Genomic DNA, 61840 nt, shown 5'->3' on the forward strand with positions numbered 1-61840 from the left:
AAATACTGCAACCAGGGAATGTGGTGTGGTGATAACTATTAGGCCTGTAAGTCTGGTAACTGGGGCTTTTAGCTCAAACATCTCGGTATGGCTACTTTGAGCCTTGTAAAAGCTGCGTTAAGTCCAATTTCTTGGGTAGTTCTACTAGCTCTAGCCTTGCTTTTCATCCCCTCAGTAACAAAGCAACTCCCTCTCGAGAATGTTATTTACTTTCCATATTATGTGCCTACCGATTTCTGGAATTGCAAATGTCTTTGGATACATGCGTAAATTTAAGTTTCAAGAAAGCTGTCAAGCTAAAACAAAGGCTTGCCATAATGCAGAAGAAAATGTTTTATGGAAGAACTGAGAGGTCCCTACCTGGGCATAGAATTTGCTATACTAAGGTGTGTTCCAAACGGATCTGCCATCTAAACAAGCAGAAAAATAGTTGGAATGTAGTGAGTTCAATTTAACTATTGCTAGAAATAGGAATTATTAGCAGAGCTTGGAGCATGATATCACTAGCAGCAGTAAGACGCTTTTAGCTTGCTTCTCATAAATTACTTGTAAAAAGCATTTGTACCTAGTGTGTAGCAATTAATATTTCCCCATTTTCTTCCCCCCCGCCCCCCAGTCTCAGGTACTCCTTTTATTTTACCCTTTTCTGTCTTGTAACATCACCTTCCTTTATTTTATTCTATCTTCTGTTCTCAGAACATCGCAGCATCCTCTGTCAATGTGAAAGCATTTGTTCATCCTGTCTTGGAATGGCTGTCAATGTTGCCCTCTTCTGGATCACTTTTTTTTTTTTTTTTTTTTTTTTTTAACAATATGTTGCTAAATGTCAGGAAAATTAATCCACAAACACCAGCGGTTTATGTCCAAAAAGGAAACGGAGGAGTCCTTTTTGCTTTATTCGAATAAAGGGAGAGGCCATGGGACATTCCCCTGGGATCTCTCAAATTTTTGGAGGACGCAGCCTCCTTTTTATCCTATTTTCCCGGCCGCATTTCCCTCTCTCTTTTCCCATTGGCTGAGGTACTTGAGAGGCACAGACTTCCCGGAACGCCTGATACCTGAAATTCCCCTCTAATGTATAACCCTCCCTTTTAATTTTTAATTCTTATAGAATTCATAGTTTCCCCCCGTTGCTTCTTTCATCTTTCGATATCCAATTTCATTTATCAGCAGCCCTGCAGTTTGTTTGTAAAGGCAAATATCTCTTTCCATTCATCAATCAGTGGAATCCATCCCATTGTTTCTTTTATCTCTCAGTGCTAGCCTTATCTACAGGCTGATCCACAGCTCATTTGTAAAGACAAATTCAACATTCCTCTCAGCTAATAAATGAGAAGTTAGCTGAAAAAAGTAAAAACTGGATTTTTTTTCCGGTGTGTGTCGGACAATACAGTGGAGAGAATTTGCGGGAGGATGATCGAGGATATCCTATTATAATATCGTTCTCGGACATTTTACTATTTTAGATCATCAGTTGTATTCTGAAAGAAATCTATTTTAATGATATGTGTACGTTTGCACGAAGTTATAGTTAAATATAGCTTGCGGCTGGGCTCTTTAATGAATAGGGGTATTTTTGGTTTTAATTCAATATTTTATGCTTGTGGTGTGTAGTGTGCTGATTTATTTTTTAATGTTATTTACTACGTGCGCTTTTGTTTTTGAGTGAAGGTAACTTTCTGGATGGCTTTGTATTTGAGGCAGAATGAATTGAAGTAGGTTTTTAAAACTGATTTTTCATATGTACGATGGGGAGTTTAGTAGGGGCAGCTCTGATGGTGGGGGCTTGGTTGTTAATTTTATCAGACGGCTTTTGTTAGATACAGCTTTTAATTCTGGGAAGTTTTGTTTTTCTAATGTCGTGCTTTGAAGGTGGTTTTCGAGGATGTATGGTCTAGCTTTATTTTGTTTGTAGATGGTGTATGATAAGGGCTATGGTCTATTTATCTAATGCCATGTTTTTTCATTCAGGTGTTGATAAGGGAGTTCTTGAATGGCGTTTTGTGTTGTTTTTGTTTTTGGTGGGGCGTTGTTTTTAAAGGATACCTTGATAAGGTTTGCCGATGGCGTTCTAGCCTGTAGCATAAGGCATAGGGTAGTTTTTGAATTATTTTGTGGTGGTTTTGATTCTTGCCAGTATGTAGTGTTTGTTTGAGGTAATGCTGTGTAGCTAATTTCTGTGTTCTTATTAATATTAGAATTGGAGTGTTGTAGTATATGGGCTGTTATTATATCCTAGGGGTTCTATTTATTTGGTTTGATTGTTTTCTAGTTATGGATAATTTTTCTCAAAAAACCATTTTCAGAATTTCAGGCGTGACACAAAAGAACACTCAGATTGCTGGAAGGGAAACGTGTGCCCAGATTGTCTCGAAGCAGTGCTGCTGTCGGTTCTCGTTCAGTTGTGTCTTCTGAAAATGAGACTGTTGTATTCATTGCGCTGTGCTAAACACTTGTCATTCTCCCAATGCCAGGAAACAGATGAAGCTTGAAGAAAGAGGAAGGAATTTGGAAGCGTACAAACAAGCTGAGAAGAGGTTCAGAGATCAGGGTGCTCACTGGCAGCAGGGGCTGGGGTTAGGGCTGAGCAGGAGCAAAGCCGGAGCACATCAACCTCACCTCGTGTTTTCTCGGGGGCTTTATGGCCCTGGCAAGAGAGAGATGTTCACTGATGAGTCCCAGGCCGAGCCGTGAGCACAGCATGTTGTGTTGGAGCTGGGGGTTTTTTTTGAGACGTTCAGCAGCCACACTCTCTAGTCAAGAGTCCTGAGGTTTGTTGCTGCTCCACTTTCATCCTCATATCCAGCTTCCAGCCCTTTTCTTCTCTCTGTCCAGTGTGTCTTTTGTGTTCCTTTCTTGTCCTGTGTGCTCCCCATCCCATTCCCGTTCCCTACGGAGGGGGAGGGTGTGGAGACTGGGGGCTCCGACGTGGTTTGGGGCACCCCAAGGTCCCTGGGAAAGGGAGCCGGGCTGCGCTGGAGGAGCAGGTGAGTCGGGCATGGGGGGGGGGGGGGGGGGTCATGCTGGGTGCCAGAACATTGACAGGGAGGGGTGGGTGTAGAATGCATGAAAAACAGAACCATAAAAAATACCTAAATATAGTCTAAAAGGAATGTTTAAATGCTTTTTATTTGGGTAGAGGCACGGTTTTTATAGCTAATATAAAAATAAAATATAAAGAATAGAAATAGATTGGTATACATGTAAAATATAATGAAATCTAAGTAGCAAATATCTATGAAAAATCTAGTGTATAACAGAAATAATGCAAATATAAGAATATGTATAAATATAAAATAGAGCTATGAGAATGGTAATAAGAATGGGGTAAAACATCAGTGAGAAATGGAAAAAAACCACATGAAAAATGGTGGGAAAATCAGTGAGAAATGGAGAAAAATCAGTGAAAAACGGGGGGGGAATCTTTGAAAAACGGGGAAAAAAATCAGTGAGAAATGGGGGAAAAAAAATCCATGAAAAATGGGGGAATAAATCAGTGAGAAACGGGGAAAAGTGGGGGAAAAAATAATTGAGAAATGGGGAAAAAATCAGTGAGAAATGGGGGAAAAGTCGATGAAAAATGGGGGAATATTCAGTGAGAAATGGGGGGGGGATCAGTGAGAAATGGGGAAAAAATCCATGGAAAACAGGGAAACAATCCATGGGCAATGGCGGGAACAGAGCGAGCTGTTGTCGCTCGTGCTGTGGTGGCCGATGCTGTGGGGAAAAAATAAGTGAAAAATGGGGGCAATAATCAGTGATAAATGGGGAGAAAATCAGTGATTAATGGGCGGAAAAATGCATGAAAAATGGAAGGAAAAATTCAGAGAGAAATGGGGGCAAATATCAGTGATAAATGGGGGAAAAAATCAGTGATTAATGGGGGGAAAAATGCATGGAAAATGGGGGGAAAATTCAGAGAGAAATGGGGGCAAAAATCAGTGAGCAATGGGGGGGAAAATCGGGAAATATCCATGGAAAAATGGGGGGAAAAAATCAGTGAGAAATGGGGGAAAAAATCAGTGAGAAATGGGGGAAACATCATGGTGAAATGGGGAAAAAAAATCTTTGATAAATTGGGGAAACAAATCATTGAGAAATGGGGGAAAAAAATCAGTGAGAAATGGGGAAAATATGGGAAAAAATCCACGAAAATTGCGGGAAAAAATGCATGAAAAATTGGGGAAAAATCAGTAAGAAATGGGGGAAAAAATCCATGAAAAATGGCGGGAAAAATCAGATCGGCGATCGATAGCTAATGCGTGCCTATGGATTAGATCGGCGATCGATTGATCGCGCCTGCCGATCGATTATATCGGCGATCGATTGATCGCGCCTGCCGATCGATTAGATCGGCGATCGATTGCTAATGCCTGCCGATCGATTAGATCGGCGATCGATTGATCGCGCCTGCCGATCGATTAGATCGGCGATCGATTGCTAATGCCTGCCGATCGATTAGATCGGCGATCGATTGATCGCGCCTGCCGATCGATTATATCGGCGATCGATTTCCAATGCCTGCCGATCGATTGCTAATGCACACTATTTGCACACTCCTTGCACACCCTTTGCACTCATACAGAGGCAGGAGGTTTGTCAGTTCTGGTCGGGGTTTTTTGGGGCGTTCATTCAGGGGGATTTCCTCAAGGATTGGGACACTCCTTGATTCCATCCCTTGCCTGTCTCCCAAGCGCCACCCTGTGGGCAGAGCGCGGTACTGCGCGCCTGCCTCTCCCAAGATGGCGGCTCGGGTGTCGCTCCCCGACCTTCTAACTCTGGCTGCAAAAGGTGGGTGGCACAGCAAGGAGCCCGCTCGCTCTAGTGGGATGCCTGCGCACGACGCCGACACCGATCCCACGGGTGCGATTTTCGGCGGCGTTTCCAATCGTGCGGACATCTCCTTCAGCCCGCTTCGGCCCGGGGGAGAGGGGCGGGGCCGCCAGCGATGGTCCCGGCGCAGCCCGGGCAGGCTCGGGGCGGAGCCGGGGCTTGGCGAGGCGGGGCACGGAGGTCCCGGGGACGGGACCGGGCGGGGCCGGGGCGGTGCTTTAGGGGCGGTCCCCAGTGGTCCCGGGCGGCACCGGGGGCGGGGCCGGGTGATCCCGGAGCGGTACCGAGCTGTGCTGGGGACGGTGCTGCAGGGGCGGTGCCGGGCCCGCCTCAGGGTGATTGAATGCCCAGAAATCGCCTCCTCTGCCCCGTGCTCACACTGAGCTGCGGGCTGCAGCGTGCTGTCGGAGCTCCGCACACAGCACGGATTTGGGCTTCCCCCCCTCTCAAACCCTCTCCCCCTTCTTCCTCCTCCTCATCTTCCTCTTTGTCCTCTGTCACTGCTGAGGCTCTGGAAAGAACTGAAATTCTGCAGGGAGAGATGTCCTCTCGTGGCCCCAGGGACTGCCTCGGCACGGGCCACGAGCGCCTCCGGCCCCTGCCTTCTCCTGCTTGAAAAGATCACCTGGAGCCCGAGCTCGGGGGGGTGAAATCAGCTGAAATCCAGGTAACTCTGTCAAGTGCCCCCCAGGGACATCGGCGGGGCTGGGGGATGAGGGTTTGAAACAGCAAATTCTTTGGAATATACACCTGTCCCTGTGCCGATGCTGCTGAGCTTCCTGCCACAGTATATCCCCACTCCATGAGGCGCTGTGAGGTTATGGCAGTGGGAATTGAGCAGGGAATTCGGGGCTATGGGCATAATTCACGGGAGCTAGCAAAGCTGACAGCCAACCCCAAATCGGGGCACAGCACAGAGAACAATCTGTGTGCTGCCCTGTCAGCTCAAGCTCCTGGGCTGGGAAGTATTGGGAGTTAAATGTATGGAATTACACAAATCACAGCAACTGGCATCACCCAGAGGGACAATCCAAGGCCCAAACAATTCCTCCACAGTCCACTCTGGGAAAAACACCCTGTGCCTGCCAGGAGCTCTGACCCTGCTTTTCCTACCAGCTCCTGAGCAGTGTCAGGGCCACCACGACGCCTTTAAAATCCAGATAAACCCCAAATCCTACACAGTGAATAATCCAAAGAAAGTACTGAATTGTTGTCATTAAAAGCTCAAAACTCATTAAGAATTCTATGACAACAGTGTAATGGACTCCCAGGAACCTCATGAATGCTCTCGGTTTCATTTTTGTGTATTTTTACTCCCTCATTTGGCAGCTTGTAAAACTTATCCTGGAATTCAGAGGTCAAGCAGGATCGACTTTGGATTGACCTTCACCTCTGTTCCCACTTTGTGCAAACACAACTCGTGCCCAGGTGGGTGAACTCATCACCTCAGCTTTTCACTCCAGAGTATCCCCTCCTTATTTCCCTGTAGATGAACTCAGATCCACTCCTCACCTCCACTGGTCATCCAAGCGTCCATTCTGTTCCCCACAGGCCCTGGTGGCCCCAGGGAGCTCCCTTGGCCTTTCTCCTGCCCCTCTGCAGCCCGAGGTCGCTACACAAACAGTTCTTGTGTCCCCTCTAAATGACCCCGGGTTTTCTGCTCAATGAATGGCATGACCCGTGCCCACTGCTCATGATTCACCCAACCAAAATCAAGAGCAAATGTTGCTTGGGCTTTAAGAACTTGAAATAACTCTGAAGCAGAAGAAATCACCTTTTTCTTCTGGTTTTTATTTTTATTTTTTCATTTAAGATGCTGGACTTGCCTCTGTGGATGTGTGCTGAGCTCTCACTGCAGGGGACTGTCAGGCCTGAATGGCTGTGAGTTCGTGTTCTTCTCAGTAGGGAATCAGAAATTATTCTTAGACCATAGAATTGTTTTCTGAAACCTTTCCCCTTTCCTCTTTGTGCCTTTGAATTTTTCAGCTGTTCCCTGTTGTCACTTCCCCTGCCTGACTTCTGTGCAGCTCCTAGCTGGGAAAAACTGGGAAAACTTAGAGGGTACAGAGGTGGAATTTTTGGCTGGATTTTTCTAACATTTCTAATTTTGCTGAACTTATTTCCCCAGTGAGAAGAGCACGAACTCACAGCCATGCAGGCCTGACAGTCACTGCGGGAAATCTGACACAGTATTAATAAGTAACCTTTCCTGAGAGCAGTCACCACCCCCAGTCCTCCAGCCTTGTCAAATGTTTGCAATGAATGGACCCAAGTTCTAATCCTTAATCTAAATTTATGTCAGCTTTTGTTAGAAAGATACCGGACAGTAAATCATACAAGAGAATTTAAAAATTGCACAAAGAATAACAGGCCCAGACCAAACCCAACCACCCCCATCACCGCTCCACCCCAATTTTGGGAGAAACAGTGATACAGTTTATAAATACTCTCCTTCCACACTATTCAGTCCTTCACCGCACATCCCCAGAGAGGAGTCCCTCAGACCTTGCTCCCCTGAACACCAGGAGAGCTGGAGTTTCACCCAGATCCCACATTCCCATGGCAGTTAATCCCAGCAGGGAGGCAAAGAGGAACCCTGCATCCTCTGACATAGCCCACAGCACGGGCAGCACCAGGAGCCCTCCAGGCTCAGACCTCTGGTGCTGAAGCCTCTGGGCTTTGGCTGATCAAACACCACAGCTCTTGGCAAAGATGCCAGGAGAGTCGTGATTCTTCCTGTCCTGAAAGAGAGGAGGAAAAGAAAATTAAGTCGACTGCAGAAGGATTCCAGCTCTCAACTTCTGCTCTGATTCCTCACTCTGGGGTTTTATCCATGACAAGTGACACCAATTCAGAGTGCCCTTTTCCAGCATTTTTATTCCTAACTATTTCAGACATTAAAAGGATGCTCATTTCTCTTATTGTATTCTTTGCTTAATTTTATTAGCGGCATTTTCATCCCAGACCCCACTTGTCAGTTCTTCAATCCTTTAGCACTGGACTTGGCACAAAGGGATACCCGTGGTGCTGCATCACAAGAAATCCCAAAGAGAAACCCCTTCCAAACCTGACGGAGAAAGCTTTCAAGGCACTTCAGAACACAGACAGCTTTTCCTGCCTTGTCAGGCCACACCAATTCTGTCCCATCCACCTGAACTGTGCAGGTGAGGAAAAGGCTTTCCTTGCTCCTCGGGAATCACTGTCTGAGACCACAGATGTCCATCCTGGGCAGCACCTGGAAACAACGTGGGAAAGGCAAAATGAGAGTGTTTTCTATCAGAAAATTACTACTACTAATAAAAATAACAACCAGAACTTCTGGACAAATTTAGTAACATCACTTTGATATGAGAAATACAGGCCATGCCCATCCTTGTAGCCCAGGTGAAAACAGGAAGGAGAACTAGAGGAAAAGCAGAGTCCCTTATTTGATCTCTGGACACAAACGGAGGCCTTTTCCCTGTGAAACCAAACTCACCCTTCCAGGGTTCCTGAGATCAGCTACGAGGAGGCTTTTGGCACTCCAAGAGCAGCTGGGTCACAGCTGGATGCGGCTTGGGTCTGGGAGACACCGTGCTCCTTCTGGAATTATAGCACGCAAATGCCTGCTCCTGGCCCCAGGCCCGGAGATAAAATCTGTGGGGTTTTTCCCTGTGCAACATTGTTCACCCCTCCCAGGTTCCTGAGATCTGCACAGAGGAGGCTTTGGGCACCCCAAAGGCAGCCAGGGTTACAGGTGGGGGCAGCTTGGGGCTGGGAGAAATCCTCATCCATTTGGAATTTTATCAGGCAGAAACCTGGCTGGGTGCACAGGTCTCTGGACACGACCAGTGGCCCTTTCCCCTGTGAAACAAAACTCACCCTGCCAGGCTCCTGAGACCACTTAGGAGGAGGGGTTTGACTCTCCAAGAGCAGTCGCAACGAGAGATGCTCACACAGAAGGCCATGCAGAAGAGGAAACGAGCGCACCCGCAGCCCCCCAAGGCGCGCCCCAACGCCCCAGACCCGGCACCGCCAGCTCGGGCAGTCCCATAAAGCATCCCCCGCCTCCGCAGCGGCGGGACAGGCGGGGCCCGGGGTCCCGAGGAAACCGAGCGTGCCCGGAGGCGCGGCAGGACGGCAGCGCAGCGCCGCCTGGCGGCGGAGCAGGAGAGCAGCGCCGGGCCCCATGGCAGTATCGGTACCCGTGCGCCCCCTGCTGTCCGCGGCGATGCAGCGCCCGATGCCGAGTTCCACGCCCGTGTCGCCGAGGGAGAGGGGCACCGCTGGCTGGGGCCTCCCCGCCGACACGGACAGAAGCCGAAGCAGAAGCCCCGGTGCCATTGGCGGCCCCTACCCAGCGGGCCGGGCTCCGCACGGGCCCGCGGCCCCGCGCGGTATCGGGTCGTCCCGCTCCCGTCTTCGTCGCACCCGGCCCTGCTCCTGGCATGAAGCGCGTCACCGCCCCGCGCCGTCCCGCCCCCCGCGCGTCATCGCGTGCGTTCGGCGGCCCGCCCCGGGGGCGGTGCCGGGGGCGCTACCCGGGGCGGTGCCGGGGCAGTGCCGGGGGCGGCACCGGGGGCGGTGCCGGGGCGGTGCCGGGGGCGTTCCCGGTCGCCGTGCCGGGGTAGCCCGGGGAGCGGTTCCGGGAGCGGTTCGGGGGGCGGTGCCGATTGCAGTCCCGGTCACTGTCCCCAGTCCCCGTCCCCAGTCCTGGTCCCGGTCCCAGTGCCCGGTTCCGGTCCCCGATCCTGGTCCCAGTCCCAGTTCCCCGTCCCGGAACCCGATCACGGTCCTGGTCCCAGTCCCCAGTCCCGGTCCCGGTCCCTGTCTCCAGTCCCCGTCCCCGATCCCGGTTCCGGTCCCTGTCCCAGGTCCCCGTCCGCGATCCCGGTCCCTGTCCCATTTCCCCGTCCCGGTCCCCGATCCCAGTCCCGGTCCACGTCCCCGATCCCGATTTTTCCCCCCCTTTCACACTGATTTTTCCCCCGATTTATCAATGATTTTTTTCCCCATTTTTTCCCCATTTCTCACTGATATTTTCCCCCATTTTTCAGGGATTTTTTTCCCCATTTCTCACTGATTTTTTTCCCCATTCTTCATGGAGTTTTCCCCCCGTTTTTCACTGATTTTTCCCCATTTCTCACTGACGTTTTCCCCATTTTCCCCCATTTCTCACTGATATTTTCCCCCATTTTTCATGGATTTTTTCCAGATTTATCCCCATTTCCCACTGATTTTTCCCCATTTTTCATGGACTTTTCCCCCCCGTTTCTTACTTATGTTTTTCCCCGATTTCTCATTGATTCCCCCCCCCCCCCCCCCCCCATTTCGCACTGATTTTTTACCCATTTTTCCCCATTTCTCACTGATTTCTTTCGCCATTTTTCATGGAATTTCCCCACCCATTTCTAACGGATTTTTTCCCCACTTTTCCCCATTTCTCACTGATTTTTCCCCCCATTCTTCAGGGATTTTTTTCCCCATTTCTCACTGATTTTTCCCCCCATTCTTCATGATTTACAGGATACTCTATCGTGAATGGAAAGCAATTAAAGGAAGGGGGGAGGTTACCAGCCACCTGGTCAGCTCAGACAGCAGAGCTGCACACGCTTGTGAGAGCCTGTGAATTATAGCAGGACAAGACATTAAATATATTTACTGATTCTAAATATGCATATGCGGTAATACATGCATTTGGAAAACTATGGGGAAAAAAAGAGGTTTATTAAGCTGCAGAAGAAAGAAGAAAAAAATTGGTTTACAAGGGATGGCAAGCAGTGGATACCAAAAGCTCTAGCCTTACAATTGTTAAAACAACTTCATTAAAGGAGTCGTTCTGTGCCTTCTTTGGGGTGAGGAAAAAAGGCTGAGGGGGGCTCCGACGTGGTTTGGGGCACCCCAAGGTCCCTGGGAGAGGGAGCCGGGCTGCGCTGGAGGAGCAGGTGAGTCGGGCATGGGGGGGGGGTCATGGTGGGTGCCAGAACATTGAGAGGGAGGGGTGGGTGTAGAATGCATGAAAAACAGAACCTTAAAAAATAGCTAAATATAGTCTAAAAGGAATGTTTTATTGGCTTGTGTTTGGATAGAGGTAGGGTTTTTTTATAGATACTGTAAATAGAAAAGATAAAGAATAAAAATATAGAAGCAAATATAAGAAACCAATATATAAATATATTACATTACATTATATTATGTTATGAAAATAGAAATATATAAATATTCAGACTTTAAAAGGAATGTTTTATTGGTTTTTATTTGGTTAGAGGAGGGTTTTTTGAAAATAATATAGGCAAAAATATACAAATATGCAAAAATAGATACTGACATAAAATTATTATAACTATATATGCATATATATATGTAAGTATAAATATATAGAAATAAATATAAATATAAAATACATGTATGTAGTATGTAATATAAATAATTTATCGATTTTAATATGTTCTATTAAATAGTATGTTATAATAGAATGTAAATAGCATCTAGTATATTAATATACTAGTAAAAACTACATTAAATAGTATATAAATATAGAATACACAATATAGACATATAAATCTACAGATATAAATATGAAAACTAAATAGAAAAATATATTCAAATATAATTTAAAATAATCGAGTTTTTTGTTTCTATTTGGTTAGAGGCAGAGCTTTTAAAGAAATAATATTAAAAACTATGAACCTCCAAATATAGATGGATATAGATAAAATAGAAATAACATTAGTAATATAAATCTATGTATATAATGAATAATAAAATAATATTGTATATATGATAAATAGAATAGCAATTAAATTGAATATATGAAATATGTATAGATTATGACTAGAAATTAAATATTAAAAAATAGATGATTTATATATATAAAAGGTTTTTTTTTTTCATTTGGTCAGAGGCAGGGCATTTTTAGTTTGGGTCGGGGTTTTTTTGGGGCGTTCATTGAGAGGATTTTATGACGGGTGGGGACTCTGGTGCTTGGAACTCTCTCCCTTCTCTGGCTGTCCCTGACAGGGCGGCAGTGCCGGGCTGAGTTGGGCGGCAGTGCTGCCGCCGTGTGGACACAGGCGGGTACTGCACCGTGCCCCTCTCAGGATGGCGGAAGGGCCCGCGGGCCGGGACCCAGCCCTGCGGCAGCGCTCAAGATGGCGGCCTCTCTAGGACCCCGGCGGATAGGCGTTTACATAAAACGCCTGTCCGCGCTCGCCGGCGCCCTCACGCCCGCGGCACCGCGGACCGCGCGGCCGTTGTCGGCACGCTCTGACACGTCCGGGAAAATTGTCGGCGAGCGGATCGGCGTCGGCGATGTAATCAGGCATCTTATGCCTACACACCGGGGTCCTGATTTTTTCCCGCCCTTTCTGCCGCCATTTTTGGCAGGTCAGCCGGAGTGCCTCCCGAGCCGCCATTTTGAGAGTGCGGACACACTCAAGATGGCGGCCTCTCTAGGACCCCGGCGGATAGGCGTTTACATAAAACGCCTGTCCGCGCCCGCCGGCGCCCTCACGCCCGCGGCACCGGGGACCGCGCGGCCGTTGTCGGCACGCTCTGAAACATCCGGGAAAATTGTCGGCGAGCGGATCGGCGTCGGCGATGTAATCAGGCATCTTATGCCTACACACCGGGGTCCTGATTTTTTCCCGCCCTTTCTGCCGCCATTTTTGGCAGGTCAGCCGGGGTGCCGCCCGAGGCGCCATTTTGAGAGTGCGGACACACTCAAGATGGCGGCCTCTCTAGGACCCCGGCGGATAGGCGTTTACATAAAACGCCTGTCCGCGCCCGCCGGCGCCCTCACGCCCGCGGCACCGCGGACCGCGCGGCCGTTGTCGGCACGCTCTGAAACATCCGGGAAAATTGGCGGCGAGCGGATCGGCGTCGGCGATGTAATCAGGCATCTTATGCCTACACACCGGGGTCCTGATTTTTTCCCGCCCTTTCTGCCGCCATTTTTGGCAGGTCAGCCGGGGTGCCGCCCGAGCCGCCATTTTGAGAGTCCCGACACGCTCAAGATGGCGGCCTCTCTAGGACCCCGGCGGATAGGCGTTTACATAAAACGCCTGCCCGCGTTCGCCGGCATAAAAATAAATATGCATAAATATAAACATAGACATGAACATGCACAAACGTTAACCTGCATAGATAGAAACATAAACATAAACATAAACATAAACATAAACATGCAAAACAATAATAATAAATATAAATATAAATAGAAATAGAAATACAAACATTAATAAAATCAGTGAGAAAGGGGGTAAAATCAGTGAGAAATGGGGGGGAAAAACCATGAAAAATGATGGAAAAATCAGAGAGAAATGGGGGCAAATATCAGTGAGAAATGGGGGGGGAAATCAGGAAATATCCATGAAAATTGGGGGAAACATCCATGAAAAATGGCGGAAAAAATCAATGAAAAATGGCGGAAAAAATCAGTGAGAAATGGGGAAAAATGGGGAAAAAGGAGTGATAAATGGGGGAAAAAATCAGTGAGAAATGGGGAAAAATGGGGAAAAAATCCACGAAAAATAGGTGGAAAAATCCATGAAAAATCAACGGAAAAATCAGTGAGAAATGGGGAAAACATCATGGTGAAATGGGGCAAAAATCAGAGAGAAATGGGGAAAAATCATTGAAAAATGGGGGATAAAAATCAGTGAGAAATGGGGGGAAAATGGGGAAAAACATCATTGAGAAATGGGGAAAATAATCAGTGAGAAATGGGGAAAATTTGGGAAAAATCCAGGAAAATTGCGGGAAAAAATGCTTGAAAAATTGGGGAAAAAATCCGAGAGAAAATCCCCGGGAATCCCCGGGAAAAACCCCCCGGAATCCCCGAGAAAATCCCCCGGAATCCCCGGGAAAATCCCCCTGGAAAATCCCCGGGATAGTCACCCCGGAATCCCCTGGAAAATCCCCTAGGAATCCCCGAGAAAATCCCCCCGGAATTCGCCGGGAAAATCCCCCCGGAATCCCCCAGAAAATCCCCCCGGAATACTCTGCAATATCCCCCCGGAATCCCCTGGATAATCCCCCCGGAATCCCCGATAAAATCCCCCTGGAATCTCCAGGAAAATGCCCCGGGAATACGTGAGAAAATCTCCCCGGAATCCCCGAGAAAATCCCCCCGGAATCCCGTGGAAAATCCCCCCTGAATCCCCGAGAAAATCCCCCCGGATTCCCCTGAAAATCCCTCGGAATTCCCCGGGAAAATCCTCCCGGAATCCACGAGAAAATCCGCCCGGAATCCCCGGGAAAATCCTCCAGAAATCCCCGAGAAAATCCCCCGGAGTCCCCGGGAAAATCAACCCGGAATCGCCGGGAAAATCCCCCCAGAATCCCCGAGAAAATCCCCCGGAATTCCCCTAGAAAATCCCCCCGGACTCCCCGAGAAATTTCCCCCGGAATCCACGCGAAAATCCCCCAGAAATCCCTGTGAAAGCCCCCCCGGAATCCCCAAGAAAATCTCCCCGGAATCCCCGAGAAAATTCGCCCGTAATACTCGGGAAAATATGCCCGGAATCCCCTGGAAAAACCCCCCGGAATCCCCTGGATAATCCCCCCGGAATCCCCGATAAAATCCCCCTGGAATCTCCAGGAAAATGCCCCGGGAATACGCGAGAAAATCCCCCCGGAATCCCCTGGAAAATCCCCATGAATTCCCCGGGAAAATAATCTCGGAATCCCCGAGAAAATCTCCCCGGAATCACCGAGATAATGGCCCCGGAATACCCGAGAACATCCCCCGGAATTGCCCGAGAAAATCATCCCGTAATCCCCGAGGAAATCCCCCCGGAACACTCGGGAAAATCCCCCCGGAATTCCTCGTCAAATCACCCCGGATACCCCGGGAAAATCCCTCCGGACTCCCCGAAAAATTCCCCCCGGAATACTCGGGAAAATCCCCCCGGAATCCCCGAGAAAATCCACCCGGAATCCCCTGGAAAATCCACCGGGAATTCCCTGGGAAATTCCTCGCTGAAACCCCTGGAAAATCCCCCCGGAATCCCGGAGAAAATCCCCCCGGAATTCCCCGGGAATATCCCCTCGGAATCCCCGGGAAAATCCCCCCGGACTCCCCGAAAAAATCCCCCCGGAATACTCGGGAAAATCCTCCCGGAATTCCCGAGAAAATCCCCCGGAATTCCCTGAGAAAATCGCCCCGGAATCCCAGTGAAAATCCCCCCGGAATCCCCGTGAAAATCCCCCCGGAATCCCCGGGAAAATCCCCCAGGAATCCCCTGGAAAATCCCCCAGGTATCCCCGATAAAATCCCCCTGGAATCCCCTGGAAAATCCCCCTGGAATCGCGGGGAAAAAGCCCCCCGCATTTCCCGGGAAAAATCCCCCCGGAATCCCCGATAAAATCTCCCCGGAATCCCTGAGAAAATCCCCCCGGAATCCGCGAGAAAATATGCCCAGAATCCCCGATAAAATCCCCCCGGAATCCCCGGGAATATCCCCCAGGAATCCCCGATAAAATCCCCCCGGAATCCCCCAGAAATTCCCCCCGGAATCCCCGACAAAATCCCCCCGGAATTCCCGACAAAATCCTCCCGGAATCCCCAGAAAATCCCCCCGGAATCCCCGGAAAATCCCCGCGGAATTCCGGTCCATTTCTGTAGGAGAATAGTTTGTAAGGATAGTGCAGAAGGCACTAGTTGCCAACGAGTTACAGCTGTAGTGATTAGCAAGGAGTGGAAACAGCCTTGCCTGCCCAGTGAGGCTGGTTGTTATAAAAGCGTGGGTCAGCTGGCTGCCAGTTTCACTAAGCACAGCTCCAGCTGGAGGTGCAGAGCCTGCTGCAGTGTGGGCTGGAGCCTGCTGGCTGTGCTGCGAGGAGGAAGGGACACGTGGCCGTGCAAGGGATGGACAAGGTGAGAGGATGCTGTGTGTGGGACAGACAGGCTCAGGTGGCTGGGGAAGGGACAGGCTGGGGTTTAGCCAGTCGTACAGAGGAGAGGAGGAGTCGGTGCTGTGTGGAGCTGCCTGTGAGAAAAGGAGTCAGAGTTGCCTCAAAGAAATCTGTGGAGAGAAGGCATGAAAAGTGTGTAATGAAAGACTAATGTTGGTGCCTGTCATGTCTGTCTTGATATAATTGCTACACGTTTTCTCTGAATGCTTTAATTTAGACATACAATGAAAACTTTATTGTAAGAAAGGAATGCATTTCTCACCAAAGTGGTGTAGGGTGGGGGATCACAACTCACAGATGGCCTGGAAGCGGAACGGCCACAGGGGTTACTGTAACTGGGCCTCCAGTACCAAAGCCCCAGTGGGTTTAAAGGCTAGAGCTGGGCTGGGATTAGCACGGGCTATGCAGCTGGGCTCATGCACAGGTCTGTCAGCACTCCTACCCGAGGACAGTCCCTCACCTAGGGAGAGGTTCTAGGCCTGGAGATGAGGCTGAGTTTGGGAAGGGTGATGAGGACATGGTTAGGGAGGGATGTAAATGCATATCAAAAGACTTAATTTTGAGGGGTGGCAAGCATTAGCTATAAACCAGTAAGTATTTACAGCTAAAGGCTGGAGGTGGGGGCTGTCTGAGGAGGACAGGACTGTTTAAGGCTGAAGTTGGAAGAGAAACCTTGGTGAAGCTTTTGCGTTAGAAACGGCCTCACCTGCCAAATCAGATTTTTGTCTTCAGGATTGCATGAGTGAGGATGCCACAGCCAAGGAAAAGGTTCAGGTTTGGGAGGCAAAGGCGAGTTAGGCAGGGCTGCAGGGCTGGGGCTTGGCTGTTTCCATACTGCTCAGGGCAGCAAAGGGTAGCTGGCTCACTGGGCCTTGGATCTAGAACTCTTTCTGGAACAAGGTGGAGAGCTGAGGTTCATGCAAGGGGCCAGGAATTCTTTGTCTGACTGGAAAATGCCAGAGGGGCAGTGTGTGACTCGGATAGGATGATATGTTCGTCTGGCGAGAGTCACAAAAGAATATTTTGGTTTACTGATAACTGGGCAGCTCAGAAGTTACTACTTGACTTAGTTGCTGCTCCCATCTGTTGCACACATAAACAGAGCAAAGCAGACGAATTCTCTCGGAGCCTGAGGTCTTTGACTGGCCCTCCGAAAATGCTGCCCGCTAAAAAACAGACGTGGGGGAGGAAAGTTGTCAGATACAATAGAGCAAGAAAAGGACACGGGCTTCAAAGTGCCCTCCAGCAGACCACGGAAGTGACCTGTCTGGAAGTGAAACCAGCAGTCTGCTTCCCCAGCCTCCTGGAAGCCTCTAACAGCTACACAGGCAGTGAGGGGAGAGAACAATTCAACCTAAAAATAATTTTCAGTAGCGTTCTGCACTGCTGTTAAAAATACTGCAACCAGGGAATGTGGTGTGGTGATAACTATTAGGCCTGTAAGTCTGGTAACTGGGGCTTTTAGCTCAAACATCTCGGTATGGCTACTTTGAGCCTTGTAAAAGCTGCGTTAAGTCCAATTTCTTGGGTAGTTCTACTAGCTCTAGCCTTGCTTTTCATCCCCTCAGTAACAAAGCAACTCCCTCTCGAGAATGTTATTTACTTTCCATATTATGTGCCTACCGATTTCTGGAATTGCAAATGTCTTTGGATACATGCGTAAATTTAAGTTTCAAGAAAGCTGTCAAGCTAAAACAAAGGCTTGCCATAATGCAGAAGAAAATGTTTTATGGAAGAACTGAGAGGTCCCTACCTGGGCATAGAATTTGCTATACTAAGGTGTGTTCCAAACGGATCTGCCATCTAAACAAGCAGAAAAATAGTTGGAATGTAGTGAGTTCAATTTAACTATTGCTAGAAATAGGAATTATTAGCAGAGCTTGGAGCATGATATCACTAGCAGCAGTAAGACGCTTTTAGCTTGCTTCTCATAAATTACTTGTAAAAAGCATTTGTACCTAGTGTGTAGCAATTAATATTTCCCCATTTTCTTCCCCCCCGCCCCCCAGTCTCAGGTACTCCTTTTATTTTACCCTTTTCTGTCTTGTAACATCACCTTCCTTTATTTTATTCTATCTTCTGTTCTCAGAACATCGCAGCATCCTCTGTCAATGTGAAAGCATTTGTTCATCCTGTCTTGGAATGGCTGTCAATGTTGCCCTCTTCTGGATCACTTTTTTTTTTTTTTTTTTTTTTTTTTAACAATATGTTGCTAAATGTCAGGAAAATTAATCCACAAACACCAGCGGTTTATGTCCAAAAAGGAAACGGAGGAGTCCTTTTTGCTTTATTCGAATAAAGGGAGAGGCCATGGGACATTCCCCTGGGATCTCTCAAATTTTTGGAGGACGCAGCCTCCTTTTTATCCTATTTTCCCGGCCGCATTTCCCTCTCTCTTTTCCCATTGGCTGAGGTACTTGAGAGGCACAGACTTCCCGGAACGCCTGATACCTGAAATTCCCCTCTAATGTATAACCCTCCCTTTTAATTTTTAATTCTTATAGAATTCATAGTTTCCCCCCGTTGCTTCTTTCATCTTTCGATATCCAATTTCATTTATCAGCAGCCCTGCAGTTTGTTTGTAAAGGCAAATATCTCTTTCCATTCATCAATCAGTGGAATCCATCCCATTGTTTCTTTTATCTCTCAGTGCTAGCCTTATCTACAGGCTGATCCACAGCTCATTTGTAAAGACAAATTCAACATTCCTCTCAGCTAATAAATGAGAAGTTAGCTGAAAAAAGTAAAAACTGGATTTTTTTTCCGGTGTGTGTCGGACAATACAGTGGAGAGAATTTGCGGGAGGATGATCGAGGATATCCTATTATAATATCGTTCTCGGACATTTTACTATTTTAGATCATCAGTTGTATTCTGAAAGAAATCTATTTTAATGATATGTGTACGTTTGCACGAAGTTATAGTTAAATATAGCTTGCGGCTGGGCTCTTTAATGAATAGGGGTATTTTTGGTTTTAATTCAATATTTTATGCTTGTGGTGTGTAGTGTGCTGATTTATTTTTTAATGTTATTTACTACGTGCGCTTTTGTTTTTGAGTGAAGGTAACTTTCTGGATGGCTTTGTATTTGAGGCAGAATGAATTGAAGTAGGTTTTTAAAACTGATTTTTCATATGTACGATGGGGAGTTTAGTAGGGGCAGCTCTGATGGTGGGGGCTTGGTTGTTAATTTTATCAGACGGCTTTTGTTAGATACAGCTTTTAATTCTGGGAAGTTTTGTTTTTCTAATGTCGTGCTTTGAAGGTGGTTTTCGAGGATGTATGGTCTAGCTTTATTTTGTTTGTAGATGGTGTATGATAAGGGCTATGGTCTATTTATCTAATGCCATGTTTTTTCATTCAGGTGTTGATAAGGGAGTTCTTGAATGGCGTTTTGTGTTGTTTTTGTTTTTGGTGGGGCGTTGTTTTTAAAGGATACCTTGATAAGGTTTGCCGATGGCGTTCTAGCCTGTAGCATAAGGCATAGGGTAGTTTTTGAATTATTTTGTGGTGGTTTTGATTCTTGCCAGTATGTAGTGTTTGTTTGAGGTAATGCTGTGTAGCTAATTTCTGTGTTCTTATTAATATTAGAATTGGAGTGTTGTAGTATATGGGCTGTTATTATATCCTAGGGGTTCTATTTATTTGGTTTGATTGTTTTCTAGTTATGGATAATTTTTCTCAAAAAACCATTTTCAGAATTTCAGGCGTGACACAAAAGAACACTCAGATTGCTGGAAGGGAAACGTGTGCCCAGATTGTCTCGAAGCAGTGCTGCTGTCGGTTCTCGTTCAGTTGTGTCTTCTGAAAATGAGACTGTTGTATTCATTGCGCTGTGCTAAACACTTGTCATTCTCCCAATGCCAGGAAACAGATGAAGCTTGAAGAAAGAGGAAGGAATTTGGAAGCGTACAAACAAGCTGAGAAGAGGTTCAGAGATCAGGGTGCTCACTGGCAGCAGGGGCTGGGGTTAGGGCTGAGCAGGAGCAAAGCCGGAGCACATCAACCTCACCTCGTGTTTTCTCGGGGGCTTTATGGCCCTGGCAAGAGAGAGATGTTCACTGATGAGTCCCAGGCCGAGCCGTGAGCACAGCATGTTGTGTTGGAGCTGGGGGTTTTTTTTGAGACGTTCAGCAGCCACACTCTCTAGTCAAGAGTCCTGAGGTTTGTTGCTGCTCCACTTTCATCCTCATATCCAGCTTCCAGCCCTTTTCTTCTCTCTGTCCAGTGTGTCTTTTGTGTTCCTTTCTTGTCCTGTGTGCTCCCCATCCCATTCCCGTTCCCTACGGAGGGGGAGGGTGTGGAGACTGGGGGCTCCGACGTGGTTTGGGGCACCCCAAGGTCCCTGGGAAAGGGAGCCGGGCTGCGCTGGAGGAGCAGGTGAGTCGGGCATGGGGGGGGGGGGGGGGGGTCATGCTGGGTGCCAGAACATTGACAGGGAGGGGTGGGTGTAGAATGCATGAAAAACAGAACCATAAAAAATACCTAAATATAGTCTAAAAGGAATGTTTAAATGCTTTTTATTTGGGTAGAGGCACGGTTTTTATAGCTAATATAAAAATAAAATATAAAGAATAGAAATAGATTGGTATACATGTAAAATATAATGAAATCTAAGTAGCAAATATCTATGAAAAATCTAGTGTATAACAGAAATAATGCAAATATAAGAATATGTATAAATATAAAATAGAGCTATGAGAATGGTAATAAGAATGGGGTAAAACATCAGTGAGAAATGGAAAAAAACCACATGAAAAATGGTGGGAAAATCAGTGAGAAATGGAGAAAAATCAGTGAAAAACGGGGGGGGAATCTTTGAAAAACGGGGAAAAAAATCAGTGAGAAATGGGGGAAAAAAAATCCATGAAAAATGGGGGAATAAATCAGTGAGAAACGGGGAAAAGTGGGGGAAAAAATAATTGAGAAATGGGGAAAAAATCAGTGAGAAATGGGGGAAAAGTCGATGAAAAATGGGGGAATATTCAGTGAGAAATGGGGGGGGGATCAGTGAGAAATGGGGAAAAAATCCATGGAAAACAGGGAAACAATCCATGGGCAATGGCGGGAACAGAGCGAGCTGTTGTCGCTCGTGCTGTGGTGGCCGATGCTGTGGGGAAAAAATAAGTGAAAAATGGGGGCAATAATCAGTGATAAATGGGGAGAAAATCAGTGATTAATGGGCGGAAAAATGCATGAAAAATGGAAGGAAAAATTCAGAGAGAAATGGGGGCAAATATCAGTGATAAATGGGGGAAAAAATCAGTGATTAATGGGGGGAAAAATGCATGGAAAATGGGGGGAAAATTCAGAGAGAAATGGGGGCAAAAATCAGTGAGCAATGGGGGGGAAAATCGGGAAATATCCATGGAAAAATGGGGGGAAAAAATCAGTGAGAAATGGGGGAAAAAATCAGTGAGAAATGGGGGAAACATCATGGTGAAATGGGGAAAAAAAATCTTTGATAAATTGGGGAAACAAATCATTGAGAAATGGGGGAAAAAAATCAGTGAGAAATGGGGAAAATATGGGAAAAAATCCACGAAAATTGCGGGAAAAAATGCATGAAAAATTGGGGAAAAATCAGTAAGAAATGGGGGAAAAAATCCATGAAAAATGGCGGGAAAAATCAGATCGGCGATCGATAGCTAATGCGTGCCTATGGATTAGATCGGCGATCGATTGATCGCGCCTGCCGATCGATTAGATCGGCGATCGATTGCTAATGCCTGCCGATCGATTAGATCGGCGATCGATTGATCGCGCCTGCCGATCGATTAGATCGGCGATCGATTGCTAATGCCTGCCGATCGATTAGATCGGCGATCGATTGATCGCGCCTGCCGATCGATTAGATCGGCGATCGATTGCTAATGCCTGCCGATCGATTAGATCGGCGATCGATTGATCGCGCCTGCCGATCGATTATATCGGCGATCGATTTCCAATGCCTGCCGATCGATTGCTAATGCACACTATTTGCACACTCCTTGCACACCCTTTGCACTCATACAGAGGCAGGAGGTTTGTCAGTTCTGGTCGGGGTTTTTTGGGGCGTTCATTCAGGGGGATTTCCTCAAGGATTGGGACACTCCTTGATTCCATCCCTTGCCTGTCTCCCAAGCGCCACCCTGTGGGCAGAGCGCGGTACTGCGCGCCTGCCTCTCCCAAGATGGCGGCTCGGGTGTCGCTCCCCGACCTTCTAACTCTGGCTGCAAAAGGTGGGTGGCACAGCAAGGAGCCCGCTCGCTCTAGTGGGATGCCTGCGCACGACGCCGACACCGATCCCACGGGTGCGATTTTCGGCGGCGTTTCCAATCGTGCGGACATCTCCTTCAGCCCGCTTCGGCCCGGGGGAGAGGGGCGGGGCCGCCAGCGATGGTCCCGGCGCAGCCCGGGCAGGCTCGGGGCGGAGCCGGGGCTTGGCGAGGCGGGGCACGGAGGTCCCGGGGACGGGACCGGGCGGGGCCGGGGCGGTGCTTTAGGGGCGGTCCCCAGTGGTCCCGGGCGGCACCGGGGGCGGGGCCGGGTGATCCCGGAGCGGTACCGAGCTGTGCTGGGGACGGTGCTGCAGGGGCGGTGCCGGGCCCGCCTCAGGGTGATTGAATGCCCAGAAATCGCCTCCTCTGCCCCGTGCTCACACTGAGCTGCGGGCTGCAGCGTGCTGTCGGAGCTCCGCACACAGCACGGATTTGGGCTTCCCCCCCTCTCAAACCCTCTCCCCCTTCTTCCTCCTCCTCATCTTCCTCTTTGTCCTCTGTCACTGCTGAGGCTCTGGAAAGAACTGAAATTCTGCAGGGAGAGATGTCCTCTCGTGGCCCCAGGGACTGCCTCGGCACGGGCCACGAGCGCCTCCGGCCCCTGCCTTCTCCTGCTTGAAAAGATCACCTGGAGCCCGAGCTCGGGGGGGTGAAATCAGCTGAAATCCAGGTAACTCTGTCAAGTGCCCCCCAGGGACATCGGCGGGGCTGGGGGATGAGGGTTTGAAACAGCAAATTCTTTGGAATATACACCTGTCCCTGTGCCGATGCTGCTGAGCTTCCTGCCACAGTATATCCCCACTCCATGAGGCGCTGTGAGGTTATGGCAGTGGGAATTGAGCAGGGAATTCGGGGCTATGGGCATAATTCACGGGAGCTAGCAAAGCTGACAGCCAACCCCAAATCGGGGCACAGCACAGAGAACAATCTGTGTGCTGCCCTGTCAGCTCAAGCTCCTGGGCTGGGAAGTATTGGGAGTTAAATGTATGGAATTACACAAATCACAGCAACTGGCATCACCCAGAGGGACAATCCAAGGCCCAAACAATTCCTCCACAGTCCACTCTGGGAAAAACACCCTGTGCCTGCCAGGAGCTCTGACCCTGCTTTTCCTACCAGCTCCTGAGCAGTGTCAGGGCCACCACGACGCCTTTAAAATCCAGATAAACCCCAAATCCTACACAGTGAATAATCCAAAGAAAGTACTGAATTGTTGTCATTAAAAGCTCAAAACTCATTAAGAATTCTATGACAACAGTGTAATGGACTCCCAGGAACCTCATGAATGCTCTCGGTTTCATTTTTGTGTATTTTTACTCCCTCATTTGGCAGCTTGTAAAACTTATCCTGGAATTCAGAGGTCAAGCAGGATCGACTTTGGATTGACCTTCACCTCTGGTCCCACTTTGTGCAAACACAACTCGTGCCCAGGTGGGTGAACTCATCACCTCAGCTTTTCACTCCAGAGTATCCCCTCCTTATTTCCCTGTAGATGAACTCAGATCCACTCCTCACCTCCACTGGTCATCCAAGCGTCCATTCTGTTCCCCACAGGCCCTGGTGGCCCCAGGGAGCTCCCTTGGCCTTTCTCCTGCCCCTCTGCAGCCCGAGGTCGCTACACAAACAGTTCTTGTGTCCCCTCTAAATGACCCCGGGTTTTCTGCTCAATGAATGGCATGACCCGTGCCCACTGCTCATGATTCACCCAACCAAAATCAAGAGCAAATGTTGCTTGGGCTTTAAGAACTTGAAATAACTCTGAAGCAGAAGAAATCACCTTTTTCTTCTGGTTTTTATTTTTATTTTTTCATTTAAGATGCTGGACTTGCCTCTGTGGATGTGTGCTGAGCTCTCACTGCAGGGGACTGTCAGGCCTGAATGGCTGTGAGTTCGTGTTCTTCTCAGTAGGGAATCAGAAATTATTCTTAGACCATAGAATTGTTTTCTGAAACCTTTCCCCTTTCCTCTTTGTGCCTTTGAATTTTTCAGCTGTTCCCTGTTGTCACTTCCCCTGCCTGACTTCTGTGCAGCTCCTAGCTGGGAAAAACTGGGAAAACTTAGAGGGTACAGAGGTGGAATTTTTGGCTGGATTTTTCTAACATTTCTAATTTTGCTGAACTTATTTCCCCAGTGAGAAGAGCACGAACTCACAGCCATGCAGGCCTGACAGTCACTGCGGGAAATCTGACACAGTATTAATAAGTAACCTTTCCTGAGAGCAGTCACCACCCCCAGTCCTCCAGCCTTGTCAAATGTTTGCAATGAATGGACCCAAGTTCTAATCCTTAATCTAAATTTATGTCAGCTTTTGTTAGAAAGATACCGGACAGTAAATCATACAAGAGAATTTAAAAATTGCACAAAGAATAACAGGCCCAGACCAAACCCAACCACCCCCATCACCGCTCCACCCCAATTTTGGGAGAAACAGTGATACAGTTTATAAATACTCTCCTTCCACACTATTCAGTCCTTCACCGCACATCCCCAGAGAGGAGTCCCTCAGACCTTGCTCCCCTGAACACCAGGAGAGCTGGAGTTTCACCCAGATCCCACATTCCCATGGCAGTTAATCCCAGCAGGGAGGCAAAGAGGAACCCTGCATCCTCTGACATAGCCCACAGCACGGGCAGCACCAGGAGCCCTCCAGGCTCAGACCTCTGGTGCTGAAGCCTCTGGGCTTTGGCTGATCAAACACCACAGCTCTTGGCAAAGATGCCAGGAGAGTCGTGATTCTTCCTGTCCTGAAAGAGAGGAGGAAAAGAAAATTAAGTCGACTGCAGAAGGATTCCAGCTCTCAACTTCTGCTCTGATTCCTCACTCTGGGGTTTTATCCATGACAAGTGACACCAATTCAGAGTGCCCTTTTCCAGCATTTTTATTCCTAACTATTTCAGACATTAAAAGGATGCTCATTTCTCTTATTGTATTCTTTGCTTAATTTTATTAGCGGCATTTTCATCCCAGACCCCACTTGTCAGTTCTTCAATCCTTTAGCACTGGACTTGGCACAAAGGGATACCCGTGGTGCTGCATCACAAGAAATCCCAAAGAGAAACCCCTTCCAAACCTGACGGAGAAAGCTTTCAAGGCACTTCAGAACACAGACAGCTTTTCCTGCCTTGTCAGGCCACACCAATTCTGTCCCATCCACCTGAACTGTGCAGGTGAGGAAAAGGCTTTCCTTGCTCCTCGGGAATCACTGTCTGAGACCACAGATGTCCATCCTGGGCAGCACCTGGAAACAACGTGGGAAAGGCAAAATGAGAGTGTTTTCTATCAGAAAATTACTACTACTAATAAAAATAACAACCAGAACTTCTGGACAAATTTAGTAACATCACTTTGATATGAGAAATACAGGCCATGCCCATCCTTGTAGCCCAGGTGAAAACAGGAAGGAGAACTAGAGGAAAAGCAGAGTCCCTTATTTGATCTCTGGACACAAACGGAGGCCTTTTCCCTGTGAAACCAAACTCACCCTTCCAGGGTTCCTGAGATCAGCTACGAGGAGGCTTTTGGCACTCCAAGAGCAGCTGGGTCACAGCTGGATGCGGCTTGGGTCTGGGAGACACCGTGCTCCTTCTGGAATTATAGCACGCAAATGCCTGCTCCTGGCCCCAGGCCCGGAGATAAAATCTGTGGGGTTTTTCCCTGTGCAACATTGTTCACCCCTCCCAGGTTCCTGAGATCTGCACAGAGGAGGCTTTGGGCACCCCAAAGGCAGCCAGGGTTACAGGTGGGGGCAGCTTGGGGCTGGGAGAAATCCTCATCCATTTGGAATTTTATCAGGCAGAAACCTGGCTGGGTGCACAGGTCTCTGGACACGACCAGTGGCCCTTTCCCCTGTGAAACAAAACTCACCCTGCCAGGCTCCTGAGACCACTTAGGAGGAGGGGTTTGACTCTCCAAGAGCAGTCGCAACGAGAGATGCTCACACAGAAGGCCATGCAGAAGAGGAAACGAGCGCACCCGCAGCCCCCCAAGGCGCGCCCCAACGCCCCAGACCCGGCACCGCCAGCTCGGGCAGTCCCATAAAGCATCCCCCGCCTCCGCAGCGGCGGGACAGGCGGGGCCCGGGGTCCCGAGGAAACCGAGCGTGCCCGGAGGCGCGGCAGGACGGCAGCGCAGCGCCGCCTGGCGGCGGAGCAGGAGAGCAGCGCCGGGCCCCATGGCAGTATCGGTACCCGTGCGCCCCCTGCTGTCCGCGGCGATGCAGCGCCCGATGCCGAGTTCCACGCCCGTGTCGCCGAGGGAGAGGGGCACCGCTGGCTGGGGCCTCCCCGCCGACACGGACAGAAGCCGAAGCAGAAGCCCCGGTGCCATTGGCGGCCCCTACCCAGCGGGCCGGGCTCCGCACGGGCCCGCGGCCCCGCGCGGTATCGGGTCGTCCCGCTCCCGTCTTCGTCGCACCCGGCCCTGCTCCTGGCATGAAGCGCGTCACCGCCCCGCGCCGTCCCGCCCCCCGCGCGTCATCGCGTGCGTTCGGCGGCCCGCCCCGGGGGCGGTGCCGGGGGCGCTACCCGGGGCGGTGCCGGGGCAGTGCCGGGGGCGGCACCGGGGGCGGTGCCGGGGCGGTGCCGGGGGCGTTCCCGGTCGCCGTGCCGGGGTAGCCCGGGGAGCGGTTCCGGGAGCGGTTCGGGGGGCGGTGCCGATTGCAGTCCCGGTCACTGTCCCCAGTCCCCGTCCCCAGTCCTGGTCCCGGTCCCAGTGCCCGGTTCCGGTCCCCGATCCTGGTCCCAGTCCCAGTTCCCCGTCCCGGAACCCGATCACGGTCCTGGTCCCAGTCCCCAGTCCCGGTCCCGGTCCCTGTCTCCAGTCCCCGTCCCCGATCCCGGTTCCGGTCCCTGTCCCAGGTCCCCGTCCGCGATCCCGGTCCCTGTCCCATTTCCCCGTCCCGGTCCCCGATCCCAGTCCCGGTCCACGTCCCCGATCCCGATTTTTCCCCCCCTTTCACACTGATTTTTCCCCCGATTTATCAATGATTTTTTTCCCCATTTTTTCCCCATTTCTCACTGATATTTTCCCCCATTTTTCAGGGATTTTTTTCCCCATTTCTCACTGATTTTTTTCCCCATTCTTCATGGAGTTTTCCCCCCGTTTTTCACTGATTTTTCCCCATTTCTCACTGACGTTTTCCCCATTTTCCCCCATTTCTCACTGATATTTTCCCCCATTTTTCATGGATTTTTTCCAGATTTATCCCCATTTCCCACTGATTTTTCCCCATTTTTCATGGACTTTTCCCCCCCGTTTCTTACTTATGTTTTTCCCCGATTTCTCATTGATTCCCCCCCCCCCCCCCCCCCATTTCGCACTGATTTTTTACCCATTTTTCCCCATTTCTCACTGATTTCTTTCGCCATTTTTCATGGAATTTCCCCACCCATTTCTAACGGATTTTTTCCCCACTTTTCCCCATTTCTCACTGATTTTTCCCCCCATTCTTCAGGGATTTTTTTCCCCATTTCTCACTGATTTTTCCCCCCATTCTTCATGATTTACAGGATACTCTATCGTGAATGGAAAGCAATTAAAGGAAGGGGGGAGGTTACCAGCCACCTGGTCAGCTCAGACAGCAGAGCTGCACACGCTTGTGAGAGCCTGTGAATTATAGCAGGACAAGACATTAAATATATTTACTGATTCTAAATATGCATATGCGGTAATACATGCATTTGGAAAACTATGGGGAAAAAAAGAGGTTTATTAAGCTGCAGAAGAAAGAAGAAAAAAATTGGTTTACAAGGGATGGCAAGCAGTGGATACCAAAAGCTCTAGCCTTACAATTGTTAAAACAACTTCATTAAAGGAGTCGTTCTGTGCCTTCTTTGGGGTGAGGAAAAAAGGCTGAGGGGGGCTCCGACGTGGTTTGGGGCACCCCAAGGTCCCTGGGAGAGGGAGCCGGGCTGCGCTGGAGGAGCAGGTGAGTCGGGCATGGCGGGGGGTCATGGTGGGTGCCAGAACATTGAGAGGGAGGGGTGGGTGTAGAATGCATGATAAACAGAACCTTAAAAAATAGCTAAATATAGTCTAAAAGGAATGTTTTATTGGCTTGTGTTTGGATAGAGGTAGGGTTTTTTTATAGATACTGTAAATAGAAAAGATAAAGAATAAAAATATAGAAGCAAATATAAGAAACCAATATATAAATATATTACATTACATTATATTATGTTATGAAAATAGAAATATATAAATATTCAGACTTTAAAAGGAATGTTTTATTGGTTTTTATTTGGTTAGAGGAGGGTTTTTTGAAAATAATATAGGCAAAAATATACAAATATGCAAAAATAGATACTGACATAAAATTATTATAACTATATATGCATATATATATGTAAGTATAAATATATAGAAATAAATATAAATATAAAATACATGTATGTAGTATGTAATATAAATAATTTATCGATTTTAATATGTTCTATTAAATAGTATGTTATAATAGAATGTAAATAGCATCTAGTATATTAATATACTAGTAAAAACTACATTAAATAGTATATAAATATAGAATACACAATATAGACATATAAATCTACAGATATAAATATGAAAACTAAATAGAAAAATATATTCAAATATAATTTAAAATAATCGAGTTTTTTGTTTCTATTTGGTTAGAGGCAGAGCTTTTAAAGAAATAATATTAAAAACTATGAACCTCCAAATATAGATGGATATAGATAAAATAGAAATAACATTAGTAATATAAATCTATGTATATAATGAATAATAAAATAATATTGTATATATGATAAATAGAATAGCAATTAAATTGAATATATGAAATATGTATAGATTATGACTAGAAATTAAATATTAAAAAATAGATGATTTATATATATAAAAGGTTTTTTTTTTTCATTTGGTCAGAGGCAGGGCATTTTTAGTTTGGGTCGGGGTTTTTTTGGGGCGTTCATTGAGAGGATTTTATGACGGGTGGGGACTCTGGTGCTTGGAACTCTCTCCCTTCTCTGGCTGTCCCTGACAGGGCGGCAGTGCCGGGCTGAGTTGGGCGGCAGTGCTGCCGCCGTGTGGACACAGGCGGGTACTGCACCGTGCCCCTCTCAGGATGGCGGAAGGGCCCGCGGGCCGGGACCCAGCCCTGCGGCAGCGCTCAAGATGGCGGCCTCTCTAGGACCCCGGCGGATAGGCGTTTACATAAAACGCCTGTCCGCGCTCGCCGGCGCCCTCACGCCCGCGGCACCGCGGACCGCGCGGCCGTTGTCGGCACGCTCTGACACGTCCGGGAAAATTGTCGGCGAGCGGATCGGCGTCGGCGATTTAATCAGGCATCTTATGCCTACACACCGGGGTCCTGATTTTTTCCCGCCCTTTCTGCCGCCATTTTTGGCAGGTCAGCCGGAGTGCCTCCCGAGCCGCCATTTTGAGAGTCCCGACACACTCAAGATGGCGGCCTCTCTAGGACCCCGGCGGATAGGCGTTTACATAAAACGCCTGTCCGCGCCCGCCGGCGCCCTCACGCCCCGCGGCACCGCGGACCGCGCGGCCGTTGTCGGCACGCTCTGAAACATCCGGGAAAATTGTCGGCGAGCGGATCGGCGTCGGTGATTTAATCAGGCATCTTATGCCTACACACCGGGGTCCTGATTTTTTCCCGCCCTTTCTGCCGCCATTTTTGGCAGGTCAGCCGGAGTGCCTCCCGAGCCGCCATTTTGAGAGTCCCGACACACTCAAGATGGCGGCCTCTCTAGGACCCCGGCGGATAGGCGTTTACATAAAACGCCTGTCCGCGCCCGCCGGCGCCCTCACGCCCGCGGCACCGCGGACCGCGCGGCCGTTGTCGGCACGCTCTGAAACATCCGGGAAAATTGTCGGCGAGCGGATCGGCGTCGGTGATGTAATCAGGCATCTTATGCCTACACACCGGGGTCCTGATTTTTTCCCGCCCTTTCTGCCGCCATTTTTGGCAGGTCAGCCGGGGTGCCGCCCGAGGCGCCATTTTGAGAGTGCGGACACACTCAAGATGGCGGCCTCTCTAGGACCCCGGCGGATAGGCGTTTACATAAAACGCCTGCCCGCGCCCGCCGGCGCCCTCACGCCCGCGGCACCGCGGACCGCGCGGCCGTTGTCGGCACGCTCTGAAACGTCCGGGAAAATTGTCGGCGAGCGGATCGGCGTCGGCGATGTAATCAGGCATCTTATGCCTACACACCGGGGTCCTGATTTTTTCCCGCCCTTTCTGCCGCCATTTTTGGCAGGTCAGCCGGGGTGCCGCCCGAGGCGCCATTTTGAGAGTGCGGACACACTCAAGATGGCGGCCTCTCTAGGACCCCGGCGGATAGGCGTTTACATAAAACGCCTGTCCGCGCCCGCCGGCGCCCTCACGCCCGCGGCACCGCGGACCGCGCGGCCGTTGTCGGCACGCTCTGAAACATCCGGGAAAATTGGCGGCGAGCGGATCGGCGTCGGCGATGTAATCAGGCATCTTATGCCTACACACCGGGGTCCTGATTTTTTCCCGCCCTTTCTGCCGCCATTTTTGGCAGGTCAGCCGGGGTGCCGCCCGAGCCGCCATTTTGAGAGTCCCGACACGCTCAAGATGGCGGCCTCTCTAGGACCCCGGCGGATAGGCGTTTACATAAAACGCCTGCCCGCGTTCGCCGGCATAAAAATAAATATGCATAAATATAAACATAGACATGAACATGCACAAACGTTAACCTGCATAGATAGAAACATAAACATAAACATAAACATAAACATAAACATAAACATGCAAAACAATAATAATAAATATAAATATAAATAGAAATAGAAATACAAACATTAATAAAATCAGTGAGAAAGGGGGTAAAATCAGTGAGAAATGGGGGGGAAAAACCATGAAAAATGATGGAAAAATCAGAGAGAAATGGGGGCAAATATCAGTGAGAAATGGGGGGGGAAATCAGGAAATATCCATGAAAATTGGGGGAAACATCCATGAAAAATGGCGGAAAAAATCAATGAAAAATGGCGGAAAAAATCAGTGAGAAATGGGGAAAAATGGGGAAAAAGGAGTGATAAATGGGGGAAAAAATCAGTGAGAAATGGGGAAAAATGGGGAAAAAATCCACGAAAAATAGGTGGAAAAATCCATGAAAAATCAACGGAAAAATCAGTGAGAAATGGGGTAAAACATCATGGTGAAATGGGGCAAAAATCAGAGAGAAATGGGGAAAAATCATTGAAAAATGGGGGATAAAAATCAGTGAGAAATGGGGGGAAAATGGGGAAAAACATCATTGAGAAATGGGGAAAATAATCAGTGAGAAATGGGGAAAATTTGGGAAAAATCCAGGAAAATTGCGGGAAAAAATGCTTGAAAAATTGGGGAAAAAATCCGAGAGAAAATCCCCGGGAATCCCCGGGAAAAACCCCCCGGAATCCCCGAGAAAATCCCCCGGAATCCCCGGGAAAATCCCCCTGGAAAATCCCCGGGATAGTCACCCCGGAATCCCCTGGAAAATCCCCTAGGAATCCCCGAGAAAATCCCCCGGAATTCGCCGGGAAAATCCCCCCGGAATCCCCCAGAAAATCCCCCCGGAATACTCTGCAATATCCCCCCGGAATCCCCTGGATAATCCCCCCGGAATCCCCGATAAAATCCCCCTGGAATCTCCAGGAAAATGCCCCGGGAATACGTGAGAAAATCTCCCCGGAATCCCCGAGAAAATCCCCCCGGAATCCCGTGGAAAATCCCCCCTGAATCCCCGAGAAAATCCCCCCGGATTCCCCTGAAAATCCCTCGGAATTCCCCGGGAAAATCCTCCCGGAATCCACGAGAAAATCCGCCCGGAATCCCCGGGAAAATCCTCCAGAAATCCCCGAGAAAATCCCCCGGAGTCCCCGGGAAAATCAACCCGGAATCGCCGGGAAAATCCCCCCAGAATCCCCGAGAAAATCCCCCGGAATTCCCCTAGAAAATCCCCCCGGACTCCCCGAGAAATTTCCCCCGGAATCCACGCGAAAATCCCCCAGAAATCCCTGTGAAAGCCCCCCCGGAATCCCCAAGAAAATCTCCCCGGAATCCCCGAGAAAATTCGCCCGTAATACTCGGGAAAATATGCCCGGAATCCCCTGGAAAAACCCCCCGGAATCCCCTGGATAATCCCCCCTGAATCCCCGATAAAATCCCCCTGGAATCTCCAGGAAAATGCCCCGGGAATACGCGAGAAAATCCCCCCGGAATCCCCTGGAAAATCCCCATGAATTCCCCGGGAAAATAATCTCGGAATCCCCGAGAAAATCTCCCCGGAATCACCGAGATAATGGCCCCGGAATACCCGAGAACATCCCCCGGAATTGCCCGAGAAAATCATCCCGTAATCCCCGAGGAAATCCCTCCCCGGAACACTCGGGAAAATCCCCCCGGAATTCCTCGTCAAATCACCCCGGATACCCCGGGAAAATCCCTCCGGACTCCCCGAAAAATTCCCCCCGGAATACTCGGGAAAATCCCCCCGGAATCCCCGAGAAATCCACCCGGAATCCCCTGGAAAATCCACCGGGAATTCCCTGGGAAATTCCTCGCTGAAACCCCTGGAAAATCCCCCGGAATCCCGGAGAAAAATCCCCGCCGGAATTCCCCGGGAATATCCCCTCGGAATCCCCGGAAAATCCCCCCGGACTCCCCGAAAAAATCCCCCCGGAATACTCGGGAAAATCCTCCCGGAATTCCCGAGAAAATCCCCCGGAATTCCCTGAGAAAATCGCCCCGGAATCCCAGTGAAAATCCCCCCGGAATCCCCGTGAAAATCCCCCCGGAATCCCCGGGAAAATCCCCCAGGAATCCCCTGGAAAATCCCCCAGGTATCCCCGATAAAATCCCCCTGGAATCCCCTGGAAAATCCCCCTGGAATCGCGGGGAAAAAGCCCCCCGCATTTCCCGGGAAAAATCCCCCGGAATCCCCGATAAAATCTCCCCGGAATCCCTGAGAAAATCCCCCCGGAATCCGCGAGAAAATATGCCCAGAATCCCCGATAAAATCCCCCCGGAATCCCCGGGAATATCCCCCAGGAATCCCCGATAAAATCCCCCCGGAATCCCCCAGAAATTCCCCCGGAATCCCCGACAAAATCCCCCCGGAATTCCCGACAAAATCCTCCCGGAATCCCCAGAAAATCCCCCCGGAATCCCCGGAAAATCCCCGCGGAATTCCGGTCCATTTCTGTAGGAGAATAGTTTGTAAGGATAGTGCAGAAGGCACTAGTTGCCAACGAGTTACAGCTGTAGTGATTAGCAAGGAGTGGAAACAGCCTTGCCTGCCCAGTGAGGCTGGTTGTTATAAAAGCGTGGGTCAGCTGGCTGCCAGTTTCACTAAGCACAGCTCCAGCTGGAGGTGCAGAGCCTGCTGCAGTGGTGGGCTGGAGCCTGCTGGCTGTGCTGCGAGGAGGAAGGGACACGTGGCCGTGCAAGGGATGGACAAGGTGAGAGGATGCTGTGTGTGGGACAGACAGGCTCAGGTGGCTGGGGAAGGGACAGGCTGGGGTTTAGCCAGTCGTACAGAGGAGAGGAGGAGTCGGTGCTGTGTGGAGCTGCCTGTGAGAAAAGGAGTCAGAGTTGCCTCAAAGAAATCTGTGGAGAGAAGGCATGAAAAGTGTGTAATGAAAGACTAATGTTGGTGCCTGTCATGTCTGTCTTGATATAATTGCTACACGTTTTCTCTGAATGCTTTAATTTAGACATACAATGAAAACTTTATTGTAAGAAAGGAATGCATTTCTCACCAAAGTGGTGTAGGGTGGGGGATCACAACTCACAGATGGCCTGGAAGCGGAACGGCCACAGGGGTTACTGTAACTGGGCCTCCAGTACCAAAGCCCCAGTGGGTTTAAAGGCTAGAGCTGGGCTGGGATTAGCACGGGCTATGCAGCTGGGCTCATGCACAGGTCTGTCAGCACTCCTACCCGAGGACAGTCCCTCACCTAGGGAGAGGTTCTAGGCCTGGAGATGAGGCTGAGTTTGGAAGGGTGATGAGGACATGGTTAGGGAGGGATGTAAATGCATATCAAAAGACTTAATTTTGAGGGGTGGCAAGCATTAGCTATAAACCAGTAAGTATTTACAGCTAAAGGCTGGAGGGTGGGGGCTGTCTGAGGAGGACAGGACTGTTTAAGGCTGAAGTTGGAAGAGAAACCTTGGTGAAGCTTTTGCGTTAGAAACGGCCTCACCTGCCAAATCAGATTTTTGTCTTCAGGATTGCATGAGTGAGGATGCCACAGCCAAGGAAAAGGTTCAGGTTTGGGAGGCAAAGGCGAGTTAGGCAGGGCTGCAGGGCTGGGGCTTGGCTGTTTCCATACTGCTCAGGGCAGCAAAGGGTAGCTGGCTCACTGGGCCTTGGATCTAGAACTCTTTCTGGAACAAGGTGGAGAGCTGAGGTTCATGCAAGGGGCCAGGAATTCTTTGTCTGACTGGAAAATGCCAGAGGGGCAGTGTGTGACTCGGATAGGATGATATGTTCGTCTGGCGAGAGTCACAAAAGAATATTTTGGTTTACTGATAACTGGGCAGCTCAGAAGTTACTACTTGACTTAGTTGCTGCTCCCATCTGTTGCACACATAAACAGAGCAAAGCAGACGAATTCTCTCGGAGCCTGAGGTCTTTGACTGGCCCTCCGAAAATGCTGCCCGCTAAAAAACAGACGTGGGGGAGGAAAGTTGTCAGATACAATAGAGCAAGAAAAGGACACGGGCTTCAAAGTGCCCTCCAGCAGACCACGGAAGTGACCTGTCTGGAAGTGAAACCAGCAGTCTGCTTCCCCAGCCTCCTGGAAGCCTCTAACAGCTACACAGGCAGTGAGGGGAGAGAACAATTCAACCTAAAAATAATTTTCAGTAGCGTTCTGCACTGCTGTTAAAAATACTGCAACCAGGGAATGTGGTGTGGTGATAACTATTAGGCCTGTAAGTCTGGTAACTGGGGCTTTTAGCTCAAACATCTCGGTATGGCTACTTTGAGCCTTGTAAAAGCTGCGTTAAGTCCAATTTCTTGGGTAGTTCTACTAGCTCTAGCCTTGCTTTTCATCCCCTCAGTAACAAAGCAACTCCCTCTCGAGAATGTTATTTACTTTCCATATTATGTGCCTACCGATTTCTGGAATTGCAAATGTCTTTGGATACATGCGTAAATTTAAGTTTCAAGAAAGCTGTCAAGCTAAAACAAAGGCTTGCCATAATGCAGAAGAAAATGTTTTATGGAAGAACTGAGAGGTCCCTACCTGGGCATAGAATTTGCTATACTAAGGTGTGTTCCAAACGGATCTGCCATCTAAACAAGCAGAAAAATAGTTGGAATGTAGTGAGTTCAATTTAACTATTGCTAGAAATAGGAATTATTAGCAGAGCTTGGAGCATGATATCACTAGCAGCAGTAAGACGCTTTTAGCTTGCTTCTCATAAATTACTTGTAAAAAGCATTTGTACCTAGTGTGTAGCAATTAATATTTCCCCATTTTCTTCCCCCCCCGCCCCCCAGTCTCAGGTACTCCTTTTATTTTACCCTTTTCTGTCTTGTAACATCACCTTCCTTTATTTTATTCTATCTTCTGTTCTCAGAACATCGCAGCATCCTCTGTCAATGTGAAAGCATTTGTTCATCCTGTCTTGGAATGGCTGTCAATGTTGCCCTCTTCTGGATCACTTTTTTTTTTTTTTTTTTTTTTTTTAACAATATGTTGCTAAATGTCAGGAAAATTAATCCACAAACACCAGCGGTTTATGTCCAAAAAGGAAACGGAGGAGTCCTTTTTGCTTTATTCGAATAAAGGGAGAGGCCATGGGACATTCCCCTGGGATCTCTCAAATTTTTGGAGGACGCAGCCTCCTTTTTATCCTATTTTCCCGGCCGCATTTCCCTCTCTCTTTTCCCATTGGCTGAGGTACTTGAGAGGCACAGACTTCCCGGAACGCCTGATACCTGAAATTCCCCTCTAATGTATAACCCTCCCTTTTAATTTTTAATTCTTATAGAATTCATAGTTTCCCCCCGTTGCTTCTTTCATCTTTCGATATCCAATTTCATTTATCAGCAGCCCTGCAGTTTGTTTGTAAAGGCAAATATCTCTTTCCATTCATCAATCAGTGGAATCCATCCCATTGTTTCTTTTATCTCTCAGTGCTAGCCTTATCTACAGGCTGATCCACAGCTCATTTGTAAAGGACAAATTCAACATTCCTCTCAGCTAATAAATGAGAAGTTAGCTGAAAAAAGTAAAAACTGGATTTTTTTTCCGGTGTGTGTCGGACAATACAGTGGAGAGAATTTGCGGGAGGATGATCGAGGAGTAATCCTATTATAATATCGTTCCTCGGACATTTTACTATTTTAGATCATCAGTTGTATTCTGAAAGAAATCTATTTTAATGATATGTGTACGTTTGCACGAAGTTATAGTTAAATATAGCTTGCGGCTGGGCTCTTTAATGAATAGGGGTATTTTTGGTTTTAATTCAATATTTTATGCTTGTGGTGTGTAGTGTGCTGATTTATTTTTTAATGTTATTTACTACGTGCGCTTTTGTTTTTGAGTGAAGGTAACTTTCTGGATGGCTTTGTATTTGAGGCAGAATGAATTGAAGTAGGTTTTTAAAACTGATTTTCATATGTACGATGGGGAGTTTAGTAGGGGCAGCTCTGATGGTGGGGGGCTTGGTTGTTAATTTTATCAGACGGCTTTTGTTAGATACAGCTTTTAATTCTGGGAAGTTTTGTTTTTTCTAATGTCGTGCTTTGAAGGTGGTTTTCGAGGATGTATGGTCTAGCTTTATTTTGTTTGTAGATGGTGTATGATAAGGGCTATGGTCTATTTATCTAATGCCATGTTTTTTCATTCAGGTGTTGATAAGGGAGTTCTTGAATGGCGTTTTGTGTTGTTTTTGTTTTTGGTGGGGCGTTGTTTTTAAAGGATACCTTGATAAGGTTTGCCGATGGCGTTCTAGCCTGTAGCATAAGGCATAGGGTAGTTTTTGAATTATTTTGTGGTGGTTTTGATTCTTGCCAGTATGTAGTGTTTGTTTGAGGTAATGCTGTGTAGCTAATTTCTGTGTTCTTATTAATATTAGAATTGGAGTGTTGTAGTATATGGGCTGTTATTATATCCTAGGGGTTCTATTTATTTGGTTTGATTGTTTTCTAGTTATGGATAATTTTTCTCAAAAAACCATTTTCAGAATTTCAGGCGTGACACAAAAGAACACTCAGATTGCTGGAAGGGAAACGTGTGCCCAGATTGTCTCGAAGCAGTGCTGCTGTCGGTTCTCGTTCAGTTGTGTCTTCTGAAAATGAGACTGTTGTATTCATTGCGCTGTGCTAAACACTTGTCATTCTCCCAATGCCAGGAAACAGATGAAGCTTGAAGAAAGAGGAAGGAATTTGGAAGCGTACAAACAAGCTGAGAAGAGGTTCAGAGATCAGGGTGCTCACTGGCAGCAGGGGCTGGGGTTAGGGCTGAGCAGGAGCAAAGCCGGAGCACATCAACCTCACCTCGTGTTTTCTCGGGGGCTTTATGGCCCTGGCAAGAGAGAGATGTTCACTGATGAGTCCCAGGCCGAGCCGTGAGCACAGCATGTTGTGTTGGAGCTGGGGGTTTTTTTTGAGACGTTCAGCAGCCACACTCTCTAGTCAAGAGTCCTGAGGTTTGTTGCTGCTCCACTTTCATCCTCATATCCAGCTTCCAGCCCTTTTCTTCTCTCTGTCCAGTGTGTCTTTTGTGTTCCTTTCTTGTCCTGTGTGCTCCCCATCCCATTCCCGTTCCCTACGGAGGGGGAGGGTGTGGAGACTGGGGGCTCCGACGTGGTTTGGGGCACCCCAAGGTCCCTGGGAAAGGGAGCCGGGCTGCGCTGGAGGAGCAGGTGAGTCGGGCATGGGGGGGGGGGGGGGGGGTCATGCTGGGTGCCAGAACATTGACAGGGAGGGGTGGGTGTAGAATGCATGAAAAACAGAACCATAAAAAATACCTAAATATAGTCTAAAAGGAATGTTTAAATGCTTTTTATTTGGGTAGAGGCACGGTTTTTATAGCTAATATAAAAATAAAATATAAAGAATAGAAATAGATTGGTATACATGTAAAATATAATGAAATCTAAGTAGCAAATATCTATGAAAAATCTAGTGTATAACAGAAATAATGCAAATATAAGAATATGTATAAATATAAAATAGAGCTATGAGAATGGTAATAAGAATGGGGTAAAACATCAGTGAGAAATGGAAAAAAACCACATGAAAAATGGTGGGAAAATCAGTGAGAAATGGAGAAAAATCAGTGAAAAACGGGGGGGGAATCTTTGAAAAACGGGGAAAAAAATCAGTGAGAAATGGGGGAAAAAAAATCCATGAAAAATGGGGGAATAAATCAGTGAGAAACGGGGAAAAGTGGGGGAAAAAATAATTGAGAAATGGGGAAAAAATCAGTGAGAAATGGGGGAAAAGTCGATGAAAAATGGGGGAATATTCAGTGAGAAATGGGGGGGGGATCAGTGAGAAATGGGGAAAAAATCCATGGAAAACAGGGAAACAATCCATGGGCAATGGCGGGAACAGAGCGAGCTGTTGTCGCTCGTGCTGTGGTGGCCGATGCTGTGGGGAAAAAATAAGTGAAAAATGGGGGCAATAATCAGTGATAAATGGGGAGAAAATCAGTGATTAATGGGCGGAAAAATGCATGAAAAATGGAAGGAAAAATTCAGAGAGAAATGGGGGCAAATATCAGTGATAAATGGGGGAAAAAATCAGTGATTAATGGGGGGAAAAATGCATGGAAAATGGGGGGAAAATTCAGAGAGAAATGGGGGCAAAAATCAGTGAGCAATGGGGGGGAAAATCGGGAAATATCCATGGAAAAATGGGGGGAAAAAATCAGTGAGAAATGGGGGAAAAAATCAGTGAGAAATGGGGGAAACATCATGGTGAAATGGGGAAAAAAAATCTTTGATAAATTGGGGAAACAAATCATTGAGAAATGGGGGAAAAAAATCAGTGAGAAATGGGGAAAATATGGGAAAAAATCCACGAAAATTGCGGGAAAAAATGCATGAAAAATTGGGGAAAAATCAGTAAGAAATGGGGGAAAAAATCCATGAAAAATGGCGGGAAAAATCAGATCGGCGATCGATAGCTAATGCGTGCCTATGGATTAGATCGGCGATCGATTGATCGCGCCTGCCGATCGATTAGATCGGCGATCGATTGATCGCGCCTGCCGATCGATTAGATCGGCGATCGATTGCTAATGCCTGCCGATCGATTAGATCGGCGATCGATTGATCGCGCCTGCCGATCGATTAGATCGGCGATCGATTGCTAATGCCTGCCGATCGATTAGATCGGCGATCGATTGATCGCGCCTGCCGATCGATTGCTAATGCCTGCCGATCGATTAGATCGGCGATCGATTGATCGCGCCTGCCGAACGATTAGATCGGCGATCGATTGCTAATGCCTGCCGATCGATTAGATCGGCGATCGATTGATCGCGCCTGCCGATCGATTATATCGGCGATCGATTTCCAATGCCTGCCGATCGATTGCTAATGCACACTATTTGCACACTCCTTGCACACCCTTTGCACTCATACAGAGGCAGGAGGTTTGTCAGTTCTGGTCGGGGTTTTTTGGGGCGTTCATTCAGGGGGATTTCCTCAAGGATTGGGACACTCCTTGATTCCATCCCTTGCCTGTCTCCCAAGCGCCACCCTGTGGGCAGAGCGCGGTACTGCGCGCCTGCCTCTCCCAAGATGGCGGCTCGGGTGTCGCTCCCCGACCTTCTAACTCTGGCTGCAAAAGGTGGGTGGCACAGCAAGGAGCCCGCTCGCTCTAGTGGGATGCCTGCGCACGACGCCGACACCGATCCCACGGGTGCGATTTTCGGCGGCGTTTCCAATCGTGCGGACATCTCCTTCAGCCCGCTTCGGCCCGGGGGAGAGGGGCGGGGCCGCCAGCGATGGTCCCGGCGCAGCCCGGGCAGGCTCGGGGCGGAGCCGGGGCTTGGCGAGGCGGGGCACGGAGGTCCCGGGGACGGGACCGGGCGGGGCCGGGGCGGTGCTTTAGGGGCGGTCCCCAGTGGTCCCGGGCGGCACCGGGGGCGGGGCCGGGTGATCCCGGAGCGGTACCGAGCTGTGCTGGGGACGGTGCTGCAGGGGCGGTGCCGGGCCCGCCTCAGGGTGATTGAATGCCCAGAAATCGCCTCCTCTGCCCCGTGCTCACACTGAGCTGCGGGCTGCAGCGTGCTGTCGGAGCTCCGCACACAGCACGGATTTGGGCTTCCCCCCCTCTCAAACCCTCTCCCCCTTCTTCCTCCTCCTCATCTTCCTCTTTGTCCTCTGTCACTGCTGAGGCTCTGGAAAGAACTGAAATTCTGCAGGGAGAGATGTCCTCTCGTGGCCCCAGGGACTGCCTCGGCACGGGCCACGAGCGCCTCCGGCCCCTGCCTTCTCCTGCTTGAAAAGATCACCTGGAGCCCGAGCTCGGGGGGGGTGAAGTCAGCTGAAATCCAGGTAACTCTGTCAAGTGCCCCCCAGGGACATCGGCGGGGCTGGGGGATGAGGGTTTGAAACAGCAAATTCTTTGGAATATACACCTGTCCCTGTGCCGATGCTGCTGAGCTTCCTGCCACAGTATATCCCCACTCCATGAGGCGCTGTGAGGTTATGGCAGTGGGAATTGAGCAGGGAATTCGGGGCTATGGGCATAATTCACGGGAGCTAGCAAAGCTGACAGCCAACCCCAAATCGGGGCACAGCACAGAGAACAATCTGTGTGCTGCCCTGTCAGCTCAAGCTCCTGGGCTGGGAAGTATTGGGAGTTAAATGTATGGAATTACACAAATCACAGCAACTGGCATCACCCAGAGGGACAATCCAAGGCCCAAACAATTCCTCCACAGTCCACTCTGGGAAAAACACCCTGTGCCTGCCAGGAGCTCTGACCCTGCTTTTCCTACCAGCTCCTGAGCAGTGTCAGGGCCACCACGACGCCTTTAAAATCCAGATAAACCCCAAATCCTACACAGTGAATAATCCAAAGAAAGTACTGAATTGTTGTCATTAAAAGCTCAAAACTCATTAAGAATTCTATGACAACAGTGTAATGGACTCCCAGGAACCTCATGAATGCTCTCGGTTTCATTTTTGTGTATTTTTACTCCCTCATTTGGCAGCTTGTAAAACTTATCCTGGAATTCAGAGGTCAAGCAGGATCGACTTTGGATTGACCTTCACCTCTGGTCCCACTTTGTGCAAACACAACTCGTGCCCAGGTGGGTGAACTCATCACCTCAGCTTTTCACTCCAGAGTATCCCCTCCTTATTTCCCTGTAGATGAACTCAGATCCACTCCTCACCTCCACTGGTCATCCAAGCGTCCATTCTGTTCCCCACAGGCCCTGGTGGCCCCAGGGAGCTCCCTTGGCCTTTCTCCTGCCCCTCTGCAGCCCGAGGTCGCTACACAAACAGTTCTTGTGTCCCCTCTAAATGACCCCGGGTTTTCTGCTCAATGAATGGCATGACCCGTGCCCACTGCTCATGATTCACCCAACCAAAATCAAGAGCAAATGTTGCTTGGGCTTTAAGAACTTGAAATAACTCTGAAGCAGAAGAAATCACCTTTTTCTTCTGGGTTTTTATTTTTATTTTTTCATTTAAGATGCTGGACTTGCCTCTGTGGATGTGTGCTGAGCTCTCACTGCAGGGGACTGTCAGGCCTGAATGGCTGTGAGTTCGTGTTCTTCTCAGTAGGGAATCAGAAATTATTCTTAGACCATAGAATTGTTTTCTGAAACCTTTCCCCTTTCCTCTTTGTGCCTTTGAATTTTTCAGCTGTTCCCTGTTGTCACTTCCCCTGCCTGACTTCTGTGCAGCTCCTAGCTGGGAAAAACTGGGAAAACTTAGAGGGTACAGAGGTGGAATTTTTGGCTGGATTTTTCTAACATTTCTAATTTTGCTGAACTTATTTCCCCAGTGAGAAGAGCACGAACTCACAGCCATGCAGGCCTGACAGTCACTGCGGGAAATCTGACACAGTATTAATAAGTAACCTTTCCTGAGAGCAGTCACCACCCCCAGTCCTCCAGCCTTGTCAAATGTTTGCAATGAATGGACCCAAGTTCTAATCCTTAATCTAAATTTATGTCAGCTTTTGTTAGAAAGATACCGGACAGTAAATCATACAAGAGAATTTAAAAATTGCACAAAGAATAACAGGCCCAGACCAAACCCAACCACCCCCATCACCGCTCCACCCCAATTTTGGGAGAAACAGTGATACAGTTTATAAATACTCTCCTTCCACACTATTCAGTCCTTCACCGCACATCCCCAGAGAGGAGTCCCTCAGACCTTGCTCCCCTGAACACCAGGAGAGCTGGAGTTTCACCCAGATCCCACATTCCCATGGCAGTTAATCCCAGCAGGGAGGCAAAGAGGAACCCTGCATCCTCTGACATAGCCCACAGCACGGGCAGCACCAGGAGCCCTCCAGGCTCAGACCTCTGGTGCTGAAGCCTCTGGGCTTTGGCTGATCAAACACCACAGCTCTTGGCAAAGATGCCAGGAGAGTCGTGATTCTTCCTGTCCTGAAAGAGAGGAGGAAAAGAAAATTAAGTCGACTGCAGAAGGATTCCAGCTCTCAACTTCTGCTCTGATTCCTCACTCTGGGGTTTTATCCATGACAAGTGACACCAATTCAGAGTGCCCTTTTCCAGCATTTTTATTCCTAACTATTTCAGACATTAAAAGGATGCTCATTTCTCTTATTGTATTCTTTGCTTAATTTTATTAGCGGCATTTTCATCCCAGACCCCACTTGTCAGTTCTTCAATCCTTTAGCACTGGACTTGGCACAAAGGGATACCCGTGGTGCTGCATCACAAGAAATCCCAAAGAGAAACCCCTTCCAAACCTGACGGAGAAAGCTTTCAAGGCACTTCAGAACACAGACAGCTTTTCCTGCCTTGTCAGGCCACACCAATTCTGTCCCATCCACCTGAACTGTGCAGGTGAGGAAAAGGCTTTCCTTGCTCCTCGGGAATCACTGTCTGAGACCACAGATGTCCATCCTGGGCAGCACCTGGAAACAACGTGGGAAAGGCAAAATGAGAGTGTTTTCTATCAGAAAATTACTACTACTAATAAAAATAACAACCAGAACTTCTGGACAAATTTAGTAACATCACTTTGATATGAGAAATACAGGCCATGCCCATCCTTGTAGCCCAGGTGAAAACAGGAAGGAGAACTAGAGGAAAAGCAGAGTCCCTTATTTGATCTCTGGACACAAACGGAGGCCTTTTCCCTGTGAAACCAAACTCACCCTTCCAGGGTTCCTGAGATCAGCTACGAGGAGGCTTTTGGCACTCCAAGAGCAGCTGGGTCACAGCTGGATGCGGCTTGGGTCTGGGAGACACCGTGCTCCTTCTGGAATTATAGCACGCAAATGCCTGCTCCTGGCCCCAGGCCCGGAGATAAAATCTGTGGGGTTTTTCCCTGTGCAACATTGTTCACCCCTCCCAGGTTCCTGAGATCTGCACAGAGGAGGCTTTGGGCACCCCAAAGGCAGCCAGGGTTACAGGTGGGGGCAGCTTGGGGCTGGGAGAAATCCTCATCCATTTGGAATTTTATCAGGCAGAAACCTGGCTGGGTGCACAGGTCTCTGGACACGACCAGTGGCCCTTTCCCCTGTGAAACAAAACTCACCCTGCCAGGCTCCTGAGACCACTTAGGAGGAGGGGTTTGACTCTCCAAGAGCAGTCGCAACGAGAGATGCTCACACAGAAGGCCATGCAGAAGAGGAAACGAGCGCACCCGCAGCCCCCCAAGGCGCGCCCCAACGCCCCAGACCCGGCACCGCCAGCTCGGGCAGTCCCATAAAGCATCCCCCGCCTCCGCAGCGGCGGGACAGGCGGGGCCCGGGGTCCCGAGGAAACCGAGCGTGCCCGGAGGCGCGGCAGGACGGCAGCGCAGCGCCGCCTGGCGGCGGAGCAGGAGAGCAGCGCCGGGCCCCATGGCAGTATCGGTACCCGTGCGCCCCCTGCTGTCCGCGGCGATGCAGCGCCCGATGCCGAGTTCCACGCCCGTGTCGCCGAGGGAGAGGGGCACCGCTGGCTGGGGCCTCCCCGCCGACACGGACAGAAGCCGAAGCAGAAGCCCCGGTGCCATTGGCGGCCCCTACCCAGCGGGCCGGGCTCCGCACGGGCCCGCGGCCCCGCGCGGTATCGGGTCGTCCCGCTCCCGTCTTCGTCGCACCCGGCCCTGCTCCTGGCATGAAGCGCGTCACCGCCCCGCGCCGTCCCGCCCCCCGCGCGTCATCGCGTGCGTTCGGCGGCCCGCCCCGGGGGCGGTGCCGGGGGCGCTACCCGGGGCGGTGCCGGGGCAGTGCCGGGGGCGGCACCGGGGGCGGTGCCGGGGCGGTGCCGGGGGCGTTCCCGGTCGCCGTGCCGGGGTAGCCCGGGGAGCGGTTCCGGGAGCGGTTCGGGGGGGCGGTGCCGATTGCAGTCCCGGTCACTGTCCCCAGTCCCCGTCCCCAGTCCTGGTCCCCGGTCCCAGTGCCCGGTTCCGGTCCCCGATCCTGGTCCCAGTCCCAGTTCCCCGTCCCGGAACCCGATCACGGTCCTGGTCCCAGTCCCCAGTCCCGGTCCCGGTCCCTGTCTCCAGTCCCCGTCCCCGATCCCGGTTCCGGTCCCTGTCCCAGGTCCCCGTCCGCGATCCCGGTCCCTGTCCCATTTCCCCGTCCCGGTCCCCGATCCCAGTCCCGGTCCACGTCCCCGATCCCGATTTTTCCCCCCCTTTCACACTGATTTTTCCCCCGATTTATCAATGATTTTTTTCCCCATTTTTTCCCCATTTCTCACTGATATTTTTCCCCCCATTTTTCAGGGATTTTTTTCCCCATTTCTCACTGATTTTTTTCCCCATTCTTCATGGAGTTTTCCCCCCGTTTTTCACTGATTTTTCCCCATTTCTCACTGACGTTTTCCCCATTTTCCCCCATTTCTCACTGATATTTTCCCCCATTTTTCATGGATTTTTTCCAGATTTATCCCCATTTCCCACTGATTTTTCCCCATTTTTCATGGACTTTTCCCCCCCGTTTCTTACTTATGTTTTTCCCCGATTTCTCATTGATTCCCCCCCCCCCCCCCCCCCCCCATTTCGCACTGATTTTTTACCCATTTTTCCCCATTTCTCACTGATTTCTTTCGCCATTTTTCATGGAATTTCCCCACCCATTTCTAACGGATTTTTTCCCCACTTTTCCCCATTTCTCACTGATTTTTCCCCCCATTCTTCAGGGATTTTTTTCCCCATTTCTCACTGATTTTTCCCCCCATTCTTCATGATTTACAGGATACTCTATCGTGAATGGAAAGCAATTAAAGGAAGGGGGGAGGTTACCAGCCACCTGGTCAGCTCAGACAGCAGAGCTGCACACGCTTGTGAGAGCCTGTGAATTATAGCAGGACAAGACATTAAATATATTTACTGATTCTAAATATGCATATGCGGTAATACATGCATTTGGAAAACTATGGGGAAAAAAAGAGGTTTATTAAGCTGCAGAAGAAAGAAGAAAAAAATTGGTTTACAAGGGATGGCAAGCAGTGGATACCAAAAGCTCTAGCCTTACAATTGTTAAAACAACTTCATTAAAGGAGTCGTTCTGTGCCTTCTTTGGGGTGAGGAAAAAAGGCTGAGGGGGGCTCCGACGTGGTTTGGGGCACCCCAAGGTCCCTGGGAGAGGGAGCCGGGCTGCGCTGGAGGAGCAGGTGAGTCGGGCATGGCGGGGGGTCATGGTGGGTGCCAGAACATTGAGAGGGAGGGGTGGGTGTAGAATGCATGAAAAACAGAACCTTAAAAAATAGCTAAATATAGTCTAAAAGGAATGTTTTATTGGCTTGTGTTTGGATAGAGGTAGGGTTTTTTTATAGATACTGTAAATAGAAAAGATAAAGAATAAAAATATAGAAGCAAATATAAGAAACCAATATATAAATATATTACATTACATTATATTATGTTATGAAAATAGAAATATATAAATATTCAGACTTTAAAAGGAATGTTTTATTGGTTTTTATTTGGTTAGAGGAGGGTTTTTTGAAAATAATATAGGCAAAAATATACAAATATGCAAAAATAGATACTGACATAAAATTATTATAACTATATATGCATATATATATGTAAGTATAAATATATAGAAATAAATATAAATATAAAATACATGTATGTAGTATGTAATATAAATAATTTATCGATTTTAATATGTTCTATTAAATAGTATGTTATAATAGAATGTAAATAGCATCTAGTATATTAATATACTAGTAAAAACTACATTAAATAGTATATAAATATAGAATACACAATATAGACATATAAATCTACAGATATAAATATGAAAACTAAATAGAAAAATATATTCAAATATAATTTAAAATAATCGAGTTTTTTGTTTCTATTTGGTTAGAGGCAGAGCTTTTAAAGAAATAATATTAAAAACTATGAACCTCCAAATATAGATGGATATAGATAAAATAGAAATAACATTAGTAATATAAATCTATGTATATAATGAATAATAAAATAATATTGTATATATGATAAATAGAATAGCAATTAAATTGAATATATGAAATATGTATAGATTATGACTAGAAATTAAATATTAAAAAATAGATGATTTATATATATAAAAGGTTTTTTTTTTTCATTTGGTCAGAGGCAGGGCATTTTTAGTTTGGGTCGGGGTTTTTTTGGGGCGTTCATTGAGAGGATTTTATGACGGGTGGGGACTCTGGTGCTTGGAACTCTCTCCCTTCTCTGGCTGTCCCTGACAGGGCGGCAGTGCCGGGCTGAGTTGGGCGGCAGTGCTGCCGCCGTGTGGACACAGGCGGGTACTGCACCGTGCCCCTCTCAGGATGGCGGAAGGGCCCGCGGGCCGGGACCCAGCCCTGCGGCAGCGCTCAAGATGGCGGCCCTCTCTAGGACCCCGGCGGATAGGCGTTTACATAAAACGCCTGTCCGCGCTCGCCGGCGCCCTCACGCCCGCGGCACCGCGGACCGCGCGGCCGTTGTCGGCACGCTCTGACACGTCCGGGAAAATTGTCGGCGAGCGGATCGGCGTCGGCGATGTAATCAGGCATCTTATGCCTACACACCGGGGTCCTGATTTTTTCCCGCCCTTTCTGCCGCCATTTTTGGCAGGTCAGCCGGAGTGCCTCCCGAGCCGCCATTTTGAGAGTGCGGACACACTCAAGATGGCGGCCTCTCTAGGACCCCGGCGGATAGGCGTTTACATAAAACGCCTGTCCGCGCCCGCCGGCGCCCTCACGCCCGCGGCACCGGGGACCGCGCGGCCGTTGTCGGCACGCTCTGAAACATCCGGGAAAATTGTCGGCGAGCGGATCGGCGTTGGCGATGTAATCAGGCATCTTATGCCTACACACCGGGGTCCTGATTTTTTCCCGCCCTTTCTGCCGCCATTTTTGGCAGGTCAGCCGGGGTGCCGCCCGAGGCGCCATTTTGAGAGTGCGGACACACTCAAGATGGCGGCCTCTCTAGGACCCCGGCGGATAGGCGTTTACATAAAACGCCTGTCCGCGCCCGCCGGCGCCCTCACGCCCGCGGCACCGCGGACCGCGCGGGCCGTTGTCGGCACGCTCTGAAACGTCCGGGAAAATTGTCGGCGAGCGGATCGGCGTCGGCGATGTAATCAGGCATCTTATGCCTACACACCGGGGTCCTGATTTTTTCCCGCCCTTTCTGCCGCCATTTTTGGCAGGTCAGCCGGGGTGCCGCCCGAGCCGCCATTTTGAGAGTCCCGACACGCTCAAGATGGCGGCCTCTCTAGGACCCCGGCGGATAGGCGTTTACATAAAACGCCTGTCCGCGCCCGCCGGCGCCCTCACGCCCGCGGCACCGCGGACCGCGCGGCCGTTGTCGGCACGCTCTGAAACATCCGGGAAAATGGTCGGCGAGCGGATCGGCGTCGGCGATGTAATCAGGCATCTTATGCCTACACACCGGGGTCCTGATTTTTTCCCGCCCTTTCTGCCGCCATTTTTGGCAGGTCAGCCGGGGTGCCGCCCGAGCCGCCATTTTGAGAGTCCCGACACGCTCAAGATGGCGGCCTCTCTAGGACCCCGGCGGATAGGCGTTTACATAAAACGCCTGCCCGCGTTTCGCCGGCATAAAAATAAATATGCATAAATATAAACATAGACATGAACATGCACAAAACGTTAACCTGCATAGATAGAAAACATAAACATAAACATAAACATAAACATAAACATAAACATGCAAAACAATAATAATAAATATAAATATAAATAGAAATAGAAATACAAACATAATAAAATCAGTGAGAAAGGGGGTAAAATCAGTGAGAAATGGGGGGGAAAAACCATGAAAAATGATGGAAAAATCAGAGAGAAATGGGGGCAAATATCAGTGAGAAATGGGGGGGGAAATCAGGAAATATCCATGAAAATTGGGGGAAACATCCATGAAAAATGGCGGAAAAAATCAATGAAAAATGGCGGAAAAAATCAGTGAGAAATGGGGAAAAATGGGGAAAAAGGAGTGATAAATGGGGGAAAAAATCAGTGAGAAATGGGGAAAAATGGGGAAAAAATCCACGAAAAATAGGTGGAAAAATCCATGAAAAAATCAACGGAAAAATCAGTGAGAAATGGGGAAAACATCATGGTGAAATGGGGCAAAAATCAGAGAGAAATGGGGAAAAATCATTGAAAAATGGGGGATAAAAATCAGTGAGAAATGGGGGGGAAATGGGGAAAAACATCATTGAGAAATGGGGAAAATAATCAGTGAGAAATGGGGAAAATTTGGGAAAAATCCAGGAAAATTGCGGGAAAAAATGCTTGAAAAATTGGGGAAAAAATCCGAGAGAAAATCCCCGGGAATCCCCGGGAAAAACCCCCCGGAATCCCCGAGAAAATCCCCCGGAATCCCCGGGAAAATCCCCCTGGAAAATCCCCGGGATAATCACCCCGGAATCCCCTGGAAAATCCCCTAGGAATCCCCGAGAAAATCCCCCCGGAATTCGCCGGGAAAATCCCCCCGGAATCCCCCAGAAAATCCCCCCGGAATACTCTGCAATATCCCCCCGGAATCCCCTGGATAATCCCCCCGGAATCCCCGATAAAATCCCCCTGGAATCTCCAGGAAAATGCCCCGGGAATACGTGAGAAAATCTCCCCGGAATCCCCGAGAAAATCCCCCCGGAATCCCGTGGAAAATCCCCCCTGAATCCCCGAGAAAATCCCCCCGGATTCCCCTGAAAATCCCTCGGAATTCCCCGGGAAAATCCTCCCGGAATCCACGAGAAAATCCGCCCGGAATCCCCGGGAAAATCCTCCAGAAATCCCCGAGAAAATCCCCCGGAGTCCCCGGGAAAATCAACCCGGAATCGCCGGGAAAATCCCCCCAGAATCCCCGAGAAAATCCCCCGGAATTCCCCTAGAAAATCCCCCCGGACTCCCCGAGAAATTTCCCCCGGAATCCACGCGAAAATCCCCCAGAAATCCCTGTGAAAGCCCCCCCGGAATCCCCAAGAAAATCTCCCCGGAATCCCCGAGAAAATTCGCCCGTAATACTCGGGAAAATATGCCCGGAATCCCCTGGAAAAACCCCCCGGAATCCCCTGGATAATCCCCCCGGAATCCCCGATAAAATCCCCCTGGAATCTCCAGGAAAATGCCCCGGGAATACGCGAGAAAATCCCCCCGGAATCCCCTGGAAAATCCCCATGAATTCCCCGGGAAAATAATCTCGGAATCCCCGAGAAAATCTCCCCGGAATCACCGAGATAATGGCCCCGGAATACCCGAGAACATCCCCCGGAATTGCCCGAGAAAATCATCCCGTAATCCCCGAGGAAATCCCCCCGGAACACTCGGGAAAATCCCCCCGGAATTCCTCGTCAAATCACCCCGGATACCCCGGGAAAATCCCTCCGGACTCCCCGAAAAATTCCCCCCGGAATACTCGGGAAAATCCCCCCGGAATCCCCGAGAAAATCCACCCGGAATCCCCTGGAAAATCCACCGGGAATTCCCTGGGAAATTCCTCGCTGAAACCCCTGGAAAATCCCCCCGGAATCCCGGAGAAAATCCCCCCGGAATTCCCCGGGAATATCCCCTCGGAATCCCCGGGAAAATCCCCCCGGACTCCCCGAAAAAATCCCCCCGGAATACTCGGGAAAATCCTCCCGGAATTCCCGAGAAAATCCCCCGGAATTCCCTGAGAAAATCGCCCCGGAATCCCAGTGAAAATCCCCCCGGAATCCCCGTGAAAATCCCCCCGGAATCCCCGTGAAAATCCCCCCGGAATCCCCGGGAAAATCCCCCAGGAATCCCCTGGAAAATCCCCCAGGTATCCCCGATAAAATCCCCCTGGAATCCCCTGGAAAATCCCCCTGGAATCGCGGGGAAAAAGCCCCCCGCATTTCCCGGGAAAAATCCCCCCGGAATCCCCGATAAAATCTCCCCGGAATCCCTGAGAAAATCCCCCCGGAATCCGCGAGAAAATATGCCCAGAATCCCCGATAAAATCCCCCCGGAATCCCCGGGAATATCCCCCAGGAATCCCCGATAAAATCCCCCCGGAATCCCCCAGAAATTCCCCCCGGAATCCCCGACAAAATCCCCCCGGAATTCCCGACAAAATCCTCCCGGAATCCCCAGAAAATCCCCCCGGAATCCCCGGAAAATCCCCGCGGAATTCCGGTCCATTTCTGTAGGAGAATAGTTTGTAAGGATAGTGCAGAAGGCACTAGTTGCCAACGAGTTACAGCTGTAGTGATTAGCAAGGAGTGGAAACAGCCTTGCCTGCCCAGTGAGGCTGGTTGTTATAAAAGCGTGGGTCAGCTGGCTGCCAGTTTCACTAAGCACAGCTCCAGCTGGAGGTGCAGAGCCTGCTGCAGTGTGGGCTGGAGCCTGCTGGCTGTGCTGCGAGGAGGAAGGGACACGTGGCCGTGCAAGGGATGGACAAGGTGAGAGGATGCTGTGTGTGGGACAGACAGGCTCAGGTGGCTGGGGAAGGGACAGGCTGGGGTTTAGCCAGTCGTACAGAGGAGAGGAGGAGTCGGTGCTGTGTGGAGCTGCCTGTGAGAAAAGGAGTCAGAGTTGCCTCAAAGAAATCTGTGGAGAGAAGGCATGAAAAGTGTGTAATGAAAGACTAATGTTGGTGCCTGTCATGTCTGTCTTGATATAATTGCTACACGTTTTCTCTGAATGCTTTAATTTAGACATACAATGAAAACTTTATTGTAAGAAAGGAATGCATTTCTCACCAAAGTGGTGTAGGGTGGGGGATCACAACTCACAGATGGCCTGGAAGCGGAACGGCCACAGGGGTTACTGTAACTGGGCCTCCAGTACCAAAGCCCCAGTGGGTTTAAAGGCTAGAGCTGGGCTGGGATTAGCACGGGCTATGCAGCTGGGCTCATGCACAGGTCTGTCAGCACTCCTACCCGAGGACAGTCCCTCACCTAGGGAGAGGTTCTAGGCCTGGAGATGAGGCTGAGTTTGGGAAGGGTGATGAGGACATGGTTAGGGAGGGATGTAAATGCATATCAAAAGACTTAATTTTGAGGGGTGGCAAGCATTAGCTATAAACCAGTAAGTATTTACAGCTAAAGGCTGGAGGTGGGGGCTGTCTGAGGAGGACAGGACTGTTTAAGGCTGAAGTTGGAAGAGAAACCTTGGTGAAGCTTTTGCGTTAGAAACGGCCTCACCTGCCAAATCAGATTTTTGTCTTCAGGATTGCATGAGTGAGGATGCCACAGCCAAGGAAAAGGTTCAGGTTTGGGAGGCAAAGGCGAGTTAGGCAGGGCTGCAGGGCTGGGGCTTGGCTGTTTCCATACTGCTCAGGGCAGCAAAGGGTAGCTGGCTCACTGGGCCTTGGATCTAGAACTCTTTCTGGAACAAGGTGGAGAGCTGAGGTTCATGCAAGGGGCCAGGAATTCTTTGTCTGACTGGAAAATGCCAGAGGGGCAGTGTGTGACTCGGATAGGATGATATGTTCGTCTGGCGAGAGTCACAAAAGAATATTTTGGTTTACTGATAACTGGGCAGCTCAGAAGTTACTACTTGACTTAGTTGCTGCTCCCATCTGTTGCACACATAAACAGAGCAAAGCAGACGAATTCTCTCGGAGCCTGAGGTCTTTGACTGGCCCTCCGAAAATGCTGCCCGCTAAAAAACAGACGTGGGGGAGGAAAGTTGTCAGATACAATAGAGCAAGAAAAGGACACGGGCTTCAAAGTGCCCTCCAGCAGACCACGGAAGTGACCTGTCTGGAAGTGAAACCAGCAGTCTGCTTCCCCAGCCTCCTGGAAGCCTCTAACAGCTACACAGGCAGTGAGGGGAGAGAACAATTCAACCTAAAAATAATTTTCAGTAGCGTTCTGCACTGCTGTTAAAAATACTGCAACCAGGGAATGTGGTGTGGTGATAACTATTAGGCCTGTAAGTCTGGTAACTGGGGCTTTTAGCTCAAACATCTCGGTATGGCTACTTTGAGCCTTGTAAAAGCTGCGTTAAGTCCAATTTCTTGGGTAGTTCTACTAGCTCTAGCCTTGCTTTTCATCCCCTCAGTAACAAAGCAACTCCCTCTCGAGAATGTTATTTACTTTCCATATTATGTGCCTACCGATTTCTGGAATTGCAAATGTCTTTGGATACATGCGTAAATTTAAGTTTCAAGAAAGCTGTCAAGCTAAAACAAAGGCTTGCCATAATGCAGAAGAAAATGTTTTATGGAAGAACTGAGAGGTCCCTACCTGGGCATAGAATTTGCTATACTAAGGTGTGTTCCAAACGGATCTGCCATCTAAACAAGCAGAAAAATAGTTGGAATGTAGTGAGTTCAATTTAACTATTGCTAGAAATAGGAATTATTAGCAGAGCTTGGAGCATGATATCACTAGCAGCAGTAAGACGCTTTTAGCTTGCTTCTCATAAATTACTTGTAAAAAGCATTTGTACCTAGTGTGTAGCAATTAATATTTCCCCATTTTCTTCCCCCCCGCCCCCCAGTCTCAGGTACTCCTTTTATTTTACCCTTTTCTGTCTTGTAACATCACCTTCCTTTATTTTATTCTATCTTCTGTTCTCAGAACATCGCAGCATCCTCTGTCAATGTGAAAGCATTTGTTCATCCTGTCTTGGAATGGCTGTCAATGTTGCCCTCTTCTGGATCACTTTTTTTTTTTTTTTTTTTTTTTTTTTAACAATATGTTGCTAAATGTCAGGAAAATTAATCCACAAACACCAGCGGTTTATGTCCAAAAAGGAAACGGAGGAGTCCTTTTTGCTTTATTCGAATAAAGGGAGAGGCCATGGGACATTCCCCTGGGATCTCTCAAATTTTTGGAGGACGCAGCCTCCTTTTTATCCTATTTTCCCGGCCGCATTTCCCTCTCTCTTTTCCCATTGGCTGAGGTACTTGAGAGGCACAGACTTCCCGGAACGCCTGATACCTGAAATTCCCCTCTAATGTATAACCCTCCCTTTTAATTTTTAATTCTTATAGAATTCATAGTTTCCCCCCGTTGCTTCTTTCATCTTTCGATATCCAATTTCATTTATCAGCAGCCCTGCAGTTTGTTTGTAAAGGCAAATATCTCTTTCCATTCATCAATCAGTGGAATCCATCCCATTGTTTCTTTTATCTCTCAGTGCTAGCCTTATCTACAGGCTGATCCACAGCTCATTTGTAAAGACAAATTCAACATTCCTCTCAGCTAATAAATGAGAAGTTAGCTGAAAAAAGTAAAAACTGGATTTTTTTTCCGGTGTGTGTCGGACAATACAGTGGAGAGAATTTGCGGGAGGATGATCGAGGATATCCTATTATAATATCGTTCTCGGACATTTTACTATTTTAGATCATCAGTTGTATTCTGAAAGAAATCTATTTTAATGATATGTGTACGTTTGCACGAAGTTATAGTTAAATATAGCTTGCGGCTGGGCTCTTTAATGAATAGGGGTATTTTTGGTTTTAATTCAATATTTTATGCTTGTGGTGTGTAGTGTGCTGATTTATTTTTTAATGTTATTTACTACGTGCGCTTTTGTTTTTGAGTGAAGGTAACTTTCTGGATGGCTTTGTATTTGAGGCAGAATGAATTGAAGTAGGTTTTTAAAACTGATTTTTCATATGTACGATGGGGAGTTTAGTAGGGGCAGCTCTGATGGTGGGGGCTTGGTTGTTAATTTTATCAGACGGCTTTTGTTAGATACAGCTTTTAATTCTGGGAAGTTTTGTTTTTCTAATGTCGTGCTTTGAAGGTGGTTTTCGAGGATGTATGGTCTAGCTTTATTTTGTTTGTAGATGGTGTATGATAAGGGCTATGGTCTATTTATCTAATGCCATGTTTTTTCATTCAGGTGTTGATAAGGGAGTTCTTGAATGGCGTTTTGTGTTGTTTTTGTTTTTGGTGGGGCGTTGTTTTTAAAGGATACCTTGATAAGGTTTGCCGATGGCGTTCTAGCCTGTAGCATAAGGCATAGGGTAGTTTTTGAATTATTTTGTGGTGGTTTTGATTCTTGCCAGTATGTAGTGTTTGTTTGAGGTAATGCTGTGTAGCTAATTTCTGTGTTCTTATTAATATTAGAATTGGAGTGTTGTAGTATATGGGCTGTTATTATATCCTAGGGGTTCTATTTATTTGGTTTGATTGTTTTCTAGTTATGGATAATTTTTCTCAAAAAACCATTTTCAGAATTTCAGGCGTGACACAAAAGAACACTCAGATTGCTGGAAGGGAAACGTGTGCCCAGATTGTCTCGAAGCAGTGCTGCTGTCGGTTCTCGTTCAGTTGTGTCTTCTGAAAATGAGACTGTTGTATTCATTGCGCTGTGCTAAACACTTGTCATTCTCCCAATGCCAGGAAACAGATGAAGCTTGAAGAAAGAGGAAGGAATTTGGAAGCGTACAAACAAGCTGAGAAGAGGTTCAGAGATCAGGGTGCTCACTGGCAGCAGGGGCTGGGGTTAGGGCTGAGCAGGAGCAAAGCCGGAGCACATCAACCTCACCTCGTGTTTTCTCGGGGGCTTTATGGCCCTGGCAAGAGAGAGATGTTCACTGATGAGTCCCAGGCCGAGCCGTGAGCACAGCATGTTGTGTTGGAGCTGGGGGTTTTTTTTGAGACGTTCAGCAGCCACACTCTCTAGTCAAGAGTCCTGAGGTTTGTTGCTGCTCCACTTTCATCCTCATATCCAGCTTCCAGCCCTTTTCTTCTCTCTGTCCAGTGTGTCTTTTGTGTTCCTTTCTTGTCCTGTGTGCTCCCCATCCCATTCCCGTTCCCTACGGAGGGGGAGGGTGTGGAGACTGGGGGCTCCGACGTGGTTTGGGGCACCCCAAGGTCCCTGGGAAAGGGAGCCGGGCTGCGCTGGAGGAGCAGGTGAGTCGGGCATGGGGGGGGGGGGGGGGGGGTCATGCTGGGTGCCAGAACATTGACAGGGAGGGGTGGGTGTAGAATGCATGAAAAACAGAACCATAAAAAATACCTAAATATAGTCTAAAAGGAATGTTTAAATGCTTTTTATTTGGGTAGAGGCACGGTTTTTATAGCTAATATAAAAATAAAATATAAAGAATAGAAATAGATTGGTATACATGTAAAATATAATGAAATCTAAGTAGCAAATATCTATGAAAAATCTAGTGTATAACAGAAATAATGCAAATATAAGAATATGTATAAATATAAAATAGAGCTATGAGAATGGTAATAAGAATGGGGTAAAACATCAGTGAGAAATGGAAAAAAACCACATGAAAAATGGTGGGAAAATCAGTGAGAAATGGAGAAAAATCAGTGAAAAACGGGGGGGGAATCTTTGAAAAACGGGGAAAAAAATCAGTGAGAAATGGGGGAAAAAAAATCCATGAAAAATGGGGGAATAAATCAGTGAGAAACGGGGAAAAGTGGGGGAAAAAATAATTGAGAAATGGGGAAAAAATCAGTGAGAAATGGGGGAAAAGTCGATGAAAAATGGGGGAATATTCAGTGAGAAATGGGGGGGGGATCAGTGAGAAATGGGGAAAAAATCCATGGAAAACAGGGAAACAATCCATGGGCAATGGCGGGAACAGAGCGAGCTGTTGTCGCTCGTGCTGTGGTGGCCGATGCTGTGGGGAAAAAATAAGTGAAAAATGGGGGCAATAATCAGTGATAAATGGGGAGAAAATCAGTGATTAATGGGCGGAAAAATGCATGAAAAATGGAAGGAAAAATTCAGAGAGAAATGGGGGCAAATATCAGTGATAAATGGGGGAAAAAATCAGTGATTAATGGGGGGAAAAATGCATGGAAAATGGGGGGAAAATTCAGAGAGAAATGGGGGCAAAAATCAGTGAGCAATGGGGGGGAAAATCGGGAAATATCCATGGAAAAATGGGGGGAAAAAATCAGTGAGAAATGGGGGAAAAAATCAGTGAGAAATGGGGGAAACATCATGGTGAAATGGGGAAAAAAAATCTTTGATAAATTGGGGAAACAAATCATTGAGAAATGGGGGAAAAAAATCAGTGAGAAATGGGGAAAATATGGGAAAAAATCCACGAAAATTGCGGGAAAAAATGCATGAAAAATTGGGGAAAAATCAGTAAGAAATGGGGGAAAAAATCCATGAAAAATGGCGGGAAAAATCAGATCGGCGATCGATAGCTAATGCGTGCCTATGGATTAGATCGGCGATCGATTGATCGCGCCTGCCGATCGATTATATCGGCGATCGATTGATCGCGCCTGCCGATCGATTAGATCGGCGATCGATTGCTAATGCCTGCCGATCGATTAGATCGGCGATCGATTGATCGCGCCTGCCGATCGATTAGATCGGCGATCGATTGCTAATGCCTGCCGATCGATTAGATCGGCGATCGATTGATCGCGCCTGCCGATCGATTATATCGGCGATCGATTTCCAATGCCTGCCGATCGATTGCTAATGCACACTATTTGCACACTCCTTGCACACCCTTTGCACTCATACAGAGGCAGGAGGTTTGTCAGTTCTGGTCGGGGTTTTTTGGGGCGTTCATTCAGGGGGATTTCCTCAAGGATTGGGACACTCCTTGATTCCATCCCTTGCCTGTCTCCCAAGCGCCACCCTGTGGGCAGAGCGCGGTACTGCGCGCCTGCCTCTCCCAAGATGGCGGCTCGGGTGTCGCTCCCCGACCTTCTAACTCTGGCTGCAAAAGGTGGGTGGCACAGCAAGGAGCCCGCTCGCTCTAGTGGGATGCCTGCGCACGACGCCGACACCGATCCCACGGGTGCGATTTTCGGCGGCGTTTCCAATCGTGCGGACATCTCCTTCAGCCCGCTTCGGCCCGGGGGAGAGGGGCGGGGCCGCCAGCGATGGTCCCGGCGCAGCCGGGCAGGCTCGGGGCGGAGCCGGGGCTTGGCGAGGCGGGGCACGGAGGTCCCGGGGACGGGACCGGGCGGGGGCCGGGGCGGTGCTTTAGGGGCGGTCCCCAGTGGTCCCGGGCGGCACCGGGGGCGGGGCCGGGTGATCCCGGAGCGGGTACCCGAGCTGTGCTGGGGACGGTGCTGCAGGGGCGGTGCCGGGCCCGCCTCAGGGTGATTGAATGCCCAGAAATCGCCTCCTCTGCCCCGTGCTCACACTGAGCTGCGGGCTGCAGCGTGCTGTCGGAGCTCCGCACACAGCACGGATTTGGGCTTCCCCCCCCCTCTCAAACCCTCTCCCCCTTCTTCCTCCTCCTCCTCATCTTCCTCTTTGTCCTCTGTCACTGCTGAGGCTCTGGAAAGAACTGAAATTCTGCAGGGAGAGATGTCCTCTCGTGGCCCCAGGGACTGCCTCGGCACGGGCCACGAGCGCCTCCGGACCCCTGCCTTCTCCTGCTTGAAAAGATCACCTGGAGCCCGAGCTCGGGGGGGTGAAATCAGCTGAAATCCAGGTAACTCTGTCAAGTGCCCCCCAGGGACATCGGCGGGGCTGGGGGATGAGGGTTTGAAACAGCAAATTCTTTGGAATATACACCTGTCCCTGTGCCGATGCTGCTGAGCTTCCTGCCACAGTATATCCCCACTCCATGAGGCGCTGTGAGGTTATGGCAGTGGAATTGAGCAGGGAATTCGGGGCTATGGGCATAATTCACGGGAGCTAGCAAAGCTGACAGCCAACCCCAAATCGGGGCACAGCACAGAGAACAATCTGTGTGCTGCCCTGTCAGCTCAAGCTCCTGGGCTGGGAAGTATTGGGAGTTAAATGTATGGAATTACACAAATCACAGCAACTGGCATCACCCAGAGGGACAATCCAAGGCCCAAACAATTCCTCCACAGTCCACTCTGGGAAAAACACCCTGTGCCTGCCAGGAGCTCTGACCCTGCTTTTCCTACCAGCTCCTGAGCAGTGTCAGGGCCACCACGACGCCTTTAAAATCCAGATAAACCCCAAATCCTACACAGTGAATAATCCAAAGAAAGTACTGAATTGTTGTCATTAAAAGCTCAAAAACTCATTAAGAATTCTATGACAACAGTGTAATGGACTCCCAGGAACCTCATGAATGCTCTCGGTTTCATTTTTGTGTATTTTTTACTCCCTCATTTGGCAGCTTGTAAAACTTATCCTGGAATTCAGAGGTCAAGCAGGATCGACTTTGGATTGACCTTCACCTCTGTTCCCACTTTGTGCAAACACAACTCGTGCCCAGGTGGGTGAACTCATCACCTCAGCTTTTCACTCCAGAGTATCCCCTCCTTATTTCCCTGTAGATGAACTCAGATCCACTCCTCACCTCCACTGTCATCCAAGCGTCCATTCTGTTCCCCACAGGCCCTGGTGGCCCCAGGGAGCTCCCTTGGCCTTTTCTCCTGCCCCTCTGCAAGCCCGAGGTCGCTACACAAACAGTTCTTGTGTCCCCACTAAATGACCCCGGGTTTTCTGCTCAATGAATGGCATGACCCGTGCCCACTGCTCATGATTCACCCACACAAAATCAAGAGCAAATGTTGCTTGGGCTTTAAGAACTTGAAATAACTCTGAAGCAGAAGAAATCACCCTTTTTCTTCTGGTTTTTATTTTTATTTTTTCATTTAAGATGCTGGACTTGCCTCTGTGGATGTGTGCTGAGCTCTCACTGCAGGGACTGTCAGGCCTGAATGGCTGTGAGTTCGTGTTCTTCTCAGTAGGGAATCAGAAATTATTCTTAGACCATAGAATTGTTTTCTGAAACCTTCCCCTTTCCTCTTTGTGCCTTTGAATTTTTCAGCTGTTCCCTGTTGTCACTTCCCCTGCCTGACTTCTGTGCAGCTCCTAGCTGGGAAAAACTGGGAAAACTTAGAGGGTACAGAGGTGGAAATTTTTGCTGGATTTTTCTAACATTTCTAATTTTGCTGAACTTATTTCCCCAGTGAGAAGAGCACGAACTCACAGCCATGCAGGCCTGACAGTCACTGCGGGAAATCTGACACAGTATTAATAAGTAACCTTTCTCTGAGAGCAGTCACCACCCCAGCCATCCTCCAGCCTTGTCAAATGTTTGCAATGAATGGACCCAAGTTCTAATCCTTAATCTAAATTTATGTCAGCTTTTGTTAGAAAGATACCGGACAGTAAATCATACAAGAGAATTTAAAAATTGCACAAAGAATAACAGGCCCAGACCAAACCCAACCACCCCCATCACCGCTCCACCCCAATTTTGGGAGAAACAGTGATACAGTTTATAAATACTCTCCTTCCACACTATTCAGTCCTTCACCGCACATCCCCAGAGAGGAGTCCCTCAGACCTTGCTCCCCTGAACACCAGGAGAGCTGGAGTTTCACCCAGATCCCACATTCCCATGGCAGTTAATCCCAGCAGGGAGGCAAAGAGGAACCCTGCATCCTCTGACATAGCCCACAGCACGGGCAGCACACCAGGAGCCCTCCAGGCTCAGACCTCTGGTGCTGAAGCCTCTGGGCTTTGGCTGATCAAACACCACAGCTCTTGGCAAAGATGCCAGGAGAGTCGTGATTCTTCCTGTCCTGAAAGAGAGGAGGAAAAGAAAATTAAGTCGACTGCAGAAGGATTCCAGCTCTCAACTTCTGCTCTGATTCCTCACTCTGGGTTTTATCCATGACAAGTGACACCAATTCAGAGTGCCCTTTTCCAGCATTTTTATTCCTAACTATTTCAGACATTAAAAGGATGCTCATTTCTCTTATTGTATTCTTTGCTTAATTTTATTAGCGGCATTTTCATCCCAGACCCCACTTGTCAGTTCTTCAATCCTTTAGCACTGGACTTGGCACAAAGGGATACCGTGGTGCTGCATCACAAGAAATCCCAAAGAGAAACCCCTTCCAAACCTGACGGAGAAAGCTTTCAAGGCACTTCAGAACACAGACAGCTTTTTCCTGCCTTGTCAGGCCACACCAATTCTGTCCCATCCACCTGAACTGTGCAGGTGAGGAAAAGGCTTTCCTTGCTCCTCGGGAATCACTGTCTGAGACCACAGATGTCCATCCTGGGCAGCACCTGGAAACAACGTGGGAAAGGCAAAATGAGAGTGTTTTCTATCAGAAAATTACTACTACTAATAAAAATAACAACCAGAACTTCTGGACAAATTAGTAACATCACTTTGATATGAGAAATACAGGCCATGCCCATCCTTGTAGCCCAGGTGAAAACAGGAAGGAGAACTAGAGGAAAAGCAGAGTCCCTTATTTGATCTCTGGACACAAACGGAGGCCTTTTCCCTGTGAAACCAAACTCACCCTTCCAGGGTTCCTGAGATCAGCTACGAGGAGGCTTTTGGCACTCCAAGAGCAGCTGGGTCACAGCTGGATGCGGCTTGGGTCTGGGAGACACCGTGCTCCTTCTGGAATTATAGCACGCAAATGCCTGCTCCTGGCCCCAGGCCCGGAGATAAAATCTGTGGGGTTTTTCCCTGTGCAACATTGTTCACACCCCTCCCAGGTTCCTGAGATCTGCACAGAGGAGGCTTTGGGCACCCCAAAGGCAGCCAGGGTTACAGGTGGGGGCAGCTTGGGGCTGGGAGAAATCCTCATCCATTTGGAATTTTAATCAGGCAGAAACCTGGCTGGGTGCACAGGTCTCTGGACACGACCAGTGGCCCTTTCCCCTGTGAAACAAAACTCACCCTGCCAGGCTCCTGAGACCACTTAGGAGGAGGGGTTTGACTCTCCAAGAGCAGTCGCAACGAGAGATGCTCACACAGAAGGCCATGCAGAAGAGGAAACGAGCGCACCCCGCAGCCCCCCAAGGCGCGCCCCAACGCCCCAGACCCGGCACCGCCAGCTCGGGCAGTCCCATAAAGCATCCCCCGCCTCCGCAGCGGCGGGACAGGCGGGGCCCGGGGTCCCGAGGAAACCGAGCGTGCCGGAGGCGCGGCAGGACGGCAGCGCAGCGCCGCCTGGCGGCGGAGCAGGAGAGCAGCGCCGGGCCCCATGGCAGTATCGGTACCCGTGCGCCCCCTGCTGTCCGCGGCGATGCAGCGCCCGATGCCGAGTTCCACGCCCGTGTCGCCGAGGGAGAGGGGCACCGCTGGCTGGGGCCTCCCCGCCGACACGGACAGAAGCCGAAGCAGAAGCCCCGGTGCCATTGGCGGCCCCTACCCAGCGGGCCGGGCTCCGCACGGGCCCGCGGACCCCGCGCGGTATCGGGTCGTCCCGCTCCCGTCTTCGTCGCACCCGGCCCTGCTCCTGGCATGAAGCGCGTCACCGCCGCCGCGCCGTCCCGCCCCCCGCGCGTCATCGCGTGCGTTCGGCGGCCCGCCCCGGGGGCGGTGCCGGGGGCGCTACCCGGGGCGGTGCCGGGGA

General features: G+C 49.1%; 6 long non-coding RNA genes across 6 annotated transcripts; 2 read left to right on the forward strand and 4 right to left on the reverse strand.

Moving 5' to 3' along the window:
* Positions 1–5210: 5210 nt before the first annotated feature.
* Positions 5211–7794, forward strand: LOC148218612 (uncharacterized). The gene is made up of 2 exons (XR_015800298.1): positions 5211–5500; positions 6163–7794. It is a non-coding gene; the product is annotated as an uncharacterized LOC148218612 (long non-coding RNA).
* LOC148218613 (uncharacterized) lies at positions 6607–9295 on the reverse strand. Its single transcript, XR_015800297.1, has 2 exons — positions 7901–9295; positions 6607–7574 (listed from the first exon to the last, which is right to left on the reverse strand). It is a non-coding gene; the product is annotated as an uncharacterized LOC148218613 (long non-coding RNA).
* A 12966-nt stretch (positions 9296–22261) lies between these two features.
* On the forward strand, positions 22262–26434 carry LOC148218614 (uncharacterized). Its single transcript, XR_015800300.1, has 2 exons — positions 22262–22659; positions 23322–26434. It is a non-coding gene; the product is annotated as an uncharacterized LOC148218614 (long non-coding RNA).
* LOC148218615 (uncharacterized) lies at positions 23766–26454 on the reverse strand. Its single transcript, XR_015800299.1, has 2 exons — positions 25060–26454; positions 23766–24733 (listed from the first exon to the last, which is right to left on the reverse strand). It is a non-coding gene; the product is annotated as an uncharacterized LOC148218615 (long non-coding RNA).
* Positions 26455–41606: 15152 nt separating this feature from the next.
* Positions 41607–44296, reverse strand: LOC148218616 (uncharacterized). Its single transcript, XR_015800295.1, has 2 exons — positions 42902–44296; positions 41607–42575 (listed from the first exon to the last, which is right to left on the reverse strand). It is a non-coding gene; the product is annotated as an uncharacterized LOC148218616 (long non-coding RNA).
* A 15277-nt stretch (positions 44297–59573) lies between these two features.
* Positions 59574–61743, reverse strand: LOC148218617 (uncharacterized). The gene is made up of 2 exons (XR_015800296.1): positions 60365–61743; positions 59574–60040 (listed from the first exon to the last, which is right to left on the reverse strand). It is a non-coding gene; the product is annotated as an uncharacterized LOC148218617 (long non-coding RNA).
* Positions 61744–61840: the final 97 nt, after the last annotated feature.

Source organism: Sturnus vulgaris, unplaced genomic scaffold (assembly GCF_052056855.1).
Source record: "Sturnus vulgaris isolate bStuVul1 unplaced genomic scaffold, bStuVul1.hap1 Scaffold_1739, whole genome shotgun sequence".
Taxonomy (NCBI): domain Eukaryota; kingdom Metazoa; phylum Chordata; class Aves; order Passeriformes; family Sturnidae; genus Sturnus; species Sturnus vulgaris.